At 46.3% G+C, this 72,089-nt stretch overlaps 1 long non-coding RNA gene across 1 annotated transcript; it reads left to right on the forward strand.

The window, feature by feature from the left end:
• Nucleotides 1-3,793: 3,793 nt before the first annotated feature.
• Nucleotides 3,794-50,257, forward strand: LOC119972927. The gene is made up of 3 exons (XR_005462176.1): nucleotides 3,794-3,877; nucleotides 18,501-18,535; nucleotides 50,123-50,257. It is a non-coding gene; the product is annotated as an uncharacterized LOC119972927 (long non-coding RNA).
• Nucleotides 50,258-72,089: the final 21,832 nt, after the last annotated feature.

Below are 72,089 nucleotides of genomic sequence, written 5' to 3' on the forward strand. Positions count from 1 at the left end.
ACTGAAGGGGAAATAGCTCAATGGTTAGAATTCTATGCAATACCGCCCTTCGGGAACAGCTTTGGTCCATTGGGAATTCTCAATACCAGAAGAAAAAGCCAAATGGCAGCACAGTTGGTTACATTCTTTCTTTGGGTCTGAAGGCTGTTGGTATGAATTCCGTGCATTTAATTGACTACATAATTCTGGTCGAGGCTCCAATCAGATTTAGTGTCTTTAAGCTGTTCCAGAAGATGTCTCCCCATCGCCTTTTCAAGGGCACAAAGGGATGTGGAATAAATCCTGCCCTTGCCAGTGATGCCGACACCCCATCAATAAATGAAAAAAAACAACTCTCCTTGTGATCCAGGGTGGAACAGGAATGCTTTCTCCTAGTCCCTCCTGAAAACTCACCTGCTTCTCTGGCTTCCGAGAACCCCCACCCTATTCAAAAATCATCCTGGATCAGGGACCATTCCTTGCCCCAGGATCAGGATTGGTCCCTTCCCTCCTGAAATTGAATCCTGTAGAGATCTACCATGTGGTTCAAGTGAAGTCTTGCAACGCTAAAACTCAGTAGAAATTTGAGTTACACGTCTCGGATGCAAATAAGAATCTTTTATTGCCTCTACTTGATTACAATTGAGAGAAACTTAAATCTATTCTCAATAAAGTCTTGCTAGCAAAAGACTTAAAGAGAAGTAATTCATGAAAAAATGTAACTCTCAAAATAATACAGAAATGGTTTCTTGCTTACGGCAAAACAGCTTGCGCGAACTTCAAGAGTTAGAGTAGAAAAGTGCAAATATGAAAATAAGGATAGCAAGTAGTTAGATCAAAGTATAGACTGATCCTGGATATAAAATGGCTGTGTGGACCCTCACGTTTAAGGAAAATGTTATCAGTTGAAGCCATCTGTCTACACCTCTATGTCGTCCTAATTGGTTTGGATGAGTTTCAAATACATTTGATTTGATGGTTAACTGCCAATCCTCAATGTGCAACATAAGTTTTAAATGTTTCATGTTTGAATATTTGAGTAAGCTATGGAATGTGATTTTGTGCTGTAATCAAGTCTGGGTTTTCACTTTATCCATATTCTGAACAATAGTGGCTTTATATTGCTATGGTGCTTATTTAGACTTTGATCTTGATTATTGGTACAGCTCATTTCTTAATATGAAACTAACTTTGAAATCTGTTCATTAGAACAATAGTCCATTCATATTGTCAGTAAAAATGTTGTTTTTATCTCCAATTAGATTGTGGATGTGTCAGGCTTTGTACCTCTGTTTAAGGTATGTGTTTTGTCATGACCTAAGGTTATGAATACTGAAATCCTTACTTTAAAATGGGTATTAAAGACTGGGCTTTAATATTTACATTAACATAGTCTTTTACCTATCAAAAAGAGGTGATTTTCTTCAGATCCCATTCCACAAATTTCCACTACACTCGCTTGCTCCTGACTTGCGGATGTGACCTCCTCCGGAGTGCTCCCTGCCCAATTGGAAGCCAAGCCTTTCAATCCGACTGACATCCAGGCAGGTTTGCTGTCAATCAGAAACCTATACTCGTTAAAACATCCGTGGCTTTCCCAACCAAAACTCTGCCTTCCATGCGGAAAACCTGCCCCTGTTAATATAGAGCCTCAAAGTCAAAGGTGGTTGATCCCGTGCAAACTATCATGTGTCGGATCTATTGTCAACATTGGAGAACAATAGCCTTTGCGGGCTCTGGTTCAGCAGAATGACACTTAGAGAGTAATACCGTTTGCAAACAAGGTTGACTACAAACATGTAAGAGTATGAGCGGAATTCCATAAGATTGTAAGTTGTACATGACTGGAATGAGTTTGGCAAAATACCCATTTCTTATTTAATGTTCATTTATATTCTGATGTATTTGTAATCAGAATTATGCATCTTCAACTGTGGCCTAGTGCTTCCAAACTGGTGCTTCATACTGTTTGCACTGTATGGTGAAATGCAAACCTTCACACTGTTTCCATGTCCTATCCCAGCGTGTTCTTGTCCATTCAGATCATTCATTGGAAGTTGAGGCGTAAATGCAGCCAACCTGTCTCAATAATACATTTAAAGCAGGTTCACCAGTTGGTCTCCCAGTCACAAGACAAGAAAAACAATTTCAGCAATCTCTTAAACCCGTACACGTTCACAGAAGGAAAGCTTAAAGCTTGTCTAAAGATCATGGAAATTCACATGGATAGTTCTTTTGCCGCAACTTTCAGCCTGAAGTGTAGCATTTATCGGCTTTTACAACATCTTTGGTTAACTGAAGTCGGTACAGAGTTGTGGGTGAATTGCTTTTTGGCACGCTGAAACAATTTTGGAATAAATACCCTGCTTTACCCCAGGACTTCAATGCAAATATTTCTATGTCAACAGAACATTGTAGGAATGTAGTTTCATTGCTTATGAGATCTTTATCGACATGAATTCATTTATTTGCAAAGATTTCTCCAGGGGTTAGACATTACCATAAACTCAGCACATCTGACTTGATCTTTATTAAAATCAGATTTTGGATTTAATTTACTTGATTGAATGAGTCTTCACCACTGCTTGTCCATGTCTCTTTCCAAATTATCTCTGGTGACTTTATTGCAACTGAAGTTCATTACAAAATAATCACAGCTTGTGTAAAATGGCTTCCAAAGTCCAGCAATTAGCGTAGTAAACAGTTTGACTTTTAAAGGACAACTGTCTTATATACCAAGGGCGCAGAAAAGATGAAAGTGATACATTGACAGAGTCCTTTGGGGGGCCCTTGGCCGGAGATACATAGGTTTACATAGAACATACAGTGCAGAAGGAGGCCATTCGGCCCATCGAGTCTGCACCGACCCACTCAAGCCCTCACTTCTGTCATAATATACACACAGGTATATGATGATGCACAGACAGGCAGTGATTGGCACACAGGATGACCAATGAACACACAGAACACAGCAGCCAATCACCAGACAGGACACGATCACTTTAAAGCCAGAGGCACTAGTTTTCCTGCTCTCTTGGGATGCAGCCTCTGAGACAGTCAGAGCTCGTGAGCAACAACTAGAACATACACCATGTGGTAGTAAGATAGTCTGGTCAGGTTAGCCTCAGGTCTCCAGTCAAGTCAGCATAGTGTCAACCGATAATTAAAGTATGTATGATAGTTAAGAGTTCAATAAAATCGAATTGCATTTCTTCAAGTGTTGGAAGCCTGTCTCTCTCACTGCTGCAGTCCTCGCAGACCCAGCTTACCCAACACATCAACTTCCACCCTATCCCCTTAACCCAATAACCCCTCCTAACCTTTTGGTCACTAAGGGCAATTTATCATGGCCACTCAACCTAATCTGCACGTCTTTGTACTGTGGGAGGAAACCGGAGCACCTGGAGGAAACCCACGCAGACACGGGGAGAACGTGCAGACTCCGCACAGACAGTGACCCAGCGGGGAATCGAACCTGGGACCCTGGCGCTGTGAAGCCACAGTGCTATCCACTTGTGCTACCGTGATGCGCAGAGTGGGAGAAAGCCCAGCGCTGCCTCTTCCTGGGAAGGCCAGTTGTATCATGTGGCACTCAAACACTTGACAGGCCAGTGATGGACTCTTCCCTGGGTTCAAGGACACTGGGTCCTACCCACCGAGAACTGCCAACCAATCACAGACTATTAAGCTAGCGTCACCAGGGAGACAGTGGCTGCTAAATACACACCAACCACCTGAGACTGAGGATCATCAGTGGATCCCAGGCCATAGGTGAGCAATGAAGAGAGAGGTTCGCGTGGTCGGGTCACCAGGAGGAGGTTGGCAGCACGGGCAGCGAGTTCACTCTCAGTGCCCTACTGTGCCACTGTGGTGCCGTCTACGTAGCGAGTGCCCTGAAGTGAGTGCAGGATGAAGCCCTTGAGTGGGCATTAATTGGAATTTTAGGGGTCTCAATTTGTAGCAGGGTAGGAGGGCAGTTCATGGACATTCCCACCACAGACTCAATAGAGGTGGAGGAAGGAGGATGTTGGGATCCCCATATGCCACATTCCAGCCTGATTAAATGCCTCCCTGCCAACAAACTCACCACAGGTGGGGTAAGTGGGGGGCAGAAGATGCCAGTCATTATGTTCATTATGACAATGTATTACCAATGCAATGAAGCTTTCATGATGCAATAATGTGCTTTTATCACAATTTATATTATTGTAACATATGTTTGCCAGACAAGCAAAAAAATTTGCCAAACATTTTTACATGCATGGCAATGTAAAGTGCACATTGCATGTTATTCTATGCTTAGTTAGCAAGGGGATGTTTCAATGCATTTTGTCTTATTTTAAAGTAAACTACACATTCTTCAAGATCAAGATTCTCTCTGAATCTGTTAACCATTCAGATTTATATGAGAGATCTCCCAGAAGCATTTCCCTTCTTCAATTCTCTGACCAAAGGCCCAACTCACAGTGCCACGATCTTCAGTACAGAAAGAGCAAGGAGGCAGCTCCCTAACCATCTCAGCTGGAACAGGGATCAAACTCCTTACTGTTGGCACCAAAGCGATCCACAGCAGCTCCAGTGTTCAGCCAACTGAGCCTACCAGTCCCTCAAACGATCCAAGTTGCTGTGGCAATATATATTTTGACATGAATGTTGTACACCTGGAGTTATGGGCAGTGATGATAGAGGCTCCAGTTTCTTTCCATCACATCGCTGACCAGGAATCTTTCCTGCTCTTACCACCTACCATTGGCGTGTGTCGGGAGGATTTAGAAATTGATGCTCAATATGTTTGGCCATGTTACAAACACCTTTTTTTACCCATTAATTGCTGGTATGGGACTTGAATCCAAACCTTCTAGTTCAGAGGCAGAAATGCTGTCCCCTGTGTAATGATACCTCCTCTTACTTTTTACTGTCTATGATCCCAACTGTACTATTCTTCTTCAATTCTAGTTTCACAATAATGTTAAAGAATTGGGGCTAGATTCTCCGCTAGCATGATTCGCCGTTGTGCCGGCAGCGCACCCACGCCCGGGGGGATTTCCCGATGGCCTGAGGCGGCCCACAATAGGAAACGCCATTGGCTGGCAGGCAGGACAGAGAATCCCGTTGAAAATTGATGTGACGGGCGGAGAATCCCGCCGTGGATCTGCCATGAAATCCAGAATGCTAACTGATAGGAGAGAAATGAGATAGAGAAATAACATAGAAAATATTATTCCTTTGAACAGCATAAGTATTGGGGTTCTGTAATGGTATGTTTCTGGTTTACCTCTAATTTTATTCCCTCATTGCTTCTTTCACTCAATCAATTCTGTTTATTCTCTGCTCTGAACCATCTTTCCGTTCTGATGAAATCACAACAATCCATCATTGTTTTCATCAGTTTGATTCCAGAGTAATTTTCAGTATTAAACTGGGAGGGGGGGGCAGTAAATATTCACCCGAAATGGGAGAGACTTGTATAGATGATCACTTTAAACAAAGTGAGTGAGAAAAGCTGAAAAGGGAGGGGTTAATCTAATCTCCGATAGATATTACTTCAGATGATCAAATACTTGATCAAAGAGGTCAGTTTTCAGGACAGTCTTAAAGGAGGAAGGTGAGGTAGAGAGGTTTAGGCAGGGAATTCCCGAGTTGGGAACTAGGCAACTGAAGGCGTAATCATCACTGGTGGACCAGCTAAAACTGGGCATACACGAGAGAATAAGAGGAGTGCAGATATCTTGTGTTAAGGAACTCAGAAGGTAGTAAAACAGGGACAGAAACAAAAGGCAGTAAGGGGGAAAGTGTAAGGCAGAGGAGCCAGAGTCAAAAATCAAAAAAGGTGACAGTATAAGGTACAGTGACTGAGGGAAGCTCAGTGAATAGGCCCAGTAATACTCAAAGGAATAAAACGGGAAGTAAAAGCATAAATGGAAAGCGACGTGGCAGGTTGTTACATGAAGATATGGGTTCAACGACAAGGAAAATGAGGAGAAAAGTTAAGAGGAAAAATAACTTAGGAGAGGTTACTGATCAAGGTGTTAAGATTCAAAACAGAAGTATAAAAGCCAACATTAGTGTACTTTACCTGACTGCTTGTATTTGGAATAACGTAAATGAGTTGATGGTGCAAATCATCATGAATGACTATGATTTAGTGGCCATTACTGAAACATGTTTAAAGGATGGTCACGACTGGGAGTTAAACATCCGAGGGTATCAAACTATGCGGAAGGACAGAGTGGATGGTAAGGGAGGTGTTGTAGCTCTGTTATTTAAGGATGACATCCGGGCAATAGTAAGGGATGACATGGTATGGAGGATATGGTTGAATCCATTTGGGTGGAAATCTGGAATAGTAAGGCGAAAAAGTCACTGATAGGAGTAGTCTATAGGCCACCAAATAGTAACATTATGGTGGGGCAGGCAATAAACAAAGAAATAACTGATGCATGTAGAAATGGTACAGCGGTTATCATGGGAGATTTTAATCTACATGTCGATTGGTTTAACCAGGTCAGTCAAGGCAGCCTTGAGGAGGAGTTTATAGAATGTATCCGTGATAGTTTCCTCGAACAGTACGTAATGGAACCTACAAAGGAACAAGCGGTCCTAGATCTGGGCCTGTGTAATGAGACAGGATTGATTAATGATCTCATAGTTAGGGATCCTCTCGGAAGGAGCGATCACAATATGGTGGAATTTAAAATACAGATGGAGGGTGAAAAGGTAAAATCAAACACTAGTGTTTTGCGCTTAAACAAAGGAGATTACAATGGGGTGAGAGAAGAGCTAGCTAAGGTAGACTGGGAGCAAAGACTTTATGGTGAAACAGTTGAGGAACAGTGGGGAACCTTCCAAGCAATTTTTCACAGTGCTCAGCAAAGTTTTATACCAACAAAAAGGAAGGACGGTAGAAAGAGGGAAAATCGACCGTGGATATCTAAGGAAATAAAGGAGAGTATCAAATTGAAGGAAAAAGCATACAAAGTGGCAAAGATTGGTGGGAGACTAGAGGACTGGGACATCTTTAGGGGGCAACCAGGGAGTTAATAGTGGGGAACGCAGTGATGGTGCAGGTGCTAAATAAAAATTTTGCCTCAGTTTTTATGGTGGGGGGCACCAGTACCATCCCAATAGTAACAGGTATTAAGAGGTAATAGAAAGGGAGGAACTTAGAGAAACCATCATCAATAGGGAAAAAGTACTGACCAAACTATTGGGATTGAAGGCAGACAGGTCCCCAGGGCCTGATGGCCTACATCCTCGAGTCTGCAAGGAAGTCACAGTGGAGACAGTGGATCCATTGGTTATAACATTCCAAAATTCCCTGGAAGTGGGAAAGGTTCCAGTGGATTGGGAAAATTCAAATATAACACCCTTATTCAAAAAGGCAGAATGTAGGAAAGTATAGGCCAGTTAGTTTAACATTTGTCATTGGGGAGTTATTAGAATCCATTAGTAAGGATGTAATAACAGGACATTTGGAAAGTCAAACCACATTCCATCAGAGTCAGCATGGTTTTATGAAGAATGGATCATTTTTGACTAATTTGCTAGAGTTCTTCAAAGATGTAACAAGCCAAGTGGATAAGGGGGATCTTGTAGATGTAGTACATCTGGGCTCTCAGAAAGCATTTGATTAGGCGCCCCACAGAAGGTCAATACACAAAGTAAGATCACATGTGGTTAGCTTGGATAGAAGACTGGCTAACTGACAACTTTTTCTTTTTGGCAAGACGTAACTCGTGGGTTGCCACAGGGTTTGGTCCTTGGGCCCTAACTGTTTACAATATATATTAATGACAGATTCAGGGATCGAAGATTCTATAGCCAAATTTGGACATTTCATTAAAATAGCTGAGATAGTTGTGGTGGTATGAATAGGTGCAGAGCACTGATTTCCCATTGGCTCTGGCTGGTCATGTGCCTCTCGGCTGATTGGCTGGGACTAGTCATGTGACTGTTCACCAATTGGTTGAGAGGCAAGTAAACCCCACCTCCGAGGCGGGGTATAAGTACCCAGAGTTCCCGGCGGTCGACCTTTTACTGTAGTCGACCACCGGGCTAACATCTAGCTGATTAAAGCCTGAGTTTGGACCTTCATCGTATCTCGCGTCCATTGATGGTGCATCAATAGTAAATTGCAATGAGGAAATAAGAAATTAACAAATGGATATAGACAGGTTAAATTGTGCAGATGGTACAAAGAACAAAGAACAATACTGCACAGGAACAGGCTCTTTGGCCCTTCAAGCCTGTACCGGTCATGATACCAACCTATTTGCCAATGATCCTTTTCCTCAGAAGAAAAAATATTTTCACTGTTTCCACTCTATCAAAATCTTTCATAATTTCATAGATCACCCCCCTCAGCCTTCTTTTTCCAAGTAAGAAGTCTTACAACACCAGGTTAAAGTCCAACAGGTTTGTTACAAACACTAGCTTTCGGAGCACTGCTCCTTCCTCAGGTAACAAACCTGTTGGACTTTAACCTGGTGTTGTAAGGCTTCTTACTGTGCTCACCCCAGTCCAACGGCAGCATCTCCACATCATTCTTTTTCCAAGAGAAAAGAAGCTCATCCTGTTCATCCTTTCCTGATACATAGATACAGCTTTTCTGATATCATCCTTTTAAATCTACTCTGTACCATCTCCCGTGCCTCCATAACCTTTGTATAATCTGGTGACTGGAACTACACACAGTACATGAAGTGCGATCTAAGTGAGGTTCAATAAAAGTTTTGGATAACGTCTGAATAACTTGTAAATTTTGTGTAGCTTTTGTATAACCTTGTGCTTGGTTGCTTTTTCTGTGGCCTGTGTTGTATGTTGTATGTTCAGGCTAACCTGTGTTGTATGTTGTATGTTCAGGCTAACCTGTGTTGTATGTTGTATGTTCAGGCTAACCTGTGCTGTATGTTGTATGTTCAGGCTAACCTGTGTTGTGTGTTGTATGTTCAGGCTAACCTGTGTTGTATGTTGTATGTTCAGGCTAACCTGTGTTGTGTGTTGTATGTTCAGGCTAACCTGTGTTGTATGTTGTATGTTCAGGCTAACCTGTGTTGTGTGTTGTACGTTTAGGTCTCATGAAGAGTTTTGAAGTCTAGTATAGTTGAACATTAGTCTTGATTGGTAAGAAAGAGGATGAATGCAGCTCCAACAACACTTGGAAAGCTTGATAACATCCAGGACAAAACAGCCTGCCTGATTGGCAACCCATCCACAAACATTCACTCTCTTCACCACTGACACACCGTGGCAGCCCTATGCACCATCCACAATATACACTGCAGGAACTCACCAAGGTTATTTATACAGCACTTTCCAAACCTACAACCAATGCCACAGGAACACCACAACCTGGAAGCTCCTCTCCAAAGCACTCACCATCCCGACTTGGAAATATATTGTTGTTCTTTCACTCTCCAGGTGGTGAACTGCATTCTTGAACCGCTGCACTCTAACTGGTGTAGGTATACCCACTGTGCTGCAAGGGACGGAGTTCCAGAATTTTGACCAAGAGACTGTGGAAGAACAGTGATATAATTCCAAGTCAGGATGGTGAGTGACTTGGTGGGGAGCTTCCAGGTGGTAGTGTTCCTCAGTGTCTGCTGCTCTTGTCTTTCTGGATGGTATTTCCGTGGGTTTGGAAGGTTCTCTTTAGGGTTAGCCTTGCCAGCAATGCCTACATCCCATGGTGAATAATAACCATGCACATATATACAAGGTTTGGCCCAGGCTATAAGCTAACTCCATGCTTGCTTGTACACAGGTCTTTGTCCAGTCCACAATTGACTCCAGTCTCAGGTCAAGTATCTCTTCACTTCAGACTAATAACAGTACTGTTTCCAAGTCCCCCATTAGCCCTTGCTGTGCCACATACCCTTATACGCTAATTCCCTCCAAGTCTTTACCCAACATATTTACATTGCAATTGTGCTACCCCACCCCTTCCCCACGCCAAGTCTCTGACTTTATGTATTCAGAAGATCAGGTGGCTTGATAATTCTTCCAGATCCCATTTGAAGTGCTAGGCTCTGTTGATTTGGGCAACCTTCATTGATTCAGAGTTTGAGTTTAGTCTGCGTTTCTGGCACTTGCTTGTCTTCTTCTAACACACGTTTTCTGCTCCTTGGAGTTGAACTTCTGATTGTCAAGTCCCCATTTGCTATGCTGGGGAACCACCAGCTTGTCTTGTTCATTTCGGAGAGTGTGTTTACTTCATTCATTCACGGTATGAACCTGTTTTTCCTTTTTCCACATGGTTTGCTGTAATATCTGTGGGAGATGGAGGTGTTTCTCCCTGTTGTTGGGATGTTCCTTTTCAATGTGCTCACCTTGCAGTTTGACTTTTATCACAACATTATGTTTATCCGTGTGTCTCTGTGCATCACTGAGGTGAACTCTGGCTAGTTGATAGTCACTAGTTCCTTACTCCAGTATCATCTTGCAGCTTTGTAGTTGGCTGGAGGTTGCAATGTCTATGCCATGGTGCTTACAGGTGGTGTGACAGCAACTATTGGAGCCTCGGGTTAGGCTTCATTCACTTAAAAAGCACAATTGTGACTCTTCATGGTGTGGTATCTCTATCTCATGAACTGTCTTGGGACCTTCCTCTATCCTTTTGGGTGTTGTAGCTTTGTCAAGCTTTTATGAAGTATCCCAATCGGCTGCAGTTGAAACACTGCACTGAGATTGCTAGATATTGCTCTCATCTATGAGATTGCTCAGCTCCAAAGTGCTGATTTGGTTGCTCACACTCTTTTGGTTAATTATTCACATGGCCTTTTCTAGAGTCAGATCTTCCCTGCGCGATAGTGTTTCTGGAAGGAATTATTGTCATTCTGACAATAATTCTGTCCCTTATGAAACATAAAACATTGAAAAATAGAAGCAGGACGAGTCGATAGGGCCTTTCGAGCTGCGCCACCATTCAATATGATCATGGATCATCATCCAACTCAGTAACCTGTTCCCACTTTCACCCTATATTTTTTGATTCCTTTAACCCTAAGAGCTATATCTAAGGAGGCAACCATAGCTGACAAGGGAAGTCAAGGACAGCAAAAAAGCAAAACAAAAAGAATACAAGGTGGTGAAGATTAGTGGGAAGACAGAGGATTGGGAAACCTTTAAAAGCGAGCAGAGGGCAACTAAGTGAGCAATAAGGGGGAGAAGATGAAATATGAATCTAAGCTAGCTCGTAATATAAAAGAAGATAGCAAGAGTTTTTTTCAATGTATAAAAGGTAATAGAGAGGCAAGAATAGACATTGGACCACTGGAAAATGAGGCTGAAGAAGTTACTGAATGGTTACTTTGCATCAGTCTTCACGGTGGACGACACCAGTGGGATACCAGAACTTTAGGCGAATCAGGGGCAGAGGGGAATGCAATGGCCATTACTAAGGAGAAGGTTCTGGGGAAGCTGAAAAGTCTGAAAGTGGATAAATCACCTGGACCGGGTGGACTACACCCCAGGGTTCCAAAGGAGATAGCTGAGGAGGAGATTGTGGAGGCATTGGTGATGATCTTTCAGGAATCCCTGGAGGTGGGGAGGGTCCCAGAGGACTGGAAAGTGGCTAATATAACACCCTGTTTAAGAAGGGATGGAGACAGAAGGTGGAAAATTATAGGCCGGTTAGCCTGACTTTGATCATTGGTAAGATTTTAGAGTCCATTATTAAAGATGAGATTGCAGAGTACTTGGAAGTGTATGACAAAATAGGGCTGAGTCAGCATGGCTTCGTCAAGGGGACGTCATGTCTGACAAATCAGTGAGCGTTCTTTGTGGAGGCAACAAGGAAGTTAGACAAAGGAGAACAAGTTGACATGATCTATTTAGATTTCCGGAAGGCATTTGACAAGGTGCCGTATAGGAGGCTATTGAATAAGTTAAGAGTCCATGGTGTTAAGGGTAAGATCCTGGCATGGATAGAGGATTGGCTGACTGGCAGAAGGCAGAGAGTGGCGATAAGGGAATCTTTTTCAGGATGGCAGCTGGTGACTAGTGGTGTATCTCAGGGGTCTGGGCTGGGAACACTTTACACAATATACATAAATGATCTGGAAGAAGAAACTGAAGGCACTGTTGCTAAGTTTGCAGATGATACAAAGATTTGTAGAGGGACAGGTAGTATTGAGGAAGTAAAGGGGCTGCAGAAGGACTTGAACAGGCTGGGAGAGTGGGCAGAGAAGTGGGAGATGGAATGCAATGTGGAAACGTGTGAGGTTATGCACTTTGGAAGGAGGAATGGAGGCATAGACTATTTTCTAAATGGGGAAACGTTTAGGAAATCAGATGCACAAAGGGACTTGGGAGTCCTTGTTCATGATTTTCTTATGGTTAACATGCACATTCAGTTGGCAGTCAGGAAGGCAAATGCAATGAAAATGCATGTCAAGAGGGCTAGAATACAAGACCAGGGATGTATATCTGAGGCTGTATAAGGCTCTGGTCAGACCCCATTTGGAGTATTAGAACATAGAACATAGAACGATACAGCGCAGTACAGGCCCTTCGGCCCACGATGTTGCACCGACATGGGAAGTCAAAAACTAAAGGCCATCTAACCTACACTATGCCTTTATCATCCATATGCTTATCCAATAAACTTTTAAATGCCCTCAATGTTGGCGAGTTCACTACTGTTGCAGGTAGGGCATTCCACGGCCTCACCACTCTTTGCGTAAAAAACTTACCTCTGACCTCTGTCCTATATCTATTACCCCTCAATTTAAGGCTATGTCCCCTCGTGCTAGCCACCTCCATCCGCGGGAGAAGGCTCTCCCTGTCCACCCTATCTAACCCTCTGATCATTTTGTATGCCTCTATTAAGTCACCTCTTAACCTTCTTCTCTCTAACGAAAACAACCTCAAGTCCATCAGCCTTTCCTCATAAGATTTTCCCTCCATACCAGGCAACATCCTGATAAATCTCCTCTGTACCTGTTCCAAAGCTTCCACGTCCTTCCTATAATGAGGGACCAGAACTGTACGCAATACTCCAAACGTGGCCGTACCAGAGTTTTGTACAGCTGCAACATGACCTCATGGCTCCGGAACTCAATCCCTCTACCAATAAAGGCCAACACACCATAGGCCTTCTTCACAACCCTATCAACCTGGGTGGCAACTTTCAGGGATCTATGTACATGGACACCGAGATCCCTCTGCTCATCCACACTACCAAGAATTTTACCATTAGCCAAATATTCCGCATTCCTGTTATTCTTTCCAAAGTGGATCACCTCACACTTCTCCACATTAAACTCCATTTGCCACCTCTCAGCCCAGCTCTGCAGCTTATCTATGTCCCTCTGTAACCTGCAACATCCTTCCGCACTGTCTACAACTCCACCGACTTTAGTGTCGTCTGCAAATTTACTCACCCAACCTTCTGCGCCCTCCTCTAGGTCATTTATAAAAATGACAAACAGCAACGGCCCCAGAACAGATCCTTGTGGTATGCCACTCGTAACTGAACTCCATTCTGAACATTTCTAATCAACCACCACCCTCTGTCTTCTTTCAACTAGCCAATTTCTGATCCACATCTCTAAATCACCCCCAATCCCCAGCCTCCGTATTTTCTGCAATAGCCGACCGTGGGGAACCTTATCAAACGCTTTACTGAAATCCATATACACCACATCAACTGCTCTACCCTCGTCTACCTGTTCAGTCACCTTCTCAAAGAACTCGATAAGGTTTGTGAGGCATGACCTACCCTTCACAAAACCATGCTGACTATCCCTAATCATATTATTCCTATCTAGATGATTATAAATCGTATCTCTTATAATCCTCTCCAAGACTTTACCCACAACAGACGTGAGGCTCACCAGCCTATAGTTACCGGGGTTATCTCTACTCCCCTTCTTGAACAAAGGGACCACATTTGCTATCCTCCAGTCCTCTGGCACTATTCCTGTAGCCAATGATGACATAAAAATCAAAGCCAAAGGCTCAGCAATCTCTTCCCTGGCTTCCCAGAGAATCCTAGGATAAATCCCATCAGGCCCCGGGGACTTATCTATTTTCACCTTGTCCAGAATTGCCAACACTTCTTCCCTACGCACCTCAATGCCATCTATTCTAATAGCCTGGGTCTCAGCATTCTCCTCCACAACATTATCTTTTTCCTGAGTGAATACTGACAAAAAGTATTAATTTAGTATCTCGCTTATCTCCTCAGCCTCCACACACAACTTCCCACCACTGTCCTTGACTGGCCCTACTCTTACCCTAGTCATTCTTTTATTCCTGACATACCTATAGAAAGCTTTTGGGTTTTCCTTGATCCTACCTGCCAAAGACTTCTCATGTCCCCTCCTTGCTCGTCTTAGCTCTCTCTTTAGAACCTTCCTCGCTTCCTTGTAACTATCAAGTGCCCCAACTGAAACTTCACGCCTCATCTTCACATAGGCCTCCTTCTTCCTCTTAACAAGAGATTCCACTTCTTTGGTAAACCACGGTTCCCTCGCTCGACCCCTTCCTCCCTGCCTGGCTGGTACGTACTTATCAAGAACACGCAAGAGCTGTTCCTTGAACAAGCTCCACATATCCAGTGTGCCCAACCCTTGCAGCCTACTTCTCCAACCTACACATCCTAAGTCATTTCTAATGGCATCATAATTATTGTGAGCAGTTTTGGGCCCTGTATCTGAGGAAGGATGTGCTGGCCTTGGAAAGGGTCCAGAGGAGGTTCACTAGAGTGATCCCTGGAATGAAGAGCTTGTCGCATGAGGAACGGTTGAGGACTCTGTGTCTGTACTCGTTGGAGTTTAGAAGGATGAGGGGGGATGTTATTGAAAATTACAGGATACTGAGAGGCCTGGGGAGAGTGGACGTGGAGAGGATGTTTTCACTGGTAGGAAAAACTAGAACACGAGGCCGCAGCCTGAGACTAAAAGGATAATCCTTTAAAACAGAGATGAGGAGGGTGGTGAATCTGTGGAACTATTTACCACAGAAGGCTGTGGAGGCCAAATCACTGAGTGTCTTTACGGCAGAGATAGATAGGCTCTTGATCAATAAAGGGATCAGGAGTTATGGGGAGAAGGCAGGAGAATGGGGATGAGAAACATATCAACCACAATTCAATGGTGGAGGAGCGCCAATGGGCCAAATGGCCTAATCCTGCTCCTATACCTTATGGCCTTATGGTCTTAACATATCATTTGCTTCCTTTACCACCTGCTGCACCTGCATGTTTACCTTCAGTGACTGGTGTACGAGGACACCCATGTCTCATTGTACATTCCCTCTCTTGATTTATAGACATTCAGTTACTAATCTGCCTTCCTATTTTTGCTACCAAAGTGGCTAACATTTATCTACATTATACTTCATCTGCCATGCATTTGCCCACCAACTCAGCTTGTCTAAATCAGACTGAAGCATCTCTGCATCCTCCTCACAGCTCACCCTCCCATTCAGCTTTATGTCATCTGAAAATCTGGAGATCCAGTGAAAAGCACATTGGGTGTGGCAAACTGCCTTGGTCACTTTAAAGATAGAATTTATTAATGGAAGGAATTAGAAACTGCTGGTTGAAACTGGATCAGAATCACAGGGAAAGGACCATTCCCAGTCAAGTCAGAATACAGGGTGTTGGGCCACGACCTTGAAAGGGGTTTTGGTTTATTGGATCTTGTTATTGAATTGGAACATCTAAAGGGGGAATTCATTAAGTGTTATATAGATAGATTACTGTAGCTCTTGTGTTGTCTTTATGTTTGTAATTAATTTAAAAATTCTTGCTGTGTTTATATATATATATGTTAACTACATTCTTAGAATAAACCTTGTTTTGATTAAAGTGCCTAAGAAGTCTGATGAATCACACCTGAACCGAAGGCTTTTGTGCTCATCCTAGCTAAATTCAACATAAAGGTTATGGGCGAGATTCTCAGCAAATGCGGAGAATCGTAAAGGCTGTCGTGGGACAGGCCGTGACCCGCGGCAGCCTTCACGCCCACTTCCGGGGCCGATTCTCCCCCCCGGGCGGGGCTAGGAGCACGGCCCTGTGCGTCACGGTCGTCAAGGCCACACGTCAAGCGTCACGCTGGCTGATGCGGCCGACGTCATCGGCCGCGCATGCGCAGTTGGCGTCTTTTCCCTCAGCCGCCCCGCCGCAAGACGTGGTGGCTTGATCTTGCGGTGGGGGAGGGGGGCGGAGGGAAAAGAATGCGTCCGTTACGGACGCACGGCCCGCGATCGGTGGGCACCAATCGCGGGCCTATGCCCCCCTTGGCACGGCCGTGGTACTGCCGTGCCAATTGGGCCCCCAGATGCCCCAAACGGTATCTGCCGCCCGTTTCACGACGGCAGCGAGCAGGTGTGTTTGCTGCCGTGTTGAAACGGGCGTGAAGGCCCGGCCGCTCGGCCCATCGGCCTCGGAGAATCGCCGCTCGCCGTAAAAAACAGCGAGCGGCAATTCGTGGCGTGGGTCGGGCGTGGGGGGGGGGGAGAGAATAGCGGGATGGCGTGAAAAATGTCGGGAGGCCCTCCCACTATTCTCCCACCTGGTGTGGGGGGCGGAGAATCGTGCCCGGTAGGTCAGGTGAACTTCATAATACACTTTGGAGTTTCTAAGCCCTGTCTAGTCACTGCCTGCCATTTGGAAAAAGACCCATTTATTCCCATTCCCAACCAGTTTTCTGTCAATCTCAATACACCACCTCCAATCCCATGCACTTTAATTTTACACGCTAATCTCGTATGTGGGACCTAGTTGAAAGCTTTCCAAAAGTCCAAATAAACCACATCCACTGGCTCCTCCTCATCAACTCTACTACTTACATCCTCAAAGAATTCCAGTAGATTTTTTAAGCATGATTTCCCTTTCTGACTCGGTCCGATCCTGCCACTGTTTTCTAAGTGCTCTGCTAGTAAATGTTTTATAATGGATTCTTGAATTGTTCCCAAATATATGCAGGCAGTATGGATTGGCAGACTGACTGGTCTATAATTCCCTGTTTTCTCTTTACCTCCTTTTTAAATACTGATGTTACATTAGCTACCCTCCAATCTGTACGAACTGTTCCAGAATCTATAGAACCTTGAAAGATGACCACCAATGCTTCCACTTTTTCAAGAGCTATGGGATGCAGAATATCAGGCCCTGCGGACTTATCGGCCTTAGATCCCATCGATTTGCCTAAAACCATTTCCCTACTAATACTGATTTCCTTCAGTTCCTCCCTCTCCCTAAACCCTGTGTTCTGCAACATTTCTGGTACGTTATTTGTAACCTCCTGTTTGAAGACAGAACCAAAGTGTGTATTTAGTTGGTCAGCCATTTCTTTGTTCCCCATTATAAATTCCCTTGTTTCTGAATATAAGGGACCTACATTTGTCTTCACCAATTTTTTCTCTTCCCATACCAATAGACGTTTTTCAGTCAGGCTGGGATTCTTCGTTATGAGTCCAGCCACGAGACTGTTTCACGAGAATGGAGAATTTGGCACACAGTGAAATCTCCCATTCACTGCAGTGGGACTGGAGAATCCCGTTGCCGTAAACCGACGGAGAATCCCGCCCTCAGTTTTATGTTCCCCGCAAGTTTACTCGTGTACTCTATTTTCCTCTTCATCAATCCCTTGATCACCTTTGCTGAATTCTTAACTATTCCCTCTCCTCAGGTCTGTTGTTTTCCCAAGCCAATTTTTATGCATCTTTCTTGGATCTAATACTTAAGTGCTCACTTAAGATACCATAGTCCCAGCCTTCAGCCAATCTGTATAAATAATTTATAAAAGAGTCAATCAGTTCTCCAGGTTGTTGGACATGTTTGTTGAATTTTGCACTCTCTCAAAAAAAAATTATTCTTAGCTTAAAATATGTATTAAATGATTTTAAAATATCTTCAAATTTAGATTTAGATTTAGATTTATTGTCATGTCTACCGAGGTACAGTGAAAAGTACTTATCTGACGATTCTTTTTTCTTTGCCTTGCAATAATATCATTGGCTATCAGCCCTACTGAACAAAGTCATATCGTTCTAATCTTGAGGCGATCATGTATTTTAAAAATATTTTCAGCCAAAGTCCCCAATTTTGTGTTTGGTCTGGCCATTTGGATTCATCCAAATTGGTCTGGTATGTTGAATTGTTGCCCTTGATTGCTTTAAAGTTCAGGTGAGTACAGCTTTAAACCATTTTTCAGAGTCTTCCTGTACTTGTACTTTGGTGGGGTCCTGCGGCAAAGGTGGTCCCAACCTCTTTGTTTTTAGTTTGCAGAGTGATTTACTCAATCAATTACTCTGGGTCACTGTGATACCAGAAGATTTTTAGATGTTTTACAACTGATTCCTGGCTATGGCTGAGATTTTAAAACCTGATTCTTCAGCTTCTCTCAGCTTTTCCATTAACTGTCACCATGTTGTATATTGGTAGGTCTCATGAACAGGTTCTGAATCTTGTACGGTTGCACATTAAGTGTTTATTGATAAAACATAAGTATGTACATATATACAGCGTATAGCCCAAGCTCTGAGCTAATTCCGTGCTTGCTTCTACACAGGTTTCTGTCGAGTACACAATTGACACGAGCCTCAGGTACTGTGTCTCTTTACATTACACTGTGGGTGATACTGTTTTTCAGTCCCACATTAACTCTTGCTATGCCAGATACCTTCATACTATATACAAGGGGCTGGGTTTAGCTAAGGGGCTGGTTTAGCTCACTCAGCTAAATCGCTGGCTTTTCAAGCAGGCCAGCAGCACAGTTCGATTCCTGTACCAGCTGTGCCGGAATGTGGCGACTAGGGGCTTTTCACAGTAACTTCATTGAAGCCTACTCGTGACAATAAGTATTTTTCTATTTTCTATACTATGGTCTGTAAGAAAGAGAGGAAGAAACAAAACTTTGGTCACATCATTAAAGCAGATCGCAGCCAAAGACAGTTGGAGAGGAAGATTGATGGAAAACATAGGAGAGAGAAGCAGTGAAGAAAATAAATGATGGATATAATTGACTGGGTATAGCTGACTTACAAAATTCTCAAGGGGGTGCAGTGCCAAGGGGCCTGGGGTGGCAGAACAGGTGGAGAGAGCAGTTAATAAAGCATGCAGCATTGTGGGCTTTAATAATACGGGCAAACAGTATAAGAGTAAGGAGGTTATGTTGAACTTATATAAGATACTAGTTAGTTCTCAGCTGGGATATTGTACACAGTTCTGGGAGCCACACCATAGGAAGGATGTGAATTCATTGGACAGAGCGCAGAACAGGTTTGCAAGATTGGTTTCAAGGATGGGAAACTTCAGTTGTGAGGATAGATTGGAGAGATTGGAACTGTTGTCCTTGGAGAGAAGAAGGCTAAGAGGAGATTTGATTGAGGTTTGAAAATCATAAGGGTGTTGGATAGAGTAGACAGGGACAAACTGTTCCCGCTTGTAAAAGGATCAAGATTCAGAGGACACAGATTTAAAGTGATTTGCAAAAGGAACAAATGTCATGGAAGAAAAGGTTTTTAACACAATGGTTCAGGTCTGGAATGCACTGCCTGGAAGTGTGGTAGAGGCAGGTTCAATCAATGCTTTCAGGAGGACATTAGATGGTTACTTGAATAGAAACAAGATGTAGGGATATGGGGAAAACAAGGGAATGGCACTAAATCACGATGCTCGTTTGGAGAGCCAGTGCAGACATGATGAAGTAAATGGCCTCCTTCTGCTTTCTAACAGCTCTGTGATTCAGGGATTATGCAGAATTTGTAAGATCAGCACAGGACAGATGGAGGTGGGAATCCATGGCAGTCAACCTTGTGGGAAGAAGATGACACTAACAAATCATAGAATCCCTACAGTGCAGAAGGATGGCATTCGGCCCATCGAGTCTGCACCGATGCTCCGAAAGAGCGCTCTGCTCCCACTGTCCCGCTCTATCTCCAGAACCCAATAACTGAACCGGCACATCTTTCGACACTAACGGGCAATTTAACATGACCAATCTACATCTTTGGGCTGTGGGAGGAAATCGGAGCACCCGGAGGAAGCCCACAGAGTCATAGGGGAGAAAGTGCAACCTCCATACAGTCACCCAAGGCCGGAATTGAACCCGTTCCTTAGCTCTGTGAGATAGCAGTGCTAACCATTGTGCCACCCTGAATGAACCAATCTGTGCTGCAACCATTAGTGAACTCAAAGTTTTACAGTCTGCTGCAAGGGTACCTCCAGTGGAGAGAGATTGTCAAACACTCCAGTACAGCAGGACCTGGTTGTCATGGTACAGGACAAGTTGTTTGACAGCTCCAGGGTCCCGGGTTCGATTCCCGGCTTGGGACACTGTCTGTGTGGAGTCTGCACATGGAAATGTCAGTGGTAGACAGTAAGGAATTTATTTTGAAGGAGAAAAGGTGCATTGGAACGAGGTAGTAATTTTTCTGAAGACTGTGGGTTAGAGCCCATAGTTCCTGTAATAGTGACTACACTTCAAAGTCATTTTGTTAGCGGCAAAGTGCTTTGGGATGTCCTGATGACATGAAAAGCACTACAGAAATGAGAGTTCGTTCTTTAAAATCAAGAATGTCGATAGCATAGAAGAACATGTAATTATAGTTCGTTAACTGCATTTTGATTTTTTGGCATCATGTGAAAGTACATAGAAAGTAGTTATACCAATGTAAACTTTTTAATTTGTAACTTTTAAGTCAAATTTATTATAATTTATCTTCCTTTCATCAGTGGATACTTTTATATGTATTTCAAAACAGGACTATAATTATGTTCATTATAACCTTGGGTTAGATGTTTTAAAGACGCACCGACATAAACCTAATGACCTAACATTAAACACTTTGCAACAAACCCCAACTTTGCCCTGTTATTCAAGAGCAGCAAGCAAGTTTGCTGCCGTTTTCTTAAATGCGATTAACTGACGGTTAAGATTATTGATCTCAGCCATCTGCTAAATCTCTGGATGCAATGGCTGATTAGCCTTTCTTTATGGTGATATCGCATTACTAATAATAACGGCACCATTTTGGAGGTGGAGATAATTTTATGAGATCGGTGATACATTTGGGGCTCAGTGGTACTGAGGCTAATACACGTCAGATGCTTTCTATAAACCACAGCCTAATAGCGGACCTTGAACCTCAATGTTTCTGGGGAAACATCAGTGGCTTGGGACAGAATGGTACAGTACGTGGCATGACCTTAGGAAAGACAGGCAAAATGGAATACAACAATGAAAGGCAGCCAGGGTTGAAGGAGAAAGTCACTCAGATGGAAAAATATACATTTTTCTTACAATACTTTCTTCATTAATCCATGAAGTTTTTTGTAGATAATAAAATTCCCACCTTTGGCCAATCTTGCAGGAGTCAGGCTTCTATGGAAACACCAATTCACGGAGGTGGGGGTTGAAATTAAAAAATGAAGGCCCCAATAGCGGCCATTCCCATAATCTGTCTTCAGTAAGGAGATGAAAACTGGACACAGTTCTCCAGATGCAGTCTCGCTAAAGCCCTGTACAGCTATAGCATCACTTCCCTACTTTTATACTTGACTCCCATTGAACTAAACAACAACATTTACCTTCCTAATCACTTGCTGCACGTTATGATTCATAGAATCATAGAATTTTCAGTGCAGAAGGAGGCCATTCGGCCCATCGAGTCTGCATCGGCGCTTTGAAAGAGCACCCCATTTAAGCCCACACTTCCAACCTATCACCGTAAGCCCCACCCAACCTTTTTGGACACTCAGGGCAATTTAGCATGGCCAGTCCACCTAACCTGCACAGCTTTGGACTGTGGGAGGAAACCGGAGCACCCGGAGGAAACCCACGCAGACACGAAGAGAACGTGTAGACTCCACACAGACAGTGTCCCAAGCCGGGAATTGAACCCGGGACCCTGGAGCTGTGAAACAACTTGTCCTGCACCATGACAACCAGATCCTGCTGTACTGGAGTGTTTGACAATCTCTCTCCACTGAAATGGTATACAGTTTTCCTATTGCTTCTGTGGACAAGTTCACATTTTCCCACATGGTACTCCATCTGCCAAATCTTTCCCTTCTCACTTAAGTCATCTCAATCCTTCTGAAGGCTCTTTGGCCTGAACATTAGATCCCATGGGTTAGCAGAGCTGAAAAACAATCAAGGGCCGGGATTCTCCCCTACCCGGTGGGGCGGGAGGTCCCGGCGTAGCGGAGTGGCGCCAACCACTCCGGCGTCGGGCCTCCCCAAAGGTGCGGAATTCTCCGCACCATTAGGGGCTAGCCCCGCGCTGGAGTGGTTGGCGCCACGCCGACTGATATAGATATAGAGAAATACAGCACAGAACAGGCCCTTCGGCCCACGATGTTGTGCCGAACTATTGTCCTAGGTTAATCATAGAATTTTGGACACTAAGGGCAATTTATCATGGCCAATCCACCCAACCTGCACATCTTTGGACTATGGGAGGAAACCCACGCACACACGGGGAGGATGCGCAGACTCCACACAGACAGTGACCCAAGTCGAAATCGAACTTGGGACCCTGGAGCCGAGAAGCAATTGTGCTATCCACAATGCTACCGTGCTGCCCTTAAGAAGAAATTAATCTACACTCCATTATTCTACCCTAATCCTCAGGTTCAGTCCACCAGGCTAGATGGAATTGAGGTTCAAAAGGAGGAGGTGTTAGCAATTTTGGAAAATGTCAAAATAGATAAGACCCCTGGGCCAGATGGAATTTATCCTAGGATTCTCTGGGAAGCAAGGGAGGAGATTGCAGAGCCTTTGTCCTTGATCTTTATGTCGTCTTTGTCGACAGGAATAGTGCCGGAAGACTGGAGGATAGCAAATGTTGTTCCCTTGTTCAAGAAGGGGAGTAGAGACAACCCTGGTAATTATAGACCTGTGAGCCTTACTTCAGTTGTGGGTAAAATGTTGGAAAAGGTTATAAGAGATAGGGTTTATAATCATCTTGAAAAGAACAAGTTGATTAGCGATAGTCAACACGGTTTTGTGAAGGGTAGGTCATGCCTCACAAACCTTATTTAGTTTTTTGAGAAGGTGACCAAACAAGTAGATGAGGGTAAAGCGGTTGATGCGGTGTATATGGATTTCAGTAAGGCGTTTGATAAGGTTCTCCATGGTAGGCTATTGCAGAAAATATGGAAGTATGGGATTGAAGGTGATTTAGCGGTTTGGATCAGTAATTGGCTAGCTGAAAGAAGACAGAGGGTGGTGGTTGATGGCAAATGTTCATCCTGGAGTTCAGTTACTAGTGGTGTGCCGCAGGGATCTGTTTTGGGGCCACTGCTGTTTGTCATTTTATAAATGACCTGGAAGAGGATGTAGAAGGATGGGTTAGTAAATTTGCAGATGACACGAAGATCGGTGGAGTTGTGGATAGTGCTGAAGGTTGTTATAGGATACAGAGGGACATAGATAAGCTGCAGAGCTGGGCTGAGAGGTGGCAGATGGAGTTTAATGCGGAAAAGTGTGAGGTGGTTCACTTTGGAAGGAGTAACAGGAATGCAGAGTACTGGGCTAATGGCAAGATTCTTGGTAGTGTAGATAAACAGAGAGCACTCGGCATCCAGGTACATAAATCCCTGAAAGTTGCCACCCAGGTTAATAGGGCTGTTAAGAAGGCATATGGTGTGCTAGCCTTTATCAGTAGGGGGATTGAGTTTCGGAGCCACAAGGTCATGCTGCAGCTGTACATAACTCTGGTGCGGCCGCTCCTGGAGTACTGCGTGCAGTTCTGGTCACCACATTATAGGAAGGATGTGGAAGCTTTGGAAAGGGTTCAGAGGAGATTTATTAGGATGTTGCCTGGTATGGAGGGAAGGTCTTACGAGGAAAGGCTCAGGGACTTGAGGTTGTTTTCGTTAGAGAGGAGAAGGCTGAGAGGTGACTTAATAGAGACATATAAAATAGTCAGAGGGTTAGATAGGGTGGACAGTGAGAGTCTCTTTCCTCGGATGGTGATGACCAACACGAGGGGACATAGCTTTAAATTGAGGGGTGGTAGATATAGGACAGATGTCAGAGGCAGTTTCTTTACTCAGAGAGTAGTAGGGGTGTGGAACGCCCTGCCTGCAACAGTAGTAGACTCGCCAACTTTAAGGGCATTTAAGTGGTCACTGGATAGACATATGGATGAAAATGGAATAGTGTAGGTCAGATAGGCTTCAGATGATTTCACAGGTCGGCGCAACATCGAGGGCCGAAGGGCCCGTACTGCGCTGTAATGTTCTATGTTCTATGTTCTAATCCATGTACCTATCCAATAGCCGCTTGAAGGTCCCTAACGTTTCCGACTCAACTATTTCCACAGGCAGTGCATTCCATGCCCCCACTACTCTCTGGGAAAAGAGCCTACCTCTGACATCCCCCCTATATCTTCCACCATTTACCTTAAATTTATGTCCCCTTGTAATGGTTTGTTCCACCCGGGGAAAAAGTCTCTGACTGTCTACTCTATCTATTCCCCTGATCATCTTATAAACCTCAATCAAGTCGCCCCTCATCCTTCTCTGTTCTAATGAGAAAAGGCCTAGCACCCTCAACCTTTCCTTGTAAGACCTACTCTCCATTCCAGGCAACATCCTGGTAAATCTCCTTTGCACCTTTTCCAAAGCTTCCACATCCTTCCTAAAATGAGGTGACCAGAACTGTACACAATACTCCAAATGTGGCCTGACCAAGGTTTTGTACAGCTGCATCATCACCTCACGGCTCTTAAACTCAATCCCTCTGCTAATGAACGCTAGCACACCATAGGCCTTCTTCACAGCTCTATCCACTTGAGTGGCAACCTTCAAAGATCTATGAACATAGACCCCAAGATCTCTCTGCTCCTCTACATTGCCAAGAACCCTACCGTTAACCCTGTATTCCGCATTCATATTTGTCCTTCCAAAATGGACAACCTCACACTTGTCAGGGTTAAACTCCATCTGCCACTTCTCAGCCCAGCTCTGCATCCTATCTATGTCTCTTTGAAGCCGACAACAGCATTCCTCACTATCCACAACTCCACCAACCTTCGTATCATCTGCAAATTTACTGACCCACCCTTCAACTCCCTCATCCAAGTCGTTAATGAAAATCACAAACAGCAGAGGACCCAGAACTGATCCCTGCGGTACGCCACTGGTAACTGGGCTCCAGGCTGAATATTTGCCATCCACCACCACTCTCTGTCTTCTATCGATTAGCCAGTTTGTTATCCAACTGGCCAAATTTTCCACTATCCCATGCCTCCTTACTTTCTGCATAAGCCTACCATGGGGAACCTTATCAAATGCCTTACTAAAATCCATGTACACTACATCCACTGCTTTACCTTCATCCACATGCTTGGTCACCTCCTCAAATAAGTCAATAAGACTTGTAAGGCAAGACCTACCCCTCACAAATCCATGCTGACTATCCCTAATCAAGCAGTGTCTTTCCAGATGCTCAGAAATCCTATCCCTCAGTACCCTTTCCATTACTTTGCCTACCACTGAAGTAAGACTAACTGGCTTGTAATTCCCAGGGTTATCCCTATTCCCTTTTTTGAACAGGGGCACGACATTCGCCACTCTCCAATCCTCTGGTACCACCCCTGTTGACAGCGAGGATGAAAAGATCATTGCCAACGGCTTTGCAATTTCATTTCTTGCTTCCCATAGAATCCTTGGATATATCCCGTCAGGCCCGGGGGACTTGTCTATCCTCAAGTTTTTCAAAATGCCCAACACATCTTCCTTCCTAACAAGTATCTCCTCGAGCTTACCAGTCTGTTTCACACTGTCCTCTCCAACAATGTGGCCCCTCTCGTTTTTAAATACTGAAGAAAAATACTTGTTCAAGACCTCTCCTATCTCTTCAGACTCAATACACAATCTCCCGCTACTGTCCTTGATCGGACCTACCCTCACTCTAGTCATTCTCATATTTCTCACATATGTGTAAAAGGCCTTGGGGTTTTCCTTGATCCTACCCGCCAAAGATTTTTCATGCCCACTCTTAGCTCTCCTAATCCCTTTCTTCAGTTCCCTCCTGGCTGTCTTGTATCCCTCCAGCGCCCTGTCTGAACCTTGTTTCCTCAGCCTTACATAAATCTCCTTCTTCCTCTTAACAAGACATTCAACCTCTCTTGTCAACCCTGGTTCCCTCACTCGACCATCTCTTCCCTGCCTGACAGGGACATACATATCAAAAACACGCAGTACCTGTTCCTTGAACAAGTTCCACATTTCACTTGTATCCTTCCCTGACAGCCTATGTTCTCAACTTATGCACTTCAATTCTTGTCTGACAGCATTGTATTTACCCTTCCCCCAATTGTAAACCTTTCCCTGTTGCATGCACCTATCCCTCTCCATTACTAAAGTGAAAGTCACAGAATTGTGGTCACTACCTCCAAAATGCTCCCCCATCTATCACCTGCCCTGGTTCATTACCAAGTACCAAATCCAATATGGCCTCCCCTCTGGTCGGACAATCTACATACTGTGTTAGAAAAGCTTCCTGGGCACACTGCACAAACACTACCCCATCGAAACTATTTGATCTAAAGAGTTTCCACTCAATGTTTGGGAAGTTGAAGTCACCCATGACTACTACCCTGTGACTTCTGCACCTTTCCAAAATCTGTTTCCTAATCGGTTTCTCCACATCTCTGCTGCTATTGGGGGGCCTATAGAAAACTCCCAACAAGGTGACTGCTCCTTTCCTATTTCTGACTTCAATCCATATTACCTCAGTAGGCAGATACCCCTCGAACTGCCTTTCTGCAGCTGTTATACTATCTCTAATTAACAATGCCACCCCCACCTCCTTTACCATCCTCCCTAATCTTGTTGAAACATCTATAACAAGGGACCTCCAACAACCATTTCTGCCCCTCTTCTATCCAAGTTTCCGTGATGGCCACCACATCGTAGTCCCAAGTACCGATCCATGCCTTAAGTTCACCCACCTTATTCCTGATGCTTCTTGCATTGAAGTATACACACTTCAACCCATCTCCTTGCCTGCAAGTACTCTCCTTTGTCAGTGTTACCTTCCCCACTGTATCACTACGTGCTTTGGCGTCCTGAATACCGGCTTCCTTAGTTGCTGGACTACAAATCCGGTTCCCATTCCCCTGCCAAATTAGTTTAAACCCTCCCGAAGACTACTAGAAAACCTCCCCCCCCAGGATATTGGTGCCCCTCTGGTTCAGATGCAACCCGTCCTGCTTGTACAGGTCCCACCTTCCCCAGAATGCACTCCAATTATCCAAATACCTGAAGCCCTCCCTCCTACACCATTCCTGCAGCCACATGTTCAACTGCACTCTCTCCCTATTCCTAGCCTCGCTATCACGTGGCACCGGCAACAAACCAGAGATGACAACTCTGCCTGTCCTGGCCTTTAACTTCCAGCCTAACTCCCTAAACTTGTTTATTACCTCTACACCCCTTGCCCTACCTACATCGTTGGTACCAATGTGCACCACGACTTCTGGCTGCTCACCCTCCCCGTTCAGGATCCTGAAGACACGATCCGAGACATCCCTGGCCCTAGCACCCAGGAGGCAACATACCTTCCGGGAGTCTCGCTCGCGACCACAGAATCTCCAATCTATTGCCCTAACCATTAAATCTCCTATTACTATTGCTTTTCTATGCTCCCGCCTTCCCTTCTGAGCCCCAGAGCCAGACTCAGCGCCAGAGACCTGGCCGCTAGGGCCTTCCCCCAGTAGGTCATCCCCCCAACAGCATCCAAAACGTTACACTTGTTTTGAAGGGGAACGGGCACAAGGGATCCCTGCACTGTCTGCCTGTTAGTTTTCCTTTCCCTGACTGTAACCCAGCTACTCTTGTTCAGTACCTTGGATGTGGCTACCTCCCTATAACTCTTCTCGATAACCCCCTCTGCCCCCCGGATGATCCGAAGTTCATCCAGCTCCAGCTCCAGTTCCCTAACACGGTCTCTGAGGAGCTGGAGTTGGGTGCACCTCCCGCAGGGATAGTCAGCGGGGACACCAGTGGTATCCCTCACCACCCACATCCTACAGGAGGAGCATGCAACTGCCCTAGCCTCCATCCCCTCTTACTTTACAGAATTAGCTGCCCCGTAGACCAACTGGACCTCTGCCCTCTGACTCTGCTTCCAGTCAGCTGTACTCTAAACTCCTGGCTCCCTTCACTCTCTTTGATAAATATAGGAAATTAAATGTAAAGCGCACCTTACTCCCTCTTCACCTAACTCCCTCAGTCACCAAACTCTCACTGTAGCACTCAAATGCAACCAGTTCAGCACTCCGTCAGTCACCAAACTCTCACTGTAACACTCAAATGCAACCAGTTCAACACTCCGTCAGTCACCAAACTCTCACTGTAGCACTCAAATGCAACCAGTTCAGCACTCCTTCAGTCACCAAACTCTCACTGTAGCACTCAAATGCAACCAGTTCAACACTCTAGTGCAAACAAAGTCTGCACTGTAACTAGCTCAGATTTATACTGTGTCTCTAGCCTCTGAAAACTGGCCTCATCCAATTAACTAATTAACAAGCTCCAGCTGCAAGTACCTACAAGTAGAACCTTGTTTAAAGCTAATTCAAAATTCACCTTCTTATAGACCAAACAGTAACTTTGAAGTTAATTGACTAAATAAAAGAAATACTAGACTTCAAATAAAAATGAACCCTTATACTCCCTCAGTCACCAAACTCTCACTGTAGCACTCAAATGCAACCAGTTCAGCACTCCAGCGCCAAAACCAGCGGCAACGGCCTTTGATGCCCGCCGCGCAGCGTCGGGGCTGGCCGAAAGGCTTTCGCCGGTTCGCGCATGCGCCGGTGCGTCAGCGGCCGCTGATGTCACCACCGGTGCATGCGCGGTAGGGGGGTCTCTTCCGCCTCTGCCATGGTGGAGGCCGTGGCGACGGCGGAAGAAAAAGAGTGCCCCCACGGCACTGGCCACCCGCCGATCGGTGGGCCCCGATCGCGGGCCAGGCCACGGTGGGGCCACCCTCCCGGGGTCCGATCGCCCCGCGCCCCGCCCCCCAGGACCTGGGGGCCTGCTCGTGCCGCCAATCCCACCGGCACCAGAGGTGCTCCAATTCCCGCCGGCAGGAGAGGCCTGTCAGCGCGGGACTTCGGCCCATTGTGGGCCGGCGAATCGCCGCCGTGGGCACGCCGATCGGCGCGGCGTGATTCCCGCTCTCGCCAATTCCCAGGTGGCGGAGAATTCCGGCCACGGCGAGGGCGGGATTTACGCTGGCCCCGGGCGATTCCCCGACCCTGCGTGGGTCGGAGAATTCCGCCCAAGGTTTCAAAACGGTGAAAGACTGTTGAAAGCTGAAACATTAAGGGATTTGGGGATCCTTGTGCATAAATCACAAAAAGTTAGCATGCAAGTTCAGCCGAAAGTTAGGAAGGCAAATGGAATGTTGGCCTTTATTTCAAAGGGAATGGAGTATAAAGATAGGGAAGTCTTGCTAAAACTGTACAAGGCACTAATTAGGCCACACCTGGAATACTGTGAACAGTTTTGGTTCCCTTAGCTAAGGAAAGATATACTGGCATTGGAGGCAGTCCAGCGAAGGTTCATAATGTTGTTCCCGGCTATGGGGGGAGTTTTTTATGAGGAGAGGTTGAATAGATTGTGCTTGTACTCACTGGAGTTTGGAAGAATGAGGGGCGACCTTATTGAGAAGTATAGGATTCTCAGGTGCCTGACAGGGTAGAAGCTTAGAGATTGTCTCCCCTTGTGGGAGAGTCTAGGACCAGAGGGCATAATCTCAGAGTAAGGGGTCACTCATTTAAGACAGAGATGAGGAGGAACTTCTTCTCTCGGAGGGTAGTGAATCTGTGGAATTCTTTACCGTGGAGAGCTGTGGAAGCTGGGTCGTTAAGTATGTTCACGGCTGACTTCCGGTGGCGCCCTCGAGGAGGCAGGTCGCAGGTCGGATCGCTCCCGCCCGAGATGGGCAAACGGACCTTTGTCAACGGACTTTTTAGGGACCTGGCAGCCTGAATTGGTGGAGGAGACGACAGGGAAGAGGCTTTCTTCCCGGGGTATGGGCAGCTGGACCAGAAGCGGTCGAGTGGAGCGGCAAGGATCGAAGCGGGAGCAGCGGGGAACCCAGGCCGGGCGGCCAAGCATGGCGGACGGCGGGGACCGGGGAGCGGAGGCTCACTGGCCAAGGGAGGAGCAGATGGAGTTTTTCAAGAACTGCTTCGCCGAGCTGAGGAGGGACACGCTGGACCCGATGAGAGCGGTGATGGACCGAATGGTCGAGACACAGGCGGCCCAAGGGAAGGCGCTCAGGGAGGTCGAGGCGAAGCTCTCCAGTCAGGAGGGCACGGTAACGGAGCTGGAGCACGAGGTGGAGGAGCTGAACGCCCGTCAGAGGAGGATGCAGGAGCAGCTTGAAGAGCTGGGGAACAGAGCCAGGAGGCAGAATTTACGAATCGTTGGCCTCCCCGAGGGCTGCGAGGGGTCGGATGTGGGCGCATACGTGACGGGTATGCTTGAGGCGCTGATGGGACCGGAGGCCTTCCCGCAACCCCTGGAGTTGGATGGGGCACATAGAGCCCCCGCAAGGAAGCCCAGGACGGGCGACCGACCGAGGGCCTTGGTGGTCCGCTTTCACCGGCTTGCTGACAGGGAACGTGTGCTGCGATGGGCCAAGGCGGAGAGGAGCAGCAGATGGGAGAACTGCGAGGTGCGCATTTACCAGGACTTGGGAACGGAGCTGGCCAAGAGGCGTGCAGGATTCATCAAGGTAAAGGCAGCCCTCTACAAAAAGGAGGTGAGGTTTGGAATGCTATATCCTGCAAAGCTTTGGGTTACGTTTGAGGAACTCCACTACTATTTTGAGACACCAGAACAGGTTTGGACCTTTATTAAAGACAAGAAGCTGGACTTGAACTAATGGGCACTTAGTTCTTTCAGTGCTGTACAGTGGCGGCGGCCTGTTAACTTAAAATTGCTCTGATTAGGACTTTTACTAAAAAAAAAGAAGCTGGACTGGAACTAAAGGACTCGGGGCTTTCAGACATTTTGTGTGGCGGCGGTTTGTTAAACTATCCTGTACTGCAATGTTTATCCAAGATTGTTTTCAGCCTGGACAGAGAGTGGGGGCTGGAGGGCGCACTGTTTAGGGTCCTTTGGGGGGATTGCAATGGGGGGGGGGGGGGGGGATTGCAATGGGGGGGGGGGCCTGTGCTTGGTACCTTTTGGTGCGAGATCGGGGCCTCTGATAAGGGGATGGGCTAGGGGCTAGTCACGGGACTTGAAAGGGCTCGGTGGGATACAATTAGGTTAATGGGTCCCTGGCGTGTGGGGGGAGGGCCTGAGCGCTGGGACGGGAGACAGGTAGGCGCCAAGGGCAGGGGTCAGTGTGACTAGCGTAGGTCAGGGGGCACCAGGGAGATCGGAGGGGGGGCGGGGCGGGCTAGGGCCAAGCGCAGGGCTGACCTGGCAGGTCAGGCCTGGGGGAGTAGGGGAGACCAGGCGGAGGGGGGCGGGGAGGGGGAAGAGGGTTAGGGCCACGTTAGTTTAGTTTAGTTGAACACGTGTGGCATGGGCAAACAGAGCTGGCAGGGAAAGTGCCTTATGGAAGGATCTTTGGCTTCAACATTTATTAACATGTTTATTCTTTCCCACTGTTCGTTCTCACTATGTTAAGGCTCTTTGCACAGGGCCATTTTTCGCTTTGTAACTGTTACAAATTTGTGTTAAATAAAAAACTTCAAAAAAAAAAAAAAGTATGTTCACGGCTGATCTAGACAGATTTTAATCAACAAGGAAATCAAGGGGGAAGGGGATAAGGTGGGAAAGTGCAGTTGAGAATTATCATTTCAGATCAGTCGTGATCTGACTGAATTGTGAAGCAGACGTAATGGCCTACTTCTGCTTCTCCGTCTTATGGGAAATAACAATTAATAGAGCAATGGTCCTTTAAAGGGTGAGACTGGAGAATTAATAATGGGAAACAAGGTCATGGTTGAAGAAATGAGCAGGTGTTTTGTATCTGTCTTCACTGTAGAAGACACAAGAAACATACCAGGAAGCTTGAAAATCAAGAGCAAAAATGGAGGTAAGAACTTAGCTTTCATCCTAGGATCTTAAATGAAGTGACTACAGAGATAGTTGATGCATTGTTTGTGATTTTCCAAAATTACCTAGATCCTGGAAAGGTTCAGGCTGATTGGAAAATCACGAATGTGTAATCTGTGTTCAAGAAAGGAGAAGGAAAGCAGGAAACTGTCGGCCAGTTAATCTAACATCTCTCACTGGGAAAATGCGCGAATCCATTATCAAGACGGACATTTAGAGAATTTTAATACAATCAGGCAGCCTCAACATGGTTTTGTGAAAGGGAAATTGTGTTTGACTAATTCATTCAAATTCCTTAAGGAAGTAACGAGCAAGATGGTTAAAGGGGAACCTGTAGATGTGGTATATTTTGATTTTCAAAAAACATTTGAAAGGAGCCACATTAAAAATTACTGCACAAAATAAGAGCTCATGGAGTCAGAGGTAACATATTAGCATGGATAGAAGATTGGTCAATGAACAGGAGGCAAAGAGGTGGAGTTAATAGGTCATTTGTTTTTTTTTAGCTGGCATGAATGTCATTCCACAGAGATCAATGCTGGAGCTTTATCTATTTACAAACAATGACTTGGATGAAGGAAATGAATGTATGGGATCTAAGCTTTCCTTTAAGACAAAGATAGGTGGGAAAGTAAGTTGTCAGGACAACATAAAGCCCACATTCTCACAAACTGGAAGGTTTGAAAACTCCAGAGTCAAAATGGCACTGGAGCCCAGAATCTGGAAGTCCAGCCCTGTATCTGACACCCACCATGTCTACCAGGAAGGTACAAGAGGAACGTTTGTTTTACATAACCATCAGGTCCCCCCTCATGGTTGGCACTACCAGGGATCGCCCTGTCCTGTTGCGACCACCCAGTTTGGTCATCACGTCTGCTTTCTATTTTTGGAAATCAGTAATGATTTCTGGTGGCCTCATGCAGGAGACCCAGGCCTTGAACAGGCTGAGCATATTTAAATAAGTTTAAAGACTCATATAAATGGGTGTGAACCAGGTTGCCTCATGCACCATGGGCTGGGGGCATCGCACTCTGTTCGGTGCCTGGCACGAATCCTGTTTATAGCATCTTCCACTATTCACTGGCTGTCAGGCGCAGCAGGGCATTAGAATTACACCCATTATCTCTCAGATTTGGTTGCAGAATGCTTCGGCAATCTTCAAGTGCAATTTCATTCTTCAAGCACAAGGACACAACTTACACTTGCTAAAATGCAATTATTCTCCAGGACAAAGTATCACTAAAGCTCAATTCCCTCAAAGTTTAAATCATCCAAAGCAAGCTCTGGTTGAGAATAACTACTTATTCGTATCCTTTTTATTTTGCAATTTCCTGCTCTTTTCTGCACCTTGTTCCACTTTTCCATACCTTACTTAACTTTCCGTTTGCTTCACATGTTGCCAGGTTCAGTTGGCCTTCTGTAATTTTCCTAAAGAATTTGTTCTTGCTCCAATAGGTATGAAGGATACGTCAGTCAGTGTACACTGACCAGGACAGTTAACAGTAAGCATGTTCGTTTGCCGATTGATTCTTTCTCTCGAAACTTCCTTTGTGTGACCTGTACCGAAAACAGAAAAGAGCCTATCAGTGCTTTTGTTGTGTACGTGAAACCTTAGCTTTCTTCCTGCAAGGGAATTAAAAAATATTTAGGGTATTCATGAAAATGGGATGCTTAGTTTGTCAGAGATGGAGACTCAAGTTTCAGTGTAACCCCGTCCCTTCAGGCAGTGTGTGTATGAAGTTACTAATGGTGTGTGTGATGGTGTTTGCCTTCACAGAGACTGTGATGATTGCTGGTGATTGATGACTTGCAGGTAGTTCAGCAATGTGTGCTCTGAATATCTGTTACAGTCACAGGACCTGAGAGCTATGCCAACATCAATAACAAAAAAGAAGAAACACTGAATGTGAACTTTTATAAACAGGCTGGGGCACAATACAGTTCGACTTGATGTGCCATATTTGTTTAGTGATAATCAGTACAGCGTTTTGAAATAATCAGACACCTTTTTCTCCATCTTGCCCTCTTTTCAGGAGTAATTGGGTTTTTATTTCACTCATCAATGTATCTACCTGCATTCATCCTTTGTGATACAATGCAACATCTTCTCCTGAACCGGCAAAATTTCAAATTTAAATCCACTCCTGTGAAAACATGAAACTCAAAACAGGATTTGCGCTGCATGTCATTTCAGGTTGTTGCAAGTTATTTTTCATTCATTAACAAACTACAAAAATGTAATTGTCTGATAACTGGGTACTGACTAAACCTTTGTTGAAGTTCCTTAACGTAGCATTGCCACCTATTATTTTTGGGGTATTGGCCAGGATTTTCCAGACTCGCCGTGTTGGGACTGGGAGGCCAGCCACAAGCCTCTTGCCCTTGAATCTTGCAAGAGGATTTCTGATGCTCGAAATCGCGGGATTTAATGAAATCTCGCAAGACGTCACAAGGTGGAACTTGCCGTCACTGGGCATGATTCAAATCTACATATTTAAATAAGCCACTACACTAATTTAAATAAGCGTTTGCAGCATTCTCCCGGTGCCCAGAAACTCACAGCCATGTCTGTGAGACCTCACCAGGAAGTTTTTTCGTGCTGGTTTCCACAAATGTGGTCCAGTTGTAATGGCACTTGGAGTGGGGGGAAGGGGCAGGGGTGGAATCCCAGGCCAGTCGTGATGGCGCCTTATAATAATAATAATCTTTATTGTCACAAATAGGCTTACATTAATGCTGCAATGAAGTTACCGTGAAAAGCCCCTATTCGCCGCATTCCGGTTCTTGTTCGGGTACACAGAGGGAGAATTCAGAATTTCCAATTCACCTAACAACACGTCTTTCGGGACTTGAGGGAGGAAACCGGAGCACCCGGGGGAAACCCACGCAGACACGGGGAGAGCATGCAGACTCCACACAGACAATGACCCAAGCCAAGAATCGAACCTGTGACGCTGCCGCTGTGAAGCCACAGAGCTAACCACTATGCTACCTTGCTGCCCACCTTGGGGTCTTGCTGGGGACTTGACAACAGGGCAGGATGGTGCCCTGGCACTCCCTTTGGAACCTGGGACCTTGGCACTGCCAGCCTGGCACCTTGGCAGTGGCACTCTGGCAGTGGATTCCTGGTACTGCCAGGGTGCCATTGTCAGGCTGGAAGGGTACTATCAGGCTGCCAGAGCTAAGGTTGGCACTGCCAGCGATCGGGCGGGGTGGGGTCTTAACAGGTGGAGGAGGATGAGCGGCTGTTCTTGGGGGCCACCACGAGGTTGGGAGGGGGATGATCGAACGTGGGTGGGAATTGCTGGAAAGCCGTGGGTGGGGGGGGGGGGAGAAGAAAGATCCGGCCACCCAGATAAAATGGTGCCCCGATCTGCGAGGAGCCTTTGCTGCTAGGCTCGCCAGCAGGGAGTAACTCAAATGTGACCTCATCAGGGAGAAACTCCCCAAGACCAAGAGAAACAGCAAAGTGCCATTGAGGTGTTTCTCAGTGCTGCAGCCACCAATAAACACCCCACTAAACCCACCCAAAACCAGACATGAATCTGGTTGAATCATGCCATTAACTTTGTGGTGGCGCAGTGGTTAGCACAGCTGCCTCACGGCGACGAGGTCCCAGGTTCGATCCTGGCTCTGGGTCACTGTCCGTGTGCACATTCTCCCCGTGTTTGCGTGGGTTTCGCCCCCACAACCCAAAGATGTGCAGGGTGGGTGGATTGGCCACGCTGAATTGCCCCTTAATTGGAAAAAATGAATTGGGTACTCTAAATTTATTTTTTAAAAACTTTGTTTCGCTCTCTCTCCACAGATGCTGTCAGACCTGCTGAGTATTTCCAGCATTTGCTGTTTTTATTTCAGATTTCTAGTATTTTGTTTTTGTTTTAATAATGATCTTTTCATGATTTAATTGCTTCTCCTTTCTTACTTAGATCTCTGCTCCCCAGTTATATCTGGATTTAGAAATTAAAGAAAGCTATTATGGAATAATGAGAGAGCAGAACAGGCTTACCTCATCACGTTTTTCAGATCTCTTATAGTACTTCAAATGGAATGGATTACTGTTGAAATGCAATGATCATTGTTGTGCAGTCAAATAGAGCTACCAGTTTGCATTTTGGAAAAGTCAGGATTTTCTGCCCTCCCACAGCATGTTTCCTGGTCGTAGAGGCAGTTCTTCTTTGGCCACCAGCATGGTCTTCCAGTCCCATCGATGTCAATGATGTTATGCGTGGCTCTCCCGTTCTGCCATTGGGAAACCCACTGCGGGGGTCACTTCAGCGGGGATGGAAGATACCGACGGTGGGAAGGGCTGGAAAATCTTACCCATTCAGTTGAAAGTTCAGTTAATTTGTTTTCCAGTGGTTGGTTGAGGGAGGAATGTTAGCCAGGCAGCATTCTTTTCTTGTACAATATCTGTTTTAAAACTTCACCTGAAAAACAGCACCTTCAGGAGAGAAAGACTTCCTTGCTACTGCACTGGAGAATCAGTGTAAATGATGATATGGAGTAGGACTTGAACCCCTTAACCTTCTGAAGAGCCCTACAATTCAGCCCAGATGCCATTCTGGACTGGAAATTTTAACTGGCAAATCTGGAAAACCTTTAGTTTAATTTAAATGTGTGCTATGGAAACCAAACAGGCATACGCAGAATAATAGAATCTAGGATTCATGTCACAACACGATATATAAGTGGCAATGACATTGATATAACTGGTAATATTGCAGCATCTGGACCAGGAGATTGACTGTTTGAGCTGGAACCTGGGTCTTGTGTTTAATGCTGGAAGCGCTATACTGCATTAGTGATTGCTACATCATTGGATAATATATTTTAAATGAGAGATTATCCATTGTTAATATCTTGTTCAAACAGTGGTGTGTATTATTTGCAAAATGGCACAGTAGTTTTATTACCCAACAGGATCTACAATATTTTCATACATGCTCCACATGAACAAAGTACCTTATTTCATTTGGCAAACCTGAATAAACATCTTAATATTCATTACATTTTCAAGTTACTATTTACGTGAAATTTAGTGTACTCGGCAAAGTAAATGTTTGCATAAACTGGTTTACAGTACAATGAACAAATATTTATTGAGGACAAAAGCACTATTGAAGATTCAAAGCTTTACAATTTCTCCTAAAACAGTCACGCCTCCCCATGCAGTGTTTAGTGCATCGACCATTTTAGTTTGTTATAAAAACAACTATAAAACCACACCAGCACAAAATAGCAATCTCAGGATACACTTCTGGTTTATAAACAATGAACTGTTATGTTAAAGTCCAATGTCCTTTACCGAGAACATTTTTGTTGGTTTGGAATGATTCACATCAAATTATTATAAATAGACCTAAGGCACTTTATACCTTATCATGACGGCACTTTCAATGGTAAAGGGTTTATTGACCTTAATGCTGGATTAACACACTTCCTTTAACTAAACTAACATGGCATGACATGTCTGTGACTCTTGAAATGCTTAATTTTTCAGTATAATTGTTTTTCGAACCAATTGAGGAATGCTTTATTTGTAATAAAAAAATCTTAAATTATTGTTATGTATTGTTAAGATAATGAATGATTCTTTTTGCAGAAGAAAAGTTATCAAATAGAAGATAAAGACAGTGGAGACTTATTTATTTATCATGTTATGGGATGTAGGCATTACTGGCCAGTGCAGCATAGATTATCCATCCTTACTTACCCTTAAGAAGGCGGTAGTGAGCTATCTTTTTGAACAGCTGCAGTCCATTTCATGTAGGTACACCACAGTGCTGTTAGTGAGGGAGTTCCAGGCTTTTGACCGAGTGACAGTGAAGGAATGGTGATTTAGGCCTGGATTCTCCACCCCGTGATGCTAGCAGAGAATCAGGTGTCAGGCCGAAATCGAGGTTTGCACCGGACGCCGAACTGACTGCTATGTTCATCCCCCCCCTCGCTGGTGGCGGGATCGGGGTTCACGCCTGCATGCCAGTGGAAGGATGCTAATGGCTCATTTGCACCCACTGAGTGGGCCCAGCATCAGAGTCTCCAGGCCCTTGCGATTTTACGATTCTCAAGGCCAGAATCATGTGGGCAGGGATCATTACTGGTATTTAGGTAAAAGGTAGAGTCGCCATAGTCCCAGATGGCTGTAGGCTGCTTTGCCTTTACTGGTGGTGACGTAACCTGAAGATCACCACACGTCATGCAAGAAGCAAGGTTGAGAAGGTAGGGCCTTCATGAATAACATCAGCCCAGTGTGGGAATTGAACCCCTGCTGCTGGCATTGCACTGCATTATGAATCAGCTGTCTACTCAAGTGAGCTAAACCTGTCTGCAGCAGTATTTGCCAGTATTTACTGGTATTTACCAGCGTGGTCCTGATGTGGTGGACCTCGCTCTGGGCCAAGGGGGTAACCTCTTAAGGTAGCTGACTTAAAGTCCTCTCAAGGGTCACCCTATCCCACAATGCATGACCTGCCCACTCCTCCTCAACCAGACCTCCTCCCACTCCCCCCCCCCCCCCACGCACCCCGAGACCCCCTAAATGGGAGACCTCCCACAGAGACTCCCTGAATAGGGAGGACCCCTTAGATAGAGAGAACCCCCGCAGAGATCCACTTGCTAAAGGGACCTCCCCAGAGACCCCCAAACTAAAGGACCCCCCCCCTCCCCCCCACATACCCCTCCAGAAAAGAGACCCCTAGCTGGAAGCTGGAGAGCACTTCAGACAGGGGAAGTGACAAAACCTACTGGCAGGCAGACTTGCGATGCGGGTGTTGACCAGCCGGGGGCCCTCGCTATCAGGCTGCCCGCTCAAGATAGCGGCCCCATATCGGCAATCCCTCGTATTCCTCGCCAAGCATAATGCTGAATTGCTTTTCAGTTCCAATTCACCTTCACAGGAGAACAAACAGAGAATCCCGGCCATAGTTTCACATCAGGATGGTGTGTGATTTGGAGCAGGACTCTCAAGTGGTGGTGTTTCTGTATATCTACAGTCTTGTCCTTCCAGGTAGTTGAGGTCCTAGATTTGGAAGGTGCTGTCGAAGGAGCCTTGGTGAGTTGTTGCAGTGAATCTCATATATGGTGCACACTACTGCCACTGTGTGTTGGTAGAGGAGGGAATGAATATTTAATGTGGGGAATGGGGAGCCAATCAAGCAGGCTGGTATGCCCTGAATGGTGCCAGGTTTCTTGAGTTTAGTTGGAGCTGAATCGATCCTGGCAAGTGGAGAATATTCCATTCCACCCCTGACTTGTGCTTTGTATGTTAAGGAATGGGTTAACAGACATTCCAATGTGATGTCTCATGGATGTACAGTAATTGACACTGATATGTAAAGAGGCAGCTAACACAGAAGGGGTACTCGGGAAGTTGAACAAATGTGTATATGGATTAAATGATGAGTCTAGAGTCCGGTATTTTTCGGTAAGGTCAGTTTTGTTGAAGTTAGGTTGTTGCCAGTTGAAAGCCGACCCGGCAATGTCTATTGGCACTGTAAAGGAAATCTTTCTGGCATCTTCAAGATGCATGTCAATGATTTTTTGTTGGGTGGGACTAGTGATTTCGAAGCTATTGTAATCTCTGGGTTGAGGAAAGAATTCAGGGTTGGAAATCAGGCCTTCGGTGCATTTAAGTACATTGGATCGGAAATCGGACAGACTGAGTTAGGTGCAACTTTACGTGCAATCTCATTTGGAAAGCATCAGTCCAATAGCAATTAGTCGTGGCCAAGTTTCAGAAAAAGACGCAGTGATTTCAAAGATTGAAAAAAGGCAACTGCGTAGTTTGAGTGGGCACCTGAATTGGTTAGATAGACAGACTAGACCGGACGTTGGTTTTGATGTCTTAGAGTCGAGTACAAAAATGAATGATCCTAAAGTGGAAGACATAATGAGAGCAAATAAAGCTCAAACTAAAAATGCAGGAGTATGTTTTGAAGTTCCTGGTTTGAGGTGGTCTTAGGCACTAGAAACTCATAGTTTATAGCAATGCGTTCTATGCAAATTTATGTGATGGGGTTTCAAGCACAGAGGGTTTTATAATTTTCCTTTTGGGGAACAATGGTAAATGTTGCCCTCTTGTGTGGGAAACAAAGAAAATAAGGAGAGTGGTCAAGAGCACTTTGGCTGCTGAGACATTAAGCCTTGTAGAGGTGGTGGATATGACTTTTTATATATCCCAGATATTGGCAGATGTTTTGGGATTAGGGGATTTGGGTAACATACCCTTTGAGTGTCATATTGACAATAAATCCCTGTGGGAAAATGTGCACTCTACAAAAAGTGTGAATGAGAAAAGGTTAAGGATAGACATCACAAGTTTAAAGCAGATGTTGGACAGAGGGGAGATAGCAAAAAATTAAATGGGTCGACAGTAGCTATCAATTGTCCGATTGTTTTACGAAAACAAAATTACAAGAAACTCAAAAACACAAAAGCAATTTCACCCCCTCTTGTTTTCCATTTTTTATTGGAAGGAAAAATATAACAGTCACAGAAACAGAGGATTTTAAGGACAGCCGCCTATTTCTGTGACTGTTTTTTTCCTTCCAAAAAAATGGAAAACAAGAGGGGGCGAAATTGCGTTTGTGTTTTTGAGTTTCTTGTCATTTTGTTTTTTCTGGGGAAACCAATATTTACCAAATTATTTTTTTTCTGCAAGGAAGGGGAGACTGTAAAGCAATGGGTTAAGAGGCATTCCAGTTAGATGTCTCATTGATGTTAAGCATCCAATAATTGACACTGATATGTAAAGAGGTTGCAGGTGGCACTTGTTTGATGTAGTGTGGGATAGAGTTTTGTATAGATTGTATTCAAGGAAAATAAAGATGTCTTGGGAAAGGAGCAGAACTCTTGACTCTTTACTGAACAGCAATCAGAATCTAACATTGTAGCCACAGTATTTATATGGCTGAGTCCAGTTCAGTTTCTGTTTCATGGTAATCGCCACACCACCATTATTTGCAGATGCTCAACAGTCAGAGGGTTTGGCCTTAGAGACCATTATTTGCAGAACTCCTCAACATCTGCCAGATCCATCATTGGGCAGACAATGGGCATGATGAAACCCACCTCTGGTGACTTGAGAAGATTTTTTTCAGTTCAAGAGGCATGGCCAACAGCAGGACCAAGAATCTTCTGAGGAATATTAGAGGGTGCTGCCAAACAACCTGAGAGACTAAAGAAGACATGAGTGCAAGTAATGTTGGCAACTACAAAACCTGGTAGGCAGATCTTGATACAGGATATTTTCTCCCAATATACTACAGACCCTTTCCATTTCCAATCCTCTTTCCCTGTCTTTGGAATATGGGAACATGGAAACAAGAGTTGGCCATTCAGCCCCGCGAGCTTCTTCTGTCACCATTCAATGATATCTTGTCTGATCTGTTTCTTAACTCTGTCCACATGCACTGGTTCCATAATCCTTAATATCCAAGAACGATTTACTGGCCCTAGATTAAAATTATTAATTGAGCTACTTAGAAGTATAGGAGTGGGGTAGGCCACTTGACCCTTCAACCCTGCTCCGCCATTCATTATGACCATTGCTAATCATCTAACTCTATAGCCTGTTCGCACCATGACCATTAATGCATCCATTACTTCCAGAGCCGCATCCTTAAGCACTCTGGGATGTAGGTTATCAGGCCATGGGCATTTATCAGCCTTCAATCCGATCAATTGCTCCAACATTATTTCTCTACTAATACTGATTTCTTTCAGTTCTTCCCTCTTATGAAGAACATACAAACTAGGAGCAGGATTTGGCAAATAAGCCCCTCTAGCCTGCTCCACAATTCAATATGATCATGGCTGATCTCATCTGAGCCTCAACTCCACTTTCCTGCCCATTCTCCAGAATCCTTCAACCCCATTACTAATTAAAAATCTGTCACTTCCTTAAATTTACTCAATGACCCAGCATCTACCGCACTCTGGGGTAGTGAATTCCAGAGATTCACAACCACTTGAGAGAAGAAATTTCTTCCCAGCTCTGTTTTAAATCTGCTACACCTTATCCTAAAACTATAAACTCTCATTCTAGAATGCCCCCACAAGAGGAAGCATCTGCTGTACATCTGCTTTGTCAGTACCTTTTATTATCTTATATACCTCAATTAGCTCTTATCTCATTCTTCTGAACTTGAGAGCGTCGGCCAAAACTGCTCAATTTCTCTTCACAAGATAAACCCCTCATAAGAACAAAAGAACGAGGAGCAGGAGAAAGCCATCTGGCCCTTGGGCCTGCTCCACCATTCAATGAGAACTAGGAGCAGGAATAGGCCATCTGGCCCCTCGAGCCTGCTCCGCCATTCAATCAGAACTAGGAGCAAGAGTAGGCCATCTGGCCCCTCGAGCCTGTGATGAGCCATCAATTGCACGAGAGACGAGTTGCTTTACAAAAGTTAGGCTTTAATAAACTAGAACTTAGCCCTGCGGTTGTCTACAATAAAATGGACGACCGCCAGGCGCTTCGACTATTTATACTTCGGTAAGGAGGCGTGGTTAACTCAGCCTCTCAACCAATCGGAGAGCAGTCACATGACTGGTCTCAACCAATCGGTCGGGAGGCACATGACCGACCAGGGCCAATGGTAAGCCAGTGTTCTGCACCAATGGCAGACAGCTATGCAAATCATATCACCACAGCCTGCTCCGCCATTCAATGAGAACTAGGAGCAAGAGTAGGCCGTCTGGCCCCTCAAGCCTGCTGTGCCATTCAATGAGAACTAGGTGCAGGAGTAGGCCATCTGGCCCCTCGAGCCTGCTCCGCCATTCAATGAGATCATGGCTGATCTTTTGTGGACTCAGCTCCACTTTCTGGCCCGAACACCAGAAACCTTAATCCCTTTATTCTTCAAAAAACTATCTATCTTTATCTTGAAAAATTTAATGAAGGAGCCTCAACTGCTTTACTGGACAAGGAATTCCATAGATTCACAACCCTTTGGGTGAAGAAGTTCCTCCGAAACTCATTCCTAAATCTACTTCCCCTTATTTTGAGGCTATGCCCCTTAGTTCTGCTTTCACCCACCAGTGGAAACAATCTGCCCGCATCTATCCTACATATTCTCTTCATAATTTTATATGTTTCTATAAGATCCCCCCCGCATCCTTCTAAATTCCAACGAGTACAGTCCCAGTCTACTCAACCTCTCCTCGTAATCCAACCCCTTCAGCTCTGGGATTAACTTGGTGAATCTCCTCTGCACATCCTCCAGCACCAGTACGTCCTTTCTCAGGTAAGGAGACCAAAACTGAACACAATACTCCAGGTGTGGCCTCACTAACACCTTATACAATTGCAATATAACCTCCCTAATCTTAAACTCCATTCTTCTAGCAAGGAAGGACAAATCTCCATTTGCCTTCTTAATCACCTGTTGCACATGTAAACCAACTTTTTGTGACTCATGCACTGGCATACCCAGGTCTTTCTGCACAGCAGCATATTTTAATATGTTATTATTTAAATAATAATTCCTTTTGCTGTTATTCCTACCAAAATGGATAACCTCACATTTGTCAACATTGTATTCCATCTGCCAGACCCTAGCCCATTCACTTAACCTATCTAAATCCCTCTGCAGACTTTCGGTATCCTCTGCACTTTTCGCTTTACCACTCATCTTAGCGTCGTCTACAAACCTGGACACATTGCACTTGATCCCCAACTCCAAATCATCTATGTAAATTGTGAACAATTGTGGGCCCAACACGGATCCCTGAGGGACACCACTAACTACCGATTGCTAACCAGAGAAACACACATTAATCCCCACTCTTTGCTTTCTATTAATTAACCAATCCTCTATCCATGCTACTACTTTACCCTTAATGCTATGCATCTTTATCCTATGCATCTTATTATCATCTTATTCTCATCTCAGGAATCAATTGAGTGAACCTTCTCTGAAATGCCTCAAATGTAACCAATGGATCCACTATCTCCGCTGACACTTCCTCTAACACCCGAGGATGTAGACCATAAGACCACAAGACATAGGAGCAGAATTAGGCCACTCAGCCCATCGAGTCTGCTCTGCCATTCAATCATGGCTGATATTTTCTCATCCCCATTCTCCTGCCTTCTCCCCATAATCCTTGATCCCCTTATTAATCAGGAACCTATCTACCTCTGTTTTAAAGACATAATGATTTGGTCTCCACAGCCTTCTGTGGCAAAGAGTTCCACAGATTCAGCACTCTCTGGCTGAAGAAATTCCTCCTCATCTCTGTTTTAAAGGATCGTCCTTTTAGTCTGAGATGGAGTCCTCTGGTTCTAGTTTTTCCTACAAGTAGAAACATCCTCTCCACATCCAGTCTATACAGGCCTCGCAGTATCCTGTAAGTTTCAATAAGATCCCCCCTCACCCTTCTGAACTCCAACGAGTACAGACCCAGAGTCCTCAACCGTTCCTCATGCGACATGTTCTTCATTACAGGGATTATTCTTGTGAACCTCCTCTGGACCCATTCCACGCTCAGCACATTCTTCCTTAGATATGGGACCCAAAACTGCTCACAATACTCCAAATTGAGCCTGACCAGGGCATTATACAACCTCAGAAGCACATCCATGGTCTTGTATTCTTGACCTCTTGACATGAATGCCAACATTGCATTTGCCCTCTTAATTGCCGACTGAACCTTCACGTTAACCTTAAGAGAAACGTGAACAAAGACTCCCAAGTCCCTTTGTGTGTTTGATTTCCTGAGCATTTCCCCATTTAGAAAATAGTCTATGCCTAAGTTCTTCTTTCCATAGTGCACAACCTCACACTTTTCCACATTGTATTTCATTTGCCACTTCATTGCCCACTCTCCTAGCTTCTTCAAATCCTTCTGCAGCCCCCTTGCTTCCTCAATACTACCTGTCCCTCTACAGATCTTTGTATCATCTGCAAACTTAGCAATAGTGCCTTCAGTTCCTTCTTCCAGGTCATTAATATATACTGTGAAAAGTTGTGGTCCCAGCACAGACTCCTGAGGCACAGCACTACTCACCGGCTGCCATCCTGAAAAAGACCCCTTTATCAATTTTTTCAGAAATTGGCTAGCTGTAAGAAGACAAAGGGTGGTGGTTGACGGGAAATGTTCAGACTGCTGTCCAGTTACTAGTGGTGTACCACAAGGATCTGTTTTGGGGCCACTGCTGTTTGCCATTTTTATAAATGACCTGGAGGAGGGCGTAGAAGGGTGGGTGAGTAAATTTGCAGATGACACGAAAGTCGATGGAGTTGTGGACAGTGCGGAAGGATGTTGCAGGTTACAGAGGGACATAGATAAGCTGCAGAGCTGGGCTGAGAGGTGGCAAATGGAGTTTAATGCAAAAAAGTGTGAGGTGATTCATTGATTCATTTTGGAAGGAGTAACAGGAAGACAGAGTACTGGGCAAATGGTAAGATTCTTGGTAGTGTGGATGAGCAGAGAGATCTCAGTGTCCATGTACATAGATCCCTGAAAGTTGCCACCCAGGTTGAGAGGGTTGTTGAGAAGGCAGACGGTGTGTTAGCTTTTAAAGGCAGAGGGATTGAGTTTCGGAGCCATGAGGGCATGTTGCAGCTGTACAAAACTCTGGTGCAGCCTCATTTGGAGTATTGTGTGCAGTTCTGGTCGCCGCATTATAGGAAGGATGTGGAAGCATTGGAAAGGATGCAGAGGAGATTTACCAGAATGCTGCCTGGTATGGAGGGAAGATCTTAAGAGGAAAGGCTGAGGGACTTAAGGCTGTTTTCGTTAGAGAGAAGAAGGTTAAGAGGTGACTTCATTGAGGCATACAAGATGATCAGAGGATTATATAGGGTAGACAGTGAGAGCCTTTTTCCTCGGATGGTGATGGCTAGCACGAGGGGACATAGCTTTAAATTGAGGGGAGATAGATATAGGACAGATGTCAGAGGTAGGTTCTTTACTCAGAGAGTAGTAAGGACGTGGAATGCCCTGCCTGCAACAGTAGTGGACTCGCCAACATTAAGGGCATTTAAATGGTCACTGGATAAACATATGGATGATAAGGGAATAGTGTAGATGGGCTTTAGAGTGGTTTCACAGGTCGGCGCAACATCGAGGGCCGAAGGGCCTGTACTGCGCTGTAATGTTCTATGTTCTATGTTCTAAGACAATTATTCAAAACTCTGCTATTTTCTTATTTTCATTTGCAATGGTGCCCCTGTCTATTTTTAAAGGGCCACATTAGTCAGTGACTGCTCTTTCTCTTCTAATATAAATTTATATTTTTGTGTTTGTCATGATATACCCCTATGTATTCTCTAATAAATCACAGAAGTTGCACTGCAACCTTAATTATGTACCAGACAGGCTATATTACTTTAAGGTTTGTCATTCCGCAACCACACAAATGAAATTCAGTGCCAATCCTTTTCCTGCATATTCTAATGCTAAAACTATGAATTGTCCCTGATTTAGTTTTTTTTAACCATAAGCTTACCATGTGCCTCTAGCGTTTAACTATCTCATGAAGTACATCTTCTTGGTGCAATACTTGTGACCAGGGTCTGTGAGGCGCCAGACAGCTGAGAGTCTGTGAGGAAGCTCTGAGTACAATTTCTGTCAGTATGGCCTAATTCTGGCAACTGCTGTTCACCTGGTGTGGGGTCAGCCTGGGGGCATTGACTACAATTTGGCTGCTCAGAAGCTCATGGAATCAGAGTGGAGATGACAGCATGGACATGCTGTCACAATGCCGTCTGGTTGTCCTTGCTCAGGGTCTCTATATCATATTGACTGTCGATCAATGGGTGAGGAGGCTTCTGCTGCACAAGTGGCATTGCTGGAGCTCCTGATAATCAACAGCCAGCTCATTTTCAGGTAAGCCATCCAAAGAGGTGGTGGCAATGCAGTTGATTACCTGCTTTGTAGCAGTTTGAGCATTTATGAGCAATTGTAAACCTGGCATGATGGCCCAGGTCATGAGGAGATACATTCCAAGATGTAATTGGAGCTACCATTTGCACCAAGATTAGTTGCATACTTACTATGTTAACATGAGAACTCACATATGCTGATTGTGGAATCCCTCGCACTAGACCTGATCATTTGAATGTCTAATGCACGTCCCAAATGATTTCAACAATTTTTCGATCCAAAAATAGCCTTCTTTACAAATGCCCTTCTTAGCTCCGGATGAGCATAAGATGGCCCTAAAGCAGGCGACTGACTACGAGTGCAACTATTCCATTGCTCTGACTTCTACACATTTTTCAATGAAGTTTGCTGAGTTTTTGAAACTGCACTTTATAAATCTGGGGTGTGCTCAAAGACTGAATTGCTGGATAACTATACCCGCGCAAAAGCTAAACAGTTCCGAAATAGCAAATTTGCATGGTTGGTGTAGATTCATGAATAAAACTCTCACAGAAAAAGAGAAGTTCTATTGTAGGCATAACCCTGTGCCCATACCTACAGGCTGTAAATACATGTACCTGTATGAATGCACAGTGTGATTATTCTCAATAAGATCAGAATAAAAAATAAATAAATGTCAATTGCTTACAAGTAAAGATCTCATGAAACATGGCATTCTGAAGACAATAGAGCCACGAGTTTCCGTTGTGTTGCACTGTACAAGCTAATGCAAAAGACCAAAGCATTTCAAGCTCAAGGTTCATTCAGCATAAATCTACGTTCCTTTGCACTGGTTTAAAAAACATTATTGGCCTTTAATGTGCCATCGGATTGCCACTATCATCACTGAATTCTGAAGTCCCTGTCTCGCCCAACCTTCCTCACTCAAATGAGTCAAACAGGAGCAGCGAACCGCGCCCCCAACTGCATTGTCGTAGCGTAACTGGGACACAGACAGGTAAGTCACTCCCCCTTTCTACGGCAGTAGCTGTCATAAATGAGGGGGCGGAGGTTCAAAGGGACATTTGCAAGGAGCAGGTAAGGGCAGCATGGTAGCATAGTGGTTAGCACAGTTGCTTCACAGCTCCAGGGTCCCAGGTTCAATTCCCAGCTGGATCACTGTCTGTGAGGAGTCTGCACGTCCTCCCTGTGCCTGCGTGGGTTTCCTCCGGGTGCTCCGGTTTCCTCCCACAGCCCAAAGATGAGCAGGTTAGGTGTATTGGCCATGATAAATTGCCCTTAGTGCCCAAAAAATGTTAGGTGGGTGTTGCTGGGTTGCGGCGATAGGGTGGATAGATGGGCTTCAGTAAGGTGCTCTTTGTAAGGGCCGGTGTTGACTTGATGGGCCGAATGGCCTCACCCTGCGCTGTAAATTATATGATTCTATGATTAAGTTTAGGGAATAGAGGAGGCAATGATTGGGATTGGCCCAGGAGGATGGGAGATTAGACCAGTGTTATGGGGGAGAGGGAAGGGGTCGGACCAGGTGTTCGGGGGGGGCGATTAAGCCCAAAGTTGGGGGGAGATCAGTTTGTGGTGTTTGGGGGTGTGGTCAATCCCAGCCTTTGAGGGAAGGGAATCGGACCCGGTGTTGGGGGGGGGGGTCGGACCCAGTGTTGTGGGGGAGGGGGAGGAGGTCGGACCCAGTGTTGTGGTGGAGGTGGGGGTTGGACTGGTGGGGGGGTGGGGCATCAGTCCAGGAGGGTGGGGGTTTGTTTGGGAGGGGATCAGTCAGGAGGGAGGTCAGTCCGGGAGGGGGTCAGTCTGGGAATTGGGGCAGTTGGACTGAGTTGCACCGGGAGGGTCGGTCGGGTAGGGGGGGAATCCTGTCGGGCTGGGGGGCTTCAGATCACCAGATGAGGAGAGAAGGCTGGGGGAGCAGTGAGGGGGTTGGGTCAGCTGTGGGATAGGTGTAGTGGGTTTCCTGGGAGAGGGGCTGTGTTTGTGCGGGGTGTCCCATGGGAGATTGGGCCCAGGTGCTTAAATAGTTAACCTGGAGTTCAAAGTTTTCCTTCTAATTTTCAGAGTAGCTATCAAAAGCTGGCAGAACCATCAGAAGTTAGTGATTTAAATCACTTTGCAGAGAATCATCATAGAATCCTTACAGTGCAGAAGTAGGCCATTTGGCCCATCGAGCCTGCAATGACCCTTCGAAGGACCACCTTACTCAGGCTGAATTCCCTGCCCTATTCATGCAACCTAAGGGGCAATTTAGCATGGCCAAATCACCCAGCCTGCACATTTTTGGACTCTGCCGGGTGGTTCCCAGCTCAGCCCAATTGTCCAGAGGAAGTTAGTGCTTCTGGGCAATTGCTGGGTAAAGCCTTAGATGGGAACCTCCGAGATGGATTCCCAACGTATCATAGGGTTACCCTCTAAATGCGCACTGGGTAACCTGGACGTTATGGGCCATTGTGCTGAAAGACGGTTCTGCTCTCAAAACAGGCCAAATCCCATGGTGGCTGTGTGATAGTTGTGCCTGTTTGTGGACCTGCAAAGGGGCTGTTATAATTAAGCTTGGTTTGTGGTCTAAAGGCGCTAACAGACATCCTTCATTTTCTTAATTTACAAAGAAATCGACTGCTGTACACCGATATAGCAAGCAACAAATAATTCTGTACAGTATCTCTTAATCATTTTCAGTTATTTCAAATTGGATTACTCACAGATGGCAGACTAGACATTTTTTTTGATAGATTAATTTTCAGCTGTATAAATAAAACTGCACCAGGTTACTATTTTCAAATATATTGAAGATTATTCTTAACGCAAATTTAAAAAAAAAAAAATTGTTACGTTCTAAAGTGTTTCCTGATTGCACTGGTTCATGGATGATTCTACATTTGGCTCTATACAAATGATTTTCAACTTCAGCAAAAGATTCACTTCACAAAATTAGTGCAATTTTGAGTACAATTTGCACCTGGATCACCAATTTCACCCACTGCAGAAACCCTTGGCCTACAGGTCATGAACTTATGTTAACATTATTTTCCACATATTAGTTTAAGATTTTCGGTTAGAGGCTCATGTCTTGTCGTTTGCTGAAGAATAATTCCACTAATTAGAGTGCCAATGGCCCAGGGATTTCTAAATAAACCTTTCACACACAATGGCTGTCAGAATTCTCTCTTGATGCAGAAAACTGATATCAACAGTGTTTAGTTTCAGACCATTGAATAAACGAGGTTTCATTCAGAATTTTTACATCTTTTCCAGATGGCTAGGCAACGCAATCAAAAATGTCCAAGGCAGAACTGAACTAGTTGCTGGAGAATTGTTCAGAACAGGAATTGTTTGGAAAAGAAAGCAGCCAGACATACTTTCAAAGTGTTGGTCTGGCGTTTCTGGAGATCCGAGGACATGGATTTTTATAAGTATAATGATTGCCTTTTATATTAAACAATATATGCTCATCAGGTCGCTCGAGAGCCTGAAAATATTATGCAAAGTTTTGTAATATCACAGTCAATGTGCGCACAATGTGTGAATTAAACATTCATTATAGCCCAATTAATGCATGGGATCATTAATTTTTTATTAAAAAATTGACTTCCTTTGGTCTTCTCTTCATGGTGGAAATGTGCTGACAATTGGAAACATAACTGAGGTTTTTTTGCTTTTAAACCAATTGTTCAAAGTATTTCAGTGATTATTTTTGATTAAACATGCAATGTTGCACAAGAACCAGGATCTACTCAGAGCAGAACAAATCTTGAAGGATCATCAGTATTTGTTTTATTTCACATTTAAAAAATTAATTGGTGTTTGAACTTTGAAAGATTTGAAAATATTTCCGTAGCTGGATCATTAATGAAACCGGAGAGGTAAATGTATGACTGAAGGCTGATGTGTTTTTCCCTTCACCATGGATAATTCTGTATGTCTATACACAAATGGATAAGTGATTCTGGTTAGACAAACGGGAAGAAGTTTACATGCATGGTGCAGGTAACTATCAGATGGTTCAATGCCAGCATTACTTGCCTGTACTTGGGGACCCTTCAGCTTTGGTTCTGGCCAAAATGTCCTTTAGCTCTCTGCGTGACTTCCAGATGATGTCTTCGAATGTAAAGGTCCTATTGGGTGATGCGTCTCATCTTTGCTGTGATCTCATTTAACCTGATTTGCTTATGTTTGAAGGCCAGGGAGAAATTTCCAGGAATTATATTCAAGAAGCAGCTAGATATAGCACTTGGGGCAAATGGGATCAAAGGCTATGGAGAGAAGCAGAATTAGGCTATTGAGTTGGATGATCTGCCATGATTGTGATAAATGGGGGAGCAGGCTCGAAGGGCCAAAAGGCCTTCTCCTGCTCCTGTCTTCTACGTATCTATATTCTGGAGTTGAGTTTTTTCTGTGACAGCGAGGTTCCACCGCCAGTCTGAAAACAGGAGGCAACCAGGCTTTGGCCTGGCAGCAGGTCACGGGCTGGTATGTTGCCGTGACTGCCAATTGAGAAGCAATAGCTGGTGCTGCTGTCCAAGCACTTCAGCCCACACTCAAGAGTTACCAGCCCAAGCAGACAGGGTCAGCAGCTCAGCTGCCGCAGCGAGCAATAGCCCTTGCTGAGGCTGTATGATGAGTGAGCGAATGCCTCAATTACTTGGGTACCTGCAAAGAGAGGTCAGTTTGGCTGGGAGAAGCTGCAGCCATGCGGAGAGGACCAACGATTGGAGCGGAGGGGGGGGGGGGGGGTGGGAATTGGGAATGGTGTTGTGCAGCACCTGTGATGTTGTGATGTTGCTACAGGAGTGGCCATTGCCGCTTTGGGGCCCTCCTTTATGCACCATGGAGTGCAAGCCCTTCTCGTGTGAGGAAAATGCCTGTGGAGGCAGACATGGCCCTTATTTGGCCACTTAAGTGGCTCAATTGGACCCCTGCAGGAAGCTGAGCTGCCAATGTTTCTGCAGCTGGCACGGTGCCAGGGAGAGATTGGTTCTCTTTGTCCATTGCCAATGAGCCAGGAAGATTCAACCTTCATTTCCATAAATGGTCTAGGTTTTTTAAAATATCTTTTTTTTTTCTTTCTGGTGAGATTACAACACTATTGACAGGGTGCAAACATCAGACATAACAACATCACCCCACCCACCCTAAGGCCAACCCACATCTTACATTAAACCGAGCAAATACAAGTACAGTATTATACAACATCCCCCATCTTAGACCCTCAGTTTGAGTCCTGTTTCTCGGCCTGCACAAATACCCACGCCTCCTCCGGGGACTCAAAATAATGGTGCCGATCCTTATAGGTGACCCACAGACGCGCTTGCTGCAACATGCCAAACTTCACGCTCTGTCTGTGGAGCACTGCCTTCGTCCGGTTAAACCCGGCCCTCCGCTTCGCCACCTCTGCATTCCAGTCCTGGAAGATCCGCACCTCCGTGTTCTCCCACTTGCTGCTCCGCTCCTTCTTGGCCCACCGGAGCACACACTCACGATCCACGAACCGATGAAACCGCACCAAACCGCGGCTCGTTCGGCTTGGGCCTCCTGGCCAGAATTCTGTGGGCCCCCTCTAACTCCAGGGGCCCCTGGAAGGATCCAGCCCCCATCAGCGAGTTCAACATAACAACCACATAGGCCGCCAGGTCCGACTCCTCCAGCCCTTCCGTGAGGCCCAGGATCCGCAAATTCTTCCGCCTCGACCAGTTGTCCAGCTCCTCGAACCGCTCCTGCCACCTTTTATGGAGCGCCTCGTGCATCTCCACCTTCCCCGCGACGGCCACGGCCTCATCCTCCCTTTCGGAGGCCTGCTTCTGCAGCTCCCGGATCGCGGCTCCTGGACTGTCTGAGCCTCCATCAGCTCCCTGGTGGTTACCTTCAACGGCTCCAGCATCTCCACCTTCAGCTCCTGGAAGCAGCGCAGCAGAGTCGCCTGTTGCTCCTGCGCCCACCGCCTCCACTCCTCCGGGCCTCCGCCGGCCGCCATTTTCTTTTTCTTCCCCCGCTTTTCCAGGGGTGCTTCCACAGTTTTTCTTCTTACCCCACTCCTGGTCCGGACCATAGAACCGTAGGGGTCGACTCCTGTCCTCTTCCCACTTCGGGATTTGCCGACAAAGTTCCATTGGGGGCCCTGAAAAGAGCCCCAAAGTCCGTTTTCAGCGGGAGCTGCCGTACGTGCGGCTTAGCTCCGCATCACCGCCACCGGAAGTCTTCGGGTGCAAACATCAGAAAGACATGATGCTTAGTTGCAACATTATTGAATGGAACAGCTTTCACATCCATCAATATTTGTATGTAAGAAGCGTGATAGAAAGGCCAAACATATTCTATATGAAGAAAACAGAAACTTAAAATACAATATACTCAACTATAAGATAAGGATTGCTTTACTGACAGGAACATCTGATTTTTTTCCCCATTAAGTTATATATTTTATGAATGTGTGCTGTTGCCATGGAGCTTTCTGTACTGGGATACACATTGGGAATTCAAGAATGGAGGTATGTGTGATTGAATTCCCATTATGGACTCCGAGAGCAAGAAGATTTGCATTGGGAACAAAATGTTTGAACAGGTGTCGCTTTTAAGTGTCAGCATGGATTAGTTGGCAGCATCCTTGCTGGTGGAGTAGCAAATTCTGCAATCAAACCATACTCCAAGGTTTGAGCACGTCATTTAGTCTCAATGCCATGCTGTATTCTCAATAATGTTGCTTTTCAAATAAAATACATTACACTCAGGCCCCACACACCTATACACACAGAGCTAAAAGATTTTACGGCGCTATTTGAAAAAGAGCTTGGAATTTTCTAATTGCTTTTTTTTCATCTGTTTGCCTCTTGGGGCTGGTTTAGCACACTAGGCTAAATCTCTGGCTTTAAAAGCAGACCAAGGCAGGCCAGCAGCACGGTTCAATTCCCATACCATCCTCCCCAAACAGGCGCTGGAATGTGGCGACTAGGCTTTTCACAGCAACTTCATTTGAAACCTACTTGTGACAATAAGCGGTTTTCATTTCATTTTTCATTTCATTTCATTTCTTGTGAAAATCCGTCACCTGCAAAATTAATTAATGACTTCATGAAAAGCCAATACTTAATTTTGCATCCCGTTGCTAGTAAAATAGGTTGCATTGAATTCATACATAGAATATACATCGAAATAGGTCATTCATCCCAACTAGCCTAGCGCTGTTTACGCTTCACTCATCTTACTTCATTTAAGTTTACTGACAAATGCTTCTAAGTTGCAGGATGTGTAATGCATTAGGGCAGGGGTGGGAAAACTTTTCCGTGCAAGGGCCACATTCAGAAATTCACAATTTTAAAGGGCCGCATAGTATATTAAGTAAAATAATTACCTCACCCGGTTATGATTCTGGGCGCCTCATATAGAACATAGAACAGTACAGCACAGAACAGGCCCTTCGGCCCTCGATGTTGTGCCGAGCAATGATCACCCTACTCAAGTCAACGTATCCACCCTATACCAGTAAGTAACCCAACAGCCCCCCCATTAACCTTTTTTTTTAATGACTTGGTGGGCAGCATAAAGACCTTTGGCGGGCCGCATGCGGCCCGCGGGCTGTAGTTTGCCCACCCCTGCATTAGGGTGTCATGAACATGTGCAAACTTGCTAATAAATGTGTGTTCTTACTTTTGTTCAATTGAAATTTAAACATTGTTCCCTTTAAACTACAATGCATTATCCTCCACTCCAAAATGTAGCAGAATGAATGGTTTTTCCTGGTGGAAAGAACATCGGGCAGAATTTTGTCCCCAAGGCTGAAATCCCACAGGGACCCTACTTTTGTTGGCACCAAGAATGAAGGAGCCCTATTTCTGGCATTGACCATGTGACTGCCACTGGGGTTGTCATCCCCATTAACGACGACAGCCCAGCCAAAACGAGAATCTGGGCCCAATCAGAGAGCCAACATCTCAGCAGCCTTGACAGTGCCACTGCTAAAGGAGGCGAGTGCTGAGGTTGTATCTGCAGGATGAGAGAGCATCGATTATGGTGAGACCACATTTGGAGTATTGTGTGCAGTTCTAGTCACCTCACTATAGGAAGGATGTGGAAGCATTGGAAAAGGTGCAAAGGAGATTTACCAGGATGCTGCCTGGTTTGCAGGATAGGTCTTATGAGGAAAGGTTGAGGGAGCTACAGCTTTTCTCTTTGTAGCGAAGGAGGATGAGAGGCGACTTAATAGAGGTTTATAAGATGAGGAGGGGGATAGATAGAGTGGACTTTCTGAGACTATTTCCTCGGGTGGATGTAGCTGTTACAAGGGGGCATAACTATAATATTCCGGGTGGGAGATATAGGAGGGATGTCCGAGGTAGGTTCTTTACTCAGACAGTGGTTAGGGTGTGGAATGGATTGCCTGCTGTGATAGTGAAGTTGGGCACTTTAGGAACTTTCAAGCGGTTATTGGATAGGCACATGGAGCACACCAGAATGACAGGGAGTGGGATAGCTTGATCTAGGTTTTGGACAATGCTCGGCACAACATCGATGGCCGAAGGGCCTGTTCTGTGCTATACTGTTCTATGTTCTATGGTCAGCCTTGAGGAGGGATTAGTAGGGTCTGGGAATGCTGGGCCAGTCAATAAGCTATGGTGATTAGGATGGGGTGAGGTAGGTAGGGGTGGTATTCACTGAGGACAAACGGCATTGTTAACATGGGGGCTGCCATTGACACTGGCGATGGGGGGGGAGGGGGGGGGGGGGGGAGGGGGGGGGGACTCCCTCAATGGTCCAAAAAGCCCAACCCTGGAGCCTTCTGGGAGGATGATAGAATTTATTGGGCAAGCCCCTCATGTCAAGCAACCCATTCCTCCCATACCTGAATGATGGCAGAATGCTTGTGGAGGAAGGAAGAGATCCTTAATCGACCCGGTGGTACACAAGAAGCAGGACAAATCCAACCGAGCCAATTCCCGCCCTATCAGCCTACTCTCCACCATCAGCAAAGTGATGGAAGGAGTCATCAACAGTGTTATCAAGCAGCACTTACTCAGCAATAACCTGCTCATGGACACTCAGTTTGGGTTCTGCCAGAGTCACTCAGCTCCTGACTTCATTACTGCCTTGGGTCAAACATGGACAAAAGAGCTGAATGCCAGAGATGAGGTGAGAATGACTGCCCTTGACATCAAGGCAGCATTTGACCAAGTATGGTATCAAGGAACCCTTGCTAAACTGTATTCGATAAGAATGAGGGAGAAAACTCTCCACTGGTTGGAGTCATACCTGGCACAAAGGAAGATGGTTGTGGTGGTTGGAAGTCAATCATCTCAACTCCAGGCCATCCAGGAGTTTCTCATCATCAATCTATCATCAAGGAAGAAATAGCGAGGCATCTGGATGGAAATTATCCCATTGGGCAGTCGGAGCATGGGTTCATAAAGGGCAGGTCGTGCCTAACTAATTTCGTGGAATTTTTTGAGGACATTACCAGTGCAGTAGATAACGGGGAGCCAATGGATGTGGTAGATCTGGATATCCAAAAAGCCTTTGACAAGGTGCCACATAAAAATGTTGCTGCATAAGATAAAGATGCATGGCATTAAGGGTAAAGTAGTGGCATGGATAGAGGATTGGTTAATTAATAGAAAGCAAAGAGTGGGAATTAATGGGTGTTTCTCTGGTTAGCAATCAGTAGCTAGTGGTGTCCCTCAGGGATCCGTGTTGGGCCCACAATTGTTCACAATTTACATCGATGATTTGGAGTAGGGGACCAAGGGCAATGTGTCCAAGTTTGCAGATGACAGTAAGATTTTTTAAAAAAATAAATGTTTTTATTGGGTTTTTGAGAGACGATGCTAAGATGATTGGTAAAGCAAAAAGTGCAGAGGATACTGGAAGTCTGCAGAGAGATTTGGATAGGTTAAGTGAATGGGCTAGGGTCTGGCAGATGGAATACAATGTTGACAAATTTGAGGTTAGACATTTTGGTAGGAATAACAGCAAACGGGATTATTATTTAAATGACAAAATATTAAAACATGCGGCTGTGCAGAGAGACCTGGGTGTGCTAGTGCATGAGTCGCAAAAAGTTGGTTTACAGGTGCAACAGGTGATTAAGAAGGCAAATGGAATTTTGTCCTTCATTGCTAGAGGGACGGAGTTTAAGACTAGGGAGGTTATGCTGCAATTGTATAAGGTGTTAGTGAGGCCACACCTGGAGTATTGTGTTCAGTTTTGGTCTCCTTACCTGAGAAAGGACGTACTGGCACCGGAGGGTGTGCAGAGGAGATTCACTAGGTTAATCCCAGAGCGGAGAGGTTGAGTAGACTGGGACTGTACTCGTTGGAATTTAGAAGGATGAGGGGGGATCTTATAGAAACATATAAAATTATGAAGGGAATAGATAGGATAGATGTAGGCAGGTTGTTTCCACTGGCGGGTGAAAGCAGAACTAGGGGGGCATAGCCTCAAAATAAGGGGAAGTAGATTTAGGAATGGGTTTCGGAGGAACTTCTTCACCCAAAGAGTTGTGAATCTATGGAATTCCTTGCCCAGTGAAGCAGTTGAGGCTCCTTCATTACATGTTTTTAAGGTAAAGATAGATAGTTTTTTGAAGGATAAAGGGATTAAGGTTTCTGGTGTTCAGGCCAGAAAGTGGAGCTGAGTCCACAAAAGATCAGCCATGATCTCATTGAATGGCGGAGCAGGCTCGAGGGGCCAGATGGCCTACTCCTGCTCCTAATGCTTATGTTCTTATGTTCTCAGTCTCAGGGTAGTATCCTAGGCCCAAACAGCTTCAGCTGCTTCATCAATGAATTCCCTTCCATTATAAATCAGAAGTGGGGATGTTTGCGGATGACTGCACAATGTTCAGCACCATTCGTGACTCCTCAGATAATGAAGCAGTCCATGTCCAAATGCAGCAATACCTGGACAATATCCAGGCTTAGGCTGACAAGTGGCAAGTTATATTCAAGGGGAATACAAGTGCCAGACAATGACCATCTGCTACAAGAGAGGATCTAACCATCGCCCCTCAACATTCAATGGCATTACCCTCGCTGAATCCCCACAATCAGCATCCTGAGGGTTACCATTGATCAGAAACTGAACTGGACTAGCCACATTACTACTGTGGCTACCAGGGCAGGTCAATGGGTAGGAATCCTACAGCTAGTAACTCATCTCCTGACCCCCCCAAAGCCTGTCCACCATCTACAAGGCACAAGTCAGGAGTGTAATGGAATACTCTCCACTTGCCTGGATGAGTGCAGCTCCAACAACACTCAAGAAGCTCGACACCATCCAGGACAAAGCAGCCCACTTGATTGCTCCCTCTTCCACAAACATTCAAACCCTCCACCACCGTGAACAGTGGCAGCCATGTGTACCATCCACAAGATGCACTGCAGTAACTCATCAAGGTTCCTTAGACAACAGTTTCCAACCCCACGACCATGACTATCTAGAAAGACACGAGCAGCAGATACCTGAGAACCCCACCATCTGGAGCCTCCAAGTCACTCACCACCTTGACTTGGAAATATATCGGCGGTCCTTCACTGTCGCTGGGGCAACATCCTGGAACTCTTTCCCTAATAGCACAGTGGATGTACCCAGGTTGATCCCCTGGATTGATGTTAATGCCATTCAGCCCCTCGAGCCTGTCCTTCCATTCAATAAGATCATGGCTGATTTGTGGCCTAACTCCATTTACCCGCCTTTGGCCCATATCCCTTAATATCTTTGCTTCACAAAAATCTATCTCTATAAGATTTAACATTAACATCTGTTCCAGCATCAACTGCTGTTTGTGGGAGAGAGTTCCAAACTTCTACCACCCTTTGAGTGAAGGTTGATGTCTTCCTAACATCTCTCCTGGATGGTTTAGCCCTAATATTTGCACCCCTACATTTAGAATCTCCAACCAGTGGAAATAATTTATCTTTATCTATCTTGTCTTTCCCTGTTAATATCTGGAATACTTCATTCAGATCACCGCTCAACCTTCTAAATTCTAATGAATACAGGCCTAATTTGTGAAATCTCTTCTTGTAACTTAACCCCTGTAATCCAGGTATCATGGGCAAAATTCTCCCCTACCCGGCGGGGCGGGGGGTCCCGGCGTAGTGCAGTAGTGCCAACCACTCCGGCGTTGGGCCTCCCCAAAGGTGCGGAATTCTCCGCACCTTTAGGGGCTAGGCCCGCGCCGGAGTGGCTCCCGCCACGGCCTTTGGCGCCACGCTGGCCGGCGTCGGGGCTGGCCGAAAGGCCTTCGCCGGTCGGCGTGAGTCCGTGCATGCACCGGAGTGTCGGCGGCCTCTAACGTCACCACCGGCGCATGCGCGGTAGGGGGGTCTCTTCGGCCTCCGCCATGGTGGAGGCCGTGGCGGCGGCGGAAGAAAAAGAGTGCCCTTACGGCACTGGCCCTCCCGCCGATCGGTGGGCCCCGATTGCGGGCCAGGCCACCGTGGGGTCACCCCCCGTGGTCCGATCCCCCCAGTATCCCGGGAGCCCGCTCACGCCGCCAATCCCGCCGGCACAGAGGTGGTTTAAACCACGCCGGCGGGAAAGGCCTGTCAACGGCGCGACATCGGCCCATAGCGGGCCGGAGAATCGCCATGGGGGGCCCACCGACTGGCACAGGGGGCCCGCCGATCGGCAGGGCATGATTCCCACTCCCGCCGATTCCCGGGTGGCGGAGAATTCCGGCCTCGGCGGGGGCGGGATTTACGCTGGCCCCGGGCATTTCCCCGACCCTGCGGGGGGTCGGAGAATTCCGCCCCATTTTTGTAAACCTACATTGCACTGCCTCCGAGGCCAGTATATTCTTCCTAATGTGTGGTGCCCAGAACTGCTCCCAGTACTCCATGTGGGGTCTAACCAGGGTTTGGTATAGCTGCAGCATAGCCTCTGTGTCTTTATAATCATTGAGATATAAAGGCTAGCATTCCATTAACCTTTTTGATTATTTTCTGCAGATGTTCATGGCATTTTAAGGATCTTTGCTGGGCCATGAGGTGGCAGATTGTGATTGAATATTGCTGCTGATGGCTCACACGCCTCATGAAAGTCATTGAGTTGTTGGACCTTTTTGAAATCTATCCCAATTTGCATGGCCACACAACACGATGGACCTATCCTCAACGTGAAGGCGGGACTTTGTCTCGACCAGGACTGTGCTATAGTCATTCCTGTCATGGACAGGGGCATTTGCAACAGGCTGTGCACTGCGGAGGTACACCCAAGGCGAGAGCACCTCCCTTGCTACTTCCCCTTTCACTTTCTAACCATCACCCTTCACCCCCTCCCCTAATCCCTTTGCCAGTCTGGCCCTGGTGACGATTCACCCTACCAGCTGGCTCCAACACTGAGTGCCTTCCACTTACCCGAGCTGCTGTCCCGGAAATGGCCCCAGTTCCTTGTGTTGCTGGGACATGACATCTGTGACCCAACAATTGGCTGGAATCTCTCTGTGCTCAGACGTCCCATTGGTGAGGGCTAACATCCCAGCTCTAGCCAATTAAAGGGCCGTCAGCTGTTTAATGGTTGCAGGGTAAGCTGGCCATGGAGCAGTGCAAAAGTAAGGAACTTAGTTTGAATCTTCATAAATCTCTGGTTTGGCCTCAACTGGAATCCTGTGTCCAGTTCTGGGGATTTCACCTTCGGAGAATGTGATGGCTTCGGAGAGGTTGATGAAGGGAGTTATGGGAATGTTTTCAGGAATAGGAACTTCAGATATTGATCGGAGAAGCTGGGATTGTTCTCCTTGAAGAAGAAAAGGTTAAGAGGAAATTTGATGGAGTTATTAAAAGTGATGAGGGGTCTAGACAGAGTAGATCGGGAGAAACTGTTCCCATTGAAGGAAGAATTGAGAACTAGAGGATACCGATTTACAGTGATTGGTTAAAGACGGGATGAGGAAAACCTTTTTGATGCGGTGAGTGTTTCGAATGTAGAATGCGCCGCCTGAGTGTGCTGGAGGCCGATTCAATGATGGCTTCCAAAAGGGAATTGGCTAAGACCCTGAAGGACAAACATTACACACAGTGGGAAAAGGGCGGGTTAGTGAGAATGATTAAATTGCTGTTACAGCAGACTCCTTCTGTAACCATTCTATCATTCAAAGATGTAAGTTGAACAAAACCTTGTTGCTATAGATCATCCTCATCTATAATCTGGTTTTCTCAAATATGTCTGCTAATTTAAAGTTGTTTTGCTTTGTTATTCACAAGTCTCAACAATCTTTGCTTCCCAGTTGCTTGAAGTGCTGTCATTATTGGCCATTAACTTAAATACAAAATGGTTTCATTAGACACGTACTTGAGTGTTTAGTAGGTATAGGATGTGTTGCAAGGAATGGTTGTTCACTTCCATTTTGTAACTTTGTGCACACTATACATTATATTGGCTAATATCATCACTGATGCTAATTAACCTTTCCTGACACCAACTTTGAGCTTTGTGTCATTTAACCTCAAAACCACTGAGTTCTTAGAAGTCTTTTGATAATGCAATGTTTTATTGTTAAGAACCCACTTTGAACTTATCGCTTCTGGTTGCCTGAGTTCAAACATCAGCGCATGACCTTTCATTTACTCGACAGGAATGTGGGGGTCATTTCTGTTCATGAACCTTTAATGAATGTTTGCTCAATGGAATGCAGTTCCGTGAGTACCCTCAAGTAAATAATTTAAGTGATATGTTAGGCTTTAAATTTACACAACAGAATATTAACTAACAATGCTCAACTTTTATTGGCGCAACTGAAAGCTTAATTTTACAGGCTTTATTTTAACTCTGTATAAGTGGGTGGGTTTTGAATAAGTTAAAATCTTGCCCATTGAAATATTGCTCCATCAATCGATTTCATATTCTCTATTGAAACTGCAAAACATTTCTGTTTTGCACTTGTTGTGGAATGTGCTAATTATTGGTGTTTAGTTAGTTCATCCGAGCTACACCGATCCTGCAAAGCCTGACGAAAGCTTTTAAAAAGTAAATAACTCCAAAACAGTGTGTAGTATACAATTATAATGAAAGTGCAGTAGAACATGACTGTGAACTTGCTTAAAGAGGCAAGTGAATCCAACAGTACTTCTCTTGTATAGCAGATGATAGCTGCAAACTTTTTTCCTCGTTTCGTAGAGAAATTATGGGCTATTATGAATATGTATTCTGTTGCTATATCTAAATGTCAGATTGTTTTTACTTGATTAATTCTGTTTTCAAGTTACACAGAAGCACTCTTCTCCTCCCCACCCCTCCCAATTCATTCATTCTTCTTTATTTCCTTCAAACCTAGTTCATACTGGCACTCTACAGTGCTTAGCACTGTTGCTTCACAGCTCCAGGATCCCAGGTTCGATTCCCGCTTGGGTCACTGTCTGTGTAGAGTCTGCATGCGTTCCTCTGGGTGCTCCGGTTTCCTCCCACAAGTTCCGAAAGACGTGCTGTTAGGTGAAATGAAATGAAATGAAAATCGCTTATTGTCACGAGTAGGCTTCAATGAAGTTACTGTGAAAAGCCCCTAGTCGCTACATTCCGGCGCCTGTCCGGGGAGGCTGGTACGGGAATCGAACCGTGCTGCTGGCTTGCTTGGTCTGCTTTAAAAGCCAACGATTTAGCCGAGTGAGCTAAACCAGCCCCTGGTGAATTGGATATTCTGAATTCTCTCTCTGTGTACCCGAACAGGTGCCGGAATGTGGCGACTAGGGGATTTTCACAGTAACTTAATTGCAGTGTTAATGTAAGCCTACTTGTGACAATAAAAATTATTATCATGACATCATTCCTCCTTTTATTCAAGTCTTTGGCCAGCTCAGCCCATGATGGGTCTTTCTCCCTCTTTCCCAGGTTCATGTTGACAGACAGATCTCTCTGCCCACCAGCTTATACCAGCACTATCTTCCCTCTTCCCAGTTCATCCTCATTGCTTTTCCCAGACCCTACCCAGTGCTGTTTCTGTTCCGTGGAGTGGAAGACTTAAAGACTGCAGAAAAGAAATCCTGGTAGAACCATACAGCAGAGACTCAGACAATCAACCCAACATAGGATCATAGGAACAGAAGTAGGCCTTTGGCCCATCGAGCCTGCTCCATCATTCAATTAAATTATGGCTGATCATCTACCTGCGCCATCCCCATATCCCTTGACATCACTAATATCCAGCGTCCAGATTGTTGTGTACATTTTCAATGACTAAACTTCCATAGCTCCCTACAGTAGAGAATTCCAAAGAATCACCACCCTCTGAAAAAATAAAGTCCTTCTTTGTCCCCCTGGCTTCTGACTTATCAAAATATCCTGTGTGGGATTCTCCGGTCCCCCAGCTCCGGGTTTTTCAGCGGCGCACCATTCACTGGTCACGGGTTCTCGGTTCCCGCTGCTTGTCAACGGGATTTCCCACTGAAGCCTCTCCATGCTGCTGGGAAACCCCTGGTTGGGACTGTGCTGTCGAGAGGAAAAGAGAATCCCAACGGGCGGAGAATACCGGCCCCTATCTATATCTATCCTGCAAGAATTTTCTAAGTTTCCTTTTTGAAAGTGCTAGAGAATACAAGCTCATTTCCTCAATCTTTCACAAGTGAATCTCGAGCAGTGAGAGAGGCCTCATCCAGAGTGAGACACAGTCCGAGTGGGTACCTTTTGGAATTTGGAGAAAGAGGTGTTCTTTTGCGTTCTGACATTTTTGGCCTTCAGGAAGTGTTCTTGCCCCGCTGCAGGAGAAGGAGCTGGTTATTTGGTGAGTACTTCAGCTGCTGTGAGGCAGCTCTGAGAAAGATAAGGCACAGGAAACCAGTAAGTGGAGTGGCCGCTAAATCGAGTGACCACTCAGTGGAGTGGCCGCTAAGGGAGTGGCCAGTAGGTGGAGTGGCCACTAGGTGGAGTGGCCACTAAGTGGAGTGACAGGTAAGTGGAGTGGCCGCTAAGTGGAGTGGCCGCTAAGGGAGTGGCTGCTAAGTGGAGTGGCCGCTAAGTGGAGTGGCCGCTAAGTGGAGTGGCCGCTAAGTGGAGTGGCTGCTAAGTGGAGTGGCTGCTAAGTGGAGTGGCCGCTAAGTGGAGTGGCCACTAGGTGGAGTGGCCGGTAAGTGGAGTGGCCGCGAAGTGGAGCGGCCGCTAAGTGGAGTGGCCGCTAAGTGGAGTGGCCGCTAGGTGGAGTGGCCGCTAGGTGGAGTGGCCGCTAAGTGGAGTGGCCGCTAAGTGGAGTGGCTGCTAAGTGGAGTGGCCGCTAAGTAGAGTGACTGCTAAGTGGAGTGGCCGCTAAGTGGAGTGACTGCTAAGTGGAGTGGCCGCGCAGTGGAGTGACTGCTAAGTGGAGTGGCCGCTAAGTGGAGTGACTGCTAAGTGGAGTGGCCGGTAAGTGGAGTGACCGCTAAATGGAGTGGCCGGTAAGTGGAGTGGCCGTTAAGTGGAGTGACCGCTAAGTGGAGTGGCCGCTAAGTGGAGTGGCCGCTAAGTTGAGTGGCCGGTAAGTGGAGTGGCCGGTAAGTGGAGTGGCCGCTAAGTGGAGTGGCCGCTAAGTGGAGTGGCCGGTAAGTGGAGTGGCCGCTAAGTGGAGTGGCCGCTAAGTGGAGCGGCCGCTAAGTGATTCACCTGAGGAAGGAGAAGTGCTCTGAAAGCTAGTGATTTGAAACAAACCTGTTGGACTTTAACCTGGTGTTATAAGACCTCTTACTGCACCAAGTGTGCAGCATTGGAGACCAGTGGTAATTTACACCGGTCTGCCCTCACGCTGACATGAATGGATTTTCTTACGGGTATGTAAATGTATAAAATGATGTTTTTGATGTTGGACGTTGGGATTCCCATTACGTGCATCACTTATTTTAAGGGGGACAATCGCGTCACGTGTTTACATTGGCGTAAAACGTGATTTAGGCCTCTCGCAAGATGTTCCATTCCCGTCGCCAAAACTGCCCGAAAGGAATAGGAGAGCGAAGTCTCCCCCATAGTCTTTTAATTCGGCCAATCCTTAAACAACAAGATGTGTGAATTGCATAGCTGCCTGTGAGGGATAACCTCACCAATGTGAGGTTTGATACTGTCTGCAGCCCAAATGCTAAAAGTCACATGATTTCCAGCAGCCATCTTAGCAGCTTGTTTGTGTCCCATTTTTGAAATTATTGTCGAAATGTTTACATTATGACCTGCTAGTACTGGCCATAAACAGTAAGGGTATCCCGGTATTATAAACAAGTCAATAACTAAAGCATGCACCTCATGGGGATGGACTTCTATTGCTCAACCAAAATCGGTCTGAACTTCTGTTGGGATCTTCTCTTTCACTTTTTCACTATTTTACTACTTCACTACTCTGGAGGTAGGGGCCGGGATTCCCCGACCGCCCCCCCCCCCCCCCCGGCCGGGTAGGAGAATCCGGGAGGAGACGCGAATCCCGACATGCAGCAACACCGCCTAATATGGGTCAGGGGAGGCAGTGGCTTAGAGGTATTGTCACTGGATTAGTAAACCAGAGGCCCAGAGTTATGCTCTGGGGACCCAGGTTCAAATCCCACCATTGACCAGTAAGTGGAGTGGCCACTAACTGGAGTGGCTGCTAAGTGGAGTGGCCGCTAAGTGGAGTGGCCACTCAGTGGAGTGGCTGCTAAGTGGAGTGGCCGGTAAGTGGAGTGGCCGTGCAGTGGAGGGGCCGCTAAGTGGAGTGGCCGCTAAGTGGAGTGGCCGCTAAGTCGAGTGGCTGCTAAGTGGAGTGGCTGCTAAGTGGAGTGGCCGCGAAGTGGAGTGGCCGCTAGGTGGAGTGGCTGCTAAGTGGAGTGGCCGCTCAGTGGAGTTGCTGCTAAGTGGAGTGGCCACTCAGTGGAGTGGCCGCGCAGTGGAGTGGCTGCTCAGTGGAGTGGCCGCTAAGTGGAGTGGCCGCGCAGTGGAGTGGCCGCTAAGTGGAGTGACCACTCAGTGGAGTTGCTGCTAAGTGGAGTGGCCACTCAGTGGAGTGGCCTCTAAGTGGAGTGGCCGCTAAGTGGAGTGGCCGCTCAGTGGAGTGGCCGCTAGGTGGAGTGACCGCGCAGTGGAGTGATCGCTAATTGGAGTGGCCGCTAAGTGGAGTGGCCGCTAAGTGGAGTGGCCGCTAGGTGGAGTGGCCACTAGGTGGAGTGACCGCTGGGTGGAGTGGTCGCTAAGTGGAGTGGCCGCTCAGTGGAGTGGCTGCTAAGTGGAGTGGCCACGCAGTGGAGTGGCCGCTAAGTGGAATGGCCGCTAAGTGGAGTGGCCGCGCAGTGGAGTGGCCGCTAAGTGGAGTGGCCGGTAAGTGGAGTGGCCACGCAGTGGAGTGGCCGCTAAGTGGAGTGACCACTCAGTGGAGCGGCCGCTAAGTGGAGTGGCCGCTCAGTGGAGTTGCTGCTAAGTGGAGTGGCCGCTCAGTGGAGTGGCCGCTAAGTGGAATGGCCGCGAGGTGGAGTGACCGCTAAGTGGAGTGGCCGCTAGCTGGAGTGACCGCTAAGTGGAATGGCCGCTGGGTGGAGTGGCCGCTAAGTGGAGTGGCCGCTAGGTGGAGTGACCGCTAAGTGGAATGGCCGCTGGGTGGAGTGGCCGCTAAGTGGAGTGACCACTCAGTGGAGTTGCTGCTAAGTGGAGTGGCCACTCAGTGGAGTGGCCGCGCAGTGGAGTGGCCGTTAAGTGGAGTGGCCGCGCAGTGGAGTGGCCGCTAAGTGGAATGGCCGCTAAGTGGAGTGGCCGCGCAGTGGAGTGGCCGCTAAGTGGAGTGGCCGGTAAGTGGAGTGGCCGCGCAGTGGAGTGGCCGCTAAGTGGAGTGACCACTCAGTGGAGCGGCCGCTAAGTGGAGTGACCACTCAGTGGAGTGGCTGCTAAGGGGAGTGGCCGCTCAGTGGAGTTGCTGCTAAGTGGAGTGGCCGCTCAGTGGAGTGGCCGCTAAGTGGAATGGCCGCGAGGTGGAGTGACCGCTAAGTGGAGTGGCCGCTAGGTGGAGTGACCGCTAAGCGGAATGGCCGCTGGGTGGAGTGGCCGCGCAGTGGAGTGGCCGCTAAGTGGAGTGGCCACTCAGTGGAGTTGCTGCTAAGTGGAGTGGCCACTCAGTGGAGTTGCTGCTAAGTGGAGTGGCCACTCAGTGGAGTTGCTGCTAAGTGGAGTGGCCGCTAAGTGGAGTGACCGCTAAGTGGAGTGGCCGCTAGGTGGAGTGACCGCTAAGTGGAATGGCCGCTGGGTGGAGTGGCCGCGCAGTGGAATGGCCGCTAGTTGGAGTGACTGCTAGGTGGAGTGACCGCTAGGTGGAGTGACCGCTAGGTGGAGTGACTGCTAGGTGGAGTGACCGCTAGGTGGAGTGGCCGCTAAGTGGAGTGACCGCTAGGTGGAGTGGCCGCTAAGTGGAATGGCCGCTCAGTGGAGTGGCCGCTAGGTGGAGTGGCTGCTAAGTGGAATGGCCGCCAGGTGGAGTGGCCGCTAAGTGGAATGGCCACTAGGTGGAGTGACTACTAAGTGGAGTGGCCGCTAGGTGGAGTGACCGCTAAGTGGAATGGCTGCTGGGTGGAGTGGCCGCTAGGTGGAGTGGCCGCTAAGTGGAATGGCCGCTCAGTGGAGTGGCCGCTAAGTGGAATAGCTGCGCAGTGGAGTGGCCGCTAAGTGGAGTGACTGCTAGGTGGAGTGACCGCTAGGTGGAGTGACTGCTAGGTGGAGTGACCGCTAGGTGGAGTGGCCGCTAAGTGGAGTGACCGCCAGGTGGAGTGGCCGCTAAGTGGAATGGCCGCTCAGTGGAGTGGCCGCGCAGTGGAATGGCCGCTAGGTGGAGTGACTGCTAGGTGGAGTGGCCGCTGGGTGGAGTGACCGCTAGGTGGAGTGACCGCTAGGTGGAGTGACCGCTAGGTGGAGTGACTGCTAGGTGGAGTGACCGCTGGGTGGAGTGACCGCTAGGTGGAGTGACCGCTAGGTGGAGTGACCGCTAGGTGGAGTGACTGCTAGGTGGAGTGACCGCTAGGTGGAGTGACTGCTAGGTGGAGTGACCGCTAGGTGGAGTGACCGCTAGGTGGAGTGACTGCTAGGTGGAGTGACTGCTAGGTGGAGTGACCGCTAGGTGGAGTGACCACTAGGTGGAGTGACTGCTAGGTGGAGTGACCGCTAGGTGGAGTGACTGCTAGGTGGAGTGACTGCTAGGTGGAGTGACCGCTAGGTGGAGTGACTGCTAGGTGGAGTGACTGCTAGGTGGAGTGGCCACTAAGTGGAGTGACCGCTAGGTGGAGTGACCGCTAGGTGGAGTGACCGCTAGGTGGAGTGACCGCTAGGTGGAGTGACCGCTAGGTGGAGTGACTGCTAGGTGGAGTGACCGCTAGGTGGAGTGACCGCTAGGTGGAGTGACTGCTAGGTTGAGTGACCGCTAGGTGGAGTGACTGCTAGGTGGAGTGACTGCTAGGTTGAGTGACCGCTAGGTGGAGTGACTGCTAGGTGGAGTGACTGCTAGGTTGAGTGACCGCTAGGTGGAGTGACCACTAAGTGGAATGGCAGATGGTGAAATTTGAATTCAATGAAAAAAAAATCTGGAATTTGAAAGTCTAATGATGACCATTGTCGGTTGTGATAAAAACCCGCCTGGTTCACTAATACACTTTGCGGAGGAAATCTGTCTCACAGTAGTTTGGAGGGGGCCGTGTTTTCCAACTTCAGAGCCGCTGGCGGAGTCAGACAAAACTGGCCATCGGGAAGAATCTGCTGCACAGGCCGCCCTGTCCTCTCCTCCGCACCAAAGCTGGGAGGGGGTGGCTGTGTGGGGTGGGAATAAAGTATCTCCAGTGATCCCTTGGCGTTAATGCGCCCCGATCTCCGAGTCCAAAAAAACCCGCCTGGTTCACGAATGTCCTTTGGGGAAGGAAATCAGCCACCCTTACCTGGTCTGGCCTACATGTGACTCCAGACCCACAGCAATGTGGTTGACTCTTAACTGCCCCCTCGAGGGCAATTAGATACAATGATGTGCAGAATATAATTTGTGTATATAAAATAATAACCAAACTGTATATAAACATTAGTGCCTGCATACATAGATTACAATTCTAGCATCCGACCACAGGTGGCGAGGCTACAGGACTAGGTCACTGAAAGACGCCCACATGGGATGTATTCTAGCATCCGACCACAGGATTGGATTGGATTGGATTGGATTTGTTTATTGTCACGTGTACCGAGGTACAGTGAAAAGTATTTTTCTGCATGCAGCTCAACAGATCATTCAGTACATGGAAGAAAAGGGAATTAAACAGAATTCAAGAAAATACATGAGAATACATAATAGGGCAACACAAGATATACAATGTAACTACATAAGCATTGGCATCGGATGAAGCATACAGGGTGTAGTGTTAATGAGGTCAATCAATAAGAGGGTCATTTAGGAGTCTGGTGACAGTGGGAAAGAAGCTGTTTTTGAGTCTGTTCGTGCGTGTTCTCAGACTTCTGAATCTCCTGCCCGATGGAAGAAGTTGGAAAAGTGAGTAAGCCGGGTGGGAGGGATCCTTGATTATGCTGCCCGCTTTCCCCCGGCAGCGGGAGGTGTAGATGGAATCAATGGATGGGAGGCAGGTTCGTGTGATGGACTGGGCGGTATTCACGACTCTCTGAAGTTCCTTGCGGTCCTGAGCCGAGCAGTTGCCATACCAGGCTGTGATGCAGCCCGATAGGATGCTCTCTATAGTGCATCTGTAAAAGTTGGTAAGGGTTAATGTGGACATGCCGAATTTCCTTAGTTTCCTGAGGAAGTATAGGCGCTGTTGTGCTTTCTTGGTGATAGTGTCGACGTGAGTGGACCAGGATAGATTTTTGGTGATGTGCACCCCTAGGAATTTGAAACTGCTCACCATCTCCACCTCGGCCCCGTTGATGCTGACAGGGGTGTGTACAGTACTTTGCTTCCTGAAGTCGATGACCAGCTCTTTAGTTTTGCTGGCATTGAGGGAGAGATTGTTGTCGTTACACCACTCCACTAGGTTCTCTATCTGTCTCCTGTATTCGGACTCGTCGTTATTCGAGATCCGGCCCACTATGGTCGTATCGTCAGCAAACTTGCAGATGGAGTTGGAACCAAGTTTTGCCACGCAGTCATGTGTGTACAGGGAGTAGAGTAGGGGGCTAAGTACGCAGCCTTGCGGGGCACCGGTATTGGGGACTATTGTGGAGGAGGTGTTGGTGTTCATTCTTACTGACTGTGGTCTGTGGGTCAGAAAGTCAAGGATCCAGTTGCAGAGTGGAGAGCCAAGTCCTAGGTTTTGGAGCTTTGATATGAGCTTGGCTGGGATTATGGTGTTGAAGGCGGAGCTGTAGTCAATAAATAGGAGTCTGATGTAGGAGTCCTTGTTTTCGAGATGCTCTAGGGATGAGTGTAGGGCCAGGGGAATGGCGTCTGATGTGGACCGGTTGCGACCTCCTGGTGTGGCTACAGGAGTAGGTCACTGGAGACAGGCCACATGGGAGACAAGACATATTCTCCTGGATAGCACGGAGAGACACACAAGCTGGACAGCAAGCAGTCGCTGATCGAGCAGCTCCTGAGTCAATAATAATGAATAATAGTTAATCATAGTTATTTGTATTTAGCTATTGTTTCTAACTGTAATCTTAGCAAACATCAGAGACACCCTTTAGTGTTTAGGGTAATTAATAAATAGTTTTGTTCATTTACAAAGCCGTATGTTCTCTGATCTCTTCAACTACAAATACCTTGCCATCCCTGCATACAGAAAACATTACATTAGGGATGGGCAATAAATGCAGGCACAGCCTGCGACACCCATGTCCCATGAAATAACTTTTAAAAAATGTCTTCTTTTTTCACCTTGCAGGCAGGAGTTGGCATGAATTTCTAAGTTAGAGGCAGTTCAGAAGTTCACTTGAAATTAAGCAGCTCTTGTTAGCCACTCTTTTGCCTCTTAATGCCAGAGTTGAAGCTTGTCTGCTTGGATTCAATCACATGTGATTAAAGTTTGTACCAAAAACAAATTACATTCGCGTTACATTTTTTAAAAAGCTGTTCAACATAGCCCCTTGCACAAATTCTTCTAATATTTTAAATTGTTTGTACTGTTTTTAAATTTTATAAAGAGGAAAGATGCTATGAATTTAGTCTCCCATGGGGCGACAGCTGATTATTTGGAAGTGTGAGGGCACAAGTTGCCTTGTAAGAAATTTTAAGCCAATTTAGCTCATCATCAAATGTCCTTCATGTGATGATTCAATGGTGACAGAGCATTACAGCCAACAGTGGTTAAAACGTAGGGACTGTGGGGTATTTCTTACCATTCACCAGTCTCAGAGGACTCCGGAAAAGAGAGTCAAAAGAATGGTTTATTACCAAAAGTAAAGTATTTGCAAGTAACAGTTCCAGTCGGGACTACCCCGCAGCTCAGCTCCTACCTGGGCCGGCACTTAATGTCCTGAGTTAACTATCCTGCTGATGGGCCTCTGGCCCTCAACAGGGGAGCTTGTCCTCCACGAGGCTCAAGGGGAGATGAATCGGGTCATCCCCGTGTGTATTCGTAGAGCCCCCTGTGGGTATTAATAGTTACATAATGCCTGAAATCGACATCCAGTTCCAGCCGGAGATAGGCGTGGCTCATGTCAAGTTTGGAAAAGGAATGACCCCCAGCTAACTTTGCGTATAGGTCATCTATCCGCGACATTGGATACCTGTCCAGATGGGAGGCCATGTTGACGGTCACCTTATAATCACTGCACAGGCGTTTGGTTTTGTCAGCTTTTAGTGCCGGGATTACCAGCGCTGCCCAATCAGCAAACCGTATCAGCCAAATGATACTGAGGCCTTCAGGTCGGCTGAGTTCAGCCTGCACTTTTGGCAGCAGTACATAGGGGACTGGCGGGGGGCGGGGGGGAGGGGGGGGGGGGCGGACATACTCAGGCTGAGCCTCAGGGTGGACATATATTATGGCACAGCTCCCTTGATTTTGCCCAGGCCTTTAAACTAGCAAATGGGGGGGGGGGGGGGGAGGTAAAATGACGAGAAGTATCATAGTTAATGGGAACCAGAGCATCAGGTCACAGCATGTGAGGGGAAGTCAGAGGTTAATAGAATGAATTGGCGAGGCCGGTCTAACTTCTATGGGGAGGGGGTAAGAAAACGTAAAGCATTAAATGTAAGGTGACTGGGAAGTGAAAGTTTGGGTTGATGGGTGTGTGTGTCTTTGTTCATGGATCGCAGAAAGTTGGTACGCAGGTGCAAAATGTAATAAGAAAGGCAAATGGAATGTTAATGTTTGTTGCAAAAGGACTGGAGTATAAAAGTAGTGAAGTG

Source organism: Scyliorhinus canicula, chromosome 10, assembly GCF_902713615.1.
Source record: "Scyliorhinus canicula chromosome 10, sScyCan1.1, whole genome shotgun sequence".
Taxonomy (NCBI): domain Eukaryota; kingdom Metazoa; phylum Chordata; class Chondrichthyes; order Carcharhiniformes; family Scyliorhinidae; genus Scyliorhinus; species Scyliorhinus canicula.